Genomic DNA, 67,531 nt, shown 5'->3' on the forward strand with positions numbered 1-67,531 from the left:
CTGGTGAGGCCATGGCCTTGGGGGTTGGGTTGGGTGTCTGGCCCCTTCCTGGGATCAGGGTAGGCCTCTGGCTCAGTTGCTGGGTCCTGGGGTCATCACGAGGCCATTTGAAAGCAAATATCCCTTTTAGGAGAGGAGGCCCACCCAGCCTATCTGGCTTCTCTAGGAGTATGGAACTATAAGGGATGGATGCATCGGGCTGCTGGCTTGAAATAGGGCTGGACGTTGGGGAATCACAGGGAGCCCTTGAGTGAGTGGACAGAGCCGTGAGGCTGGGTTGCTGACCTGGCCTGGGCTGGAGGCAGCGAGCAGGTCCAGCGATGCCAGTCGTCCCAGGGGCTGCACCGCCACCTGCTGAGCGGCTGGGGCAGTCCTGGGTCCTAAGCTGTGGGACTCACGCGCGGGGCCAGGCGCGGCCCGCAGCAAGTGGGAAGGAGTGACACGGCAGGGGGTGAGCAGGTGAGCGCAGGCTCCTTGCTCCCCGGCGCGCCCGCCCTTCCCGCCAGGGAGTTGAGTGCCCGAGTAAACACCAGACGCGGTGTGCACGGTGTATCCACGGAGAGACAAAGCCAGGGCGGGGCGGGGGCGCCGCCCGCGAAGCCAGGGCGGGGGCGCGGGGTGCAGATTAGTCTCCCCTGGCGCGGGCTGCCCCACAGCCCGGGAGCCCCGGGCCCAGCCCGCGGACAGGTGGAGCGGGGGCGGGGCGGCGGCCGGGCGGGTCCCGCCCCGGGGGTGGGGCCGGGCGGGGCGGGCGGGGCGGGGCCGCGCTATGCAAATGTCGCCCACGGGCGGCCAATTGCCGGCGCTCCCCGCGCGGCTCCGAGCGCCCCGTCCCGCCGGCGGCCGCGAGACCAGAGCGAGCGAGCGAGCGAACGGCCGCGGTCCGGCGAGCCCCGAGTGCAGCACAGGGCCAGGGCGCGTCGCGAGGAGCGGCGCAGCCCAGCGCGGCCGCCCGGCCCCAGTTCAGCAAGCAGGCGAGCACCACCGGGCCGAGCCAAGCGCAGCTCCCCTAAGCCGAGCGCGCGCCGTCGCCCGCGCCCCGCGCCGGGGAATGCGCCCTCGGCGCGCCGGCCAGGGGGCGCCCGCAGCCCACCCGGGGGGAGGCGGCCCCGAGCGCCCCTGAGCCTTCCCATGGCCCGGGCTGGGGCCCGGGGCCTCGGCTGCTGACGCGCCCGAAGCCCACAGAACCCGTTAAAACCCGGGCCGCGGCGTCGACCCCGGCTCAGGCACAGCGGCGAGAGGGCGCGGGCAGGGCCATGGCCCCGGGGGGCCGCTAGCGCCGGCCGGCCCAACCGGGAGCCGCTCTGCCGCCGCCCCCGCCGCCCGGGAGCCCAGGCCCCGCCGCCGCGGAGGAGGTGAGTGCGGCGGGAACCGGGAGGGAGCGGGCAGGGTGTCGGGCCACCCCGTGATCCCTCTGGGACCTGGGGCATTGCAACTCTGCGGAAGTGTCCGGGGCGCGGGGATCGGAGAGGCTGCGGGCTTCCTGAGGATGCAGGGGAGATACGACTGGAGTGGGCGCCGTACCTGTCCGGGCTGCCTGTTCCCTTATCATCGGTGCGACATAGAGATGTATGGTTGGTGTGTCCTGCGGGGTCACCAGTGTGCAAAGCAACTTTTTAATCATAAGATTCTGAGTGGGTGGGTGCTCCCAAGCACCCCCCACGTTCCTGGAGCAGATACCCCTTCTCCTGGGTCAGCTCTTTCCCACTAACGCCTCAGGCAGCGATCTTCCCCTTAGGTGCGCCTGTTCTGCCTCAGTGTCCTGATCCAGATCATCTGCTGTAAGGAAAGCGCTGTACTGGCAGACCCCACGTGGAGGGTCCCCCAGATCAGCAAGGCAGGAGGACCTCCAGCCCTGAAGCTTTTCTCCGAACCCTGTGCTAGCCCCTTGACCCCCAGCTGCCAGCTTGGATTTGCTTTTCCAGCAGGGAATCTTGCTTGAATTAGGGATCTGGTTGTGGGCTGTAGGTGAGGTAGGAGAGCCTGTTAAGCCCTCCCATTTGGGCAGGCTGGGGCCCCAGTGGTGAAATGGGCAGGGGACACTAGGAGCTTGGTAGAGCAAGTGGGACCAGAGAGTGTCAAGGTAGCCCAGGAGTGAGGCAGGGCTGGCAGGATGGGTCAGCTGGAGCTAAGGCTGAGGGGCTGGCTGCTTAAATAACTTACAGTTCTTGAGATAACTGTGTTGAGAACACCAGCCCATGAACACCTGGGGGAGGGGGATTACCTGAAGGCACTGGTGTGTCCACCCTGGAGCTGGGCCAGGTTGTGGGCTACAGTTCTCCTGAATTCACCCAGGTTGTTTCCCAGGAGCCCCTGTCCTAGTTGCAGAGACCGGGGAAACTGTATTCAGGGGTTGGGAGGCTCATCCCAGCCCAGGGAGTCGGATAGAGCTGGGGCCTCTTCTGAGGCTGCACAGGAAGTGTGCCTAAACCCATAGGGTAAGGTGTGCTGGAAGGCAAGGGCACCAGGCAAGCCTACCCCTGCTGCTGCCCCTCAGTTCTGAAGGAGCCAAGCCCGGAAGTGCTAGGGTTGGGGGAGAGAAGGCCAGCAGCCTAGCCTCAGTGCCCCCCATGCTCTGTCAGGCATACCTTGAGGGGGAGGATGAAACTGAGCCCAGGTGACCTTGACTGGGAAACCCCTGACCATGAAAGGGGGGTTTCAATCCCAGCTGTGGTGGTGTAGCTCTGCTTCCTGGTCCATGGGTGTTGGGGGAGGGGGAAGCCAAGGAGCCAGAAAGGATCTGTGGCCTGCTTGGGGGTAGAGGGGATATCTTAGGGCTGGGGTGCTGTTAATAATTCCATCCCGTGTTCCCCCGCAGCCCCTGCTCCTGCCTCCCTTCCATCCAGGCAGTTCTCAGCTCTGAGGAGCTAACCTCCCTTCTCTGAGGCAAGCTGCTCACCGCCCCCCACCCCCCACCTCACTCTAAGCCTGAGAGGTCTGGATCAGGCCAGACGGTTCGACCACCTAGCCCCCTGCGCTACCCCCAAGTGCCTCCAGACCCCCTTGTCTGGCCGCCCCTTCTCTGCACCCCTTGCCAGCCCCAGCTCCTCGGTTCTTTGTTCGAACGTCTCTCCTCCGTCCCTCCCTCTCTCCTCCCTCTCTCCTCCTCCCTCCCGCCTGCCTCCCTCCCTTGCTCCCTCCCGCCAGGCTTCTTTCCTTCTTTCTCTGCTCTCCTCCTGGTGGGCTCCCAGGTGGCGGTGGCTGTTCCTTCTCTGTCCACCCACCTGGTTCGCCTGACTGGGGGCTTCTCTGAGGCCGAGGCTAAGTGGAATACATCTAGGGGCTGGCAGAGGGGAAGCAGCTGTGGAAGTGCCCTCCCTTTCCTTCTCTCTGTCCCTGTCTTCCTCTTCTTCCTTCCCTCTTCTCTTCTCTTTTCCATCCCTCACGTGGCCAAAGAGGGAGCCTGGACTTGGGTCTGAAGCCCCAGCAGACTTGATCATCCCCCATTCACTCATTTAAAGGGCCAGGGCATTGTGAGAGGTCCCTGTAGGGGCCCAGTGGGGCAAACCCCTCCACCTTCCTGGATACCTTGGGGGCTCTAATGCTGTCCTTGGTGACCCTGCCCTTGTTACCACCACAACGGATGCAGAAGAAATGAGGTTATTGGGGTGGGGGGGGGATGTGAGTTAACCTGAGCCCCCTGATACATAGGATCAAAGGTTTCTGAGGGACCCAGACTGTATCTTGCCCTCCCCAAGCCAGGACAGTGTTCCCCAGCTTCCTTGAGCCCCACCCCACTAGCAGGTCAAGTTCTTGAGCAAACACATGCTTGTGAGGACGTGTGTGGGCATGCAAGTGTGGACGTGTGTATATCCACAACTGTTAGTGGGGGCCTCCCAGGTGTATCGGAGGGTGATGGTGGCTGTACAGCCCTTTCTCCTACCTGCCCCCTCTCACCAGAGCCTGCTATTCAGTCAGCACCAGCTTTGTGCCCCAACAGACTGGGGGAGGGGCTGGTTCTGTTCTCCCCTCCCCCAGCCAGTCTCCCCAGGAGGGAGCTTCTGTGATGGGTGGGGGATCTTGAAGCAACTTGAGAGGTGTGTCAGGCACTCTGGAGAGGGTGTTCCCACAGAGGGCACCACCTGGGGAATGGGCCAGGAGGCCTGAAGCTGCACTTCCTGTCTGAAGAACCGCCAGTGGTTTGCCCTGGTAGGAGAGGCAAGGGCTCCGGGGCTCCTGGGGAGGTGGGTCTAGGGAGGCCTCAGGGTCTGTTGAGTGGAGCCTGACAGATGTGGATCCTGGGCCTTGCCTCAGCATATGGCAGCCAGTGCAGGGGATTAACAGGCCACAATACCTGTCACCCTACTCCAGGGTCCTAGAAATGGGCCTAGGGTCTTGCCTCCCATGGGAAAAGAGAATAGACAAGGCAGACCTGGAGGATGGGGCTCACACTGTCATTCTTGGTGCCCCCACCCCCAGTGTATCTGGGTAGGGGGGGTTGGGAATTGGCGCTGGGTTTTGCCGGGAGGGAGCAATATGTTCTGACAACTGGTGCTGGGCTGCGTTTACCCAACAGCCAGCCTGCCTGGGGAGACAATATTTGAAAAACATAGTATCAAAACTTGGACCTGCTGGGATATGGGGGTTCTGAGGACACCGAGGTTGGCTCAGACCCCGCCCCAGGCCTGTTGGCCATCCCAGCTCCACTTTCTTTGCTCTCTAGAGGCAGAGCTGGAACTCACCTGGCAGCAAGTCCTTCTGTACATCTTACCTGGATCCCTCCTGCTGTGATTTCAGATTTTGCCTCCCCTTTTCTAGCTGCTGTCTCTCCCACTTTGGGCTGTCTGTGTGTGTCTCACTTATCCTCCACTCTCTCCCATGCCTCTACCCCAGTAATCAGGTTCAATTTCCCTGTACTGGGAGGATAGGTTTGGCTGGAGCAGGCAGGACTGGATCCATCTCTTCCTCCAATCCTTGAGGTGGGCGAGGGAAGGAGCAGCCCATTTGGTTGGGGGTGGGCACAAAAGAGAGAGCCTGCTGGGAACTGGAGGGGACTGTAAGATTGCCTGCTTCAGCAGGACCCTGTGAATGGAATTCAGGATGCTGGGGCGGGGGGGCATTGTTTGAGTCTCCAGTGGCCCCTGTTACCTCTGGTGACCCCAGGCTGCACCTGGTTGTTTGGTCTTCAGGTCCATTGGCTACACCTTCCCAGACAAAGGCAGGTACAAAAAAGTATATCAAGTTTGCACACTGGGGCTTTCATGGTCCCAGGCTGAGGGTGTGAGCAAGGAGAGTTGGTAGGGGAGGACGCCCCTATCTGCCTTATACATTTTGATTTTGGTTCCCCCTTCCCAGGTGTCCAGACAGCCGAGCCTGCTTCCTGGGCCCTAGGCCCCTCCCACAATGCCTGTTGCTGGTCTTCTCCTTTGGGCTTCCCTACTGACTGGGGCCTGGCCAGCCACCCCCACCCAGGACCACCTCCCAGCCACGCCCCGGGTCCGGCTCTCATTCAAAGGTAAGAGGCTGCCTTGCCCTGGCATCCTCATCCTCTGTCCACAGAGCTTGGCCCGATGCTGAGGAGACAGGGAAGACAAGGCAAAAAAGACATATTGTGCAGCCACATGGGTCACCCTGGTTGTGTGGGTGGGGAGGGGAAGGACAATGGTAACTTGCCAGGAAAGGCTGGAGAACGGGCCACGTAGACATTTCAGAGAAGTCTCTCGAGTCTGGGCCCCTTCTGGAGGCAGAATGTGGGGTCTCAGGCTGGGTGGCCTAGGGTCTGCAGAGTGCCTTCCTCTGTGTGATAGATAATTGGGGAGAGAGAGATGCCACTTCCTCCAAACTTGTGGAAGCCCTTCCTTGCCACAGCTCTGTGTCTGGTCCTGCCCTGGATGGTCCCTGGGGTGGAAGGGCAGATAGTCAGGTGGACACTGAGGCCTCAGGAAGCTGGAGAGGCAGGACCTACTCTGCTGGGGTGTGGGTCTCTAGATGGGAGAGGTTCCCAGGAATCAGGGAGGGTGCTGTTGGCTGTGAGGGGAGGGCAGGCTACCTGGCGAGTTCAAGGAGAACACATGGTAAGAGACAGGTCTGAGCTCCTGAGATCCCCAATGAACACGTTGCTTTGGAAGTCACTGGAAGGTTTTAATGATGGGTTGGGGTCTGCAGAGTGAGAGGTTCCCCAGCTTCATTGCCTTTGTACCTCACCCACTGGCAGTGAATACACATGGCACACACTCAGGGTGTCCAAATGGCTCACTCACGAGCCACTTCCTCAAAGGTCTGTGTGATCAGAAGATTCTCCCCTCCGCCTGGGAAAAGGGGTGGCAGCCATGCTGGGATCCGGGGGATCTGGGGTCACTGCTGAGTTCTCCTCTGGCCCAAGGTCACTGTGTCCAGTGGGCTGCCCTGGGTGGGGCCCACTCAGCCCTGGCTGGCCAGATTTCCGGGCACACATATTGGGGTGAAAGGCTGGGCTGACTTTTCCTTCCTCAGGTTTGGCCGAGATCCAGCCTCCTCCTCACCATGTTCCCACGTCCCCATGTCCCCAGCAGAGCCCCTCCCTTGTCCTTATCCCACCATGTGAGTCGATGGGGGGAATGAGGAGTGCATTTCTGAAGATGCACCTGGAAGAAGTCCAGTGTGGGGCCTGTGGAATGGGCTGAGGGTGATGCTTTTGGTTGTAAGAGTACCCCTTGCCCCCAGGCCTGGGAAGGGGAGAGATTTATTCTGCTGTTACCTCCATGCTTCCCTGGTGGATTTCCTTAGAGCAGATTAATAAATCTTGAAGGGGCCTGGCCCCCCCCCTCACTCCCTTCCCAGCCCAGGGTGCCGGCAGGGGGAGCAGAGCATCCCCTCCCCCCACTAGGGCAAGGGGGTTGGGGGCTTGTCTTCATACCTCTGGGACCCTAGAACCCAGACATACACCCTGGGTAGTATTTTTGTCATCACACTGGAGACCTATGAGGGGAAGCAAGAGAGATAAGACTTAGGGAGTTCCTCTATATGCTCCTTTTAAACCTTCTTAGACCTCCAGAGACAAAGGGCCAAAGACTTTTGTTCCTGTTTTCCAGAGAGAGAAACCGAGGCTCAGGCAAGGGCAGGGCCAAGGTCGGGCAGGAGGCAGAGGCGAGGCCAGAAATAGAACCCTGGTGTCCTGGCCTTGCTGACGCCCACATTGGTCAGGTCGATTCCTTCTCAATTAGCTCTGAAGCCGACACCCGCAGTGACTAAAAGCCCAGCTTGCTGGCAGCCAGCCTATGGTGCTGACTGCTGTGGCAGCCTGGGGTGGGGCCATAGGGTGCCTGGGGCCACCCTATCCCAGGTCTCTGTGCCCTCACACACACAGGCTTCCCGGCCCTGGATGACTTTCCCCATTCCCCACTTACCTCATGTCCTAGTTGTATGCTTAGAAATCACTTAATTTAGCAGATACTTGAGTCCCTACTCTGTGCCAGGCCTCATGCTGAGTACCAAGGGGTCTGCAGTGAACAAGTCTCAATCAGACTGGCTGAAAAGATAATGGACATCCAGTTGGTCAGTGCCACCTGGGAACCCAGCGCTTACTGTGCACCAGGCCCTATGTATCCACCCCCCATGCTGGACCGTCTCAGCACAGTCATGTACACAAAGTGGCCCTTGGTGAAGAGTAGGTCCTCACTAAGCATTTACAGAGAATGGATACCATCGGCCATAGAAACTGGGATCTCACAGCCAGGCCAGGGACTAGAAAAGGGGTGGGGGGGGGTGGGTGAGGGCTTCTTCTCCCAGGCATACCTGAGGTTCATAGAGAGGGTTGCTCTCAGAAGCGCTGGTGGTCACTTTGGCTTTATGCCTCAGTTTCTCCTTCTGTGCCTTGCCTGGATATAGCAGTTGGCGTACCAGGCCCCAGGGACTCAACCTAGGCCCTCCCCCCACCCCACCTCCCCACCCCCACCCTTGGTCTTGCTGCAGTTGGGAGGTGCCAGTTCCGGCCTGGTTGGGCCAGACCCTCCCGAGCCGGAGGTGCTGGCATGAGGGGCCACACTGCCCAGGGCAGCTAAAGGAACAAAGGCAGGAACTGGACCAGGCTTGGGCTTGCTGCCTGTGCATTTGCCTGGGCACCCCAGCCAGGCCAAAAGCTGAGAAAGTGTAAGGGAGAAGGGGCCCAAGGTTCAGTTAGAGTCCAGGTAAGGGGGGCTCCTATGGCCCATCTCCTGAGCTTCCATTAGCAACACAGCCAAGGTCAGGCAGAAGTGAGGGGTCAAGTGGGGAAGATTTCCAGGAGAGATGAGGTGTCCTCTGAGAGCTCATGGATGCTTGGGACCAGAGAGCCTGGACAGCAGGACCCTTTCCTCCACCCATCCTTGTCTGGAGTCCCCTTAACCCCAGAGTCCCTGGCCAAGCCTAGAAGAAAAAGCTTTCCCTTCCCCCATCCTGAGATGACCCAAGCCAGGGGGCACCACCTCCCTCTGCAGCAGGGAGGTGTGAGTGCCCTGCCAGGTCCTTTGTTCAGCTTGGGGAATGTTTACTTTATCCCAGGAAGCCACCCCCACAATATGCAGCTGCCTGCTGCCTGGGCTGGCTTTGGCCAGGACATGGGGGCCAAGAGGTGTTTGGTGGAGGAAAAGGGTCCTTCCTGTGATGACATGAGGTGGCTGGGCTACTGGGGAAACCAAGGCAGGAGTAGGGAGATAGAGCAGAAGAGTCAGGAAAGATGAAAATAATAGAAGTAACAGTAGGTACCCATGATGATAACCATGTGGTGGTGTCTCCAAGGCCTGAGAGGGGTCTCCATGGGTTTTCTGTGAGGTTTCCTGTCACTCAGCAACAGCAGAGCCTGGCTCTGTCTGATGTCTGAGCTTGTCTCAGGACCGAGAGAGTGAAGGGTGGATTGGGGGAAGCAGGTATAGCCCTCTTCCATGAGCTAGGGACAGGGCTCCAGGATCCTGCAGTGCTGGCCTTAGCCTTCCCAGCCTCATTTCCTAAGGAGAGGGTTGAGGTTGCACTGGGCAGGCTTCTCATACCCTCTGCTTACAGAAGCAACAGCACTTGGGTTTGCTTATTTCCTGTAAATCCAGCCCTCCGTCATCCCAGTCCACTACTGATCAGAGTCCCCTAGGAAGCTGTCTCCTTTTGGAGAAGGAAAACAAGGGTCCAGGAGAGGAAAGGGCTCCTGTGTTCAGAGTAGCCCTGGAGTTTGGATCTTCTCTAATTCCAGGCATAACTGGCTTGCTCTGTGGGGAACGACACTCTGTAGGTGGAGGGTGAGTGGGTAGGTGCTGGTCACTGCCTATGCACCCACCCCAGCCCAGCCTCTGAGCCTCTGGGGCTAATGGCCCAGAATAGTGCCACTACTTACGTCATCTGCATGTGGCATCAGAGAACCAGAGTGGCCAGGTCTCCTTGTTAGGAAATGATGAGATTGGAGGTTAGGAGAGGTCATAGCCCGTTTACTTCACCCAAGTGGGGGATGAAGAGTGGGTGAATATGGGTTCAGGTGGAAGTGCCTTTAGCCCTGATGGAGCATTGCCCCACCCCCAGGCCTGACTGCACAGTGAGGAGTGGGGGATGTGCCCTTGCCTCCCCAGGGGCTCCCTGGCCAGCCAAAGGAGGCTAGGAGATTCAGAACACAGAAGAGGAGGTGTTGGGGAGAGGCCAGAGGTGGCACCAGGGAACTGGGTAGAGGTCAGGTGTTTCTGATAGCTACAGTGGGATTTGGAGCTAGCAAACTGGGGAGGGGCCGGTATTCCAGATGAGCCAGGAGGAGGGAGGTAGGAAGACCCAAAGCGTGAACTTGAGCCCAGATTCCTGCATTTAGGATCTCAGTTTTCCAGGAAATGGGAACTGCCTTACTCCTGAGAGGGGACTTGGAAGTGGCCACTTCGGGAGTTGGGAGGTCCTGGAGGCTGGCTGCCCCTCAGCTGGCCAGCAATTGGCGCGTGGAGAGAATGGAGTAGGTCCTGGTACTTGCTGAGAACCTGTCTCAGGCCCAGCCTGAGTCAGCCAGTTCAGGGCTGGGGGCCTTCAGCTGTGGTCCTTCCAGGTCCAGCCAAGCCTCAAACGGGACCGCCACTAGCTGGGCCTCAGCAGCACAGGCCTTGTCTCTGGTTCCCTGGCATGACGCCCGCCCCTCCCTCTCTGGCTCCAGCTTCCCTTGGCACTGAGTGAGGAGCTGGTGCATGCTCAAGGAGTAAATCATGTTCCTTGGCAGCCCCCGCTGCTTCGTAATCGTAAAGAATTTAAAGAGAAACCGCCAAGATAAAAATCTCATTCTGGCCCATAAAGGTATCTTTCACTCTGTGGCTTTGGAGGCAGCGGCCTTAGAGTGGGCTCCTGGTTGTCTGCACCTGTATGTATGCACCTCCAACCCTGTGACCCCTCCAGGGGTGGCGGGGGGCCCAGAGGTTGTCTTCAGAGCCATGGGTACTTGGCCCCTGACCCCTGGGAGACCTCCAGCTCCTTCCATGGGACTTAAATTTGGTAGAATTCGAAGGTGGTGGTGGTTGAGAGGGCTGTCCCTGAAGGCAGACAAGCCTGCCTTCTACCTTTGTCAGCTGTGTGACCCCGGGCAGGTGGCTTAGCCTCTCCAGGACGTGGCTCCCCCTGTGTAAGGTGGGGACCACAGTGGCTCAGTGCAGGCAGCATCCTGAAGGCTTAGGCTGCTTTGCTTGCATCCTGGCCGTGGATAGATCTTGAGTAGTGAGCCTCTCTGTGTCCCTGCTGCATTGTCTGTAAAGTGGGGATAAGAATGGTTTTGGCCTCACTGGGAGGCCTCACGTGGGAGGATTAACTTTGTGAATGCAGTTATGGCTCCTGTGAAGGAAGTCTCGGGACTTCGTAACTAGGAGCTATGCTGAGGGTGGCAGAGGGGTGAGGGCTGGTCCTGGGGGAGGCCCAAGGAGTTCTGCACTACTTCACCTCTCCCTCGAGATTTCTAACCTTTGGTGAAGGTGACAGTGTTTGGAAAGGACTGCAGAAGGTACCCTGAGCCCTGTTCTGGGAGTGGGGTCAGGCAGAAATAGGATGCCACTATCATGGGCATCCGGTCAGGCTTCCTGGAGGAGGCTGCATCTCAACAGGGTCAGGGAGACTGTGGGAGGGAAGAGCAGGAAGCAGAGGTGAGGTGTGTGTGCCATAATACCTGGGGGAAGGGCAAGATACTGGATGGAGTCCTGCTCTTGCTGCTTTGACATAGCGTTTGTACTTGTTCCTTGTGGTTTTTAAGCTCTTTGTTCCTCATGGCAAAGGCACCAAATACATATGGTGAGGAAAATCCAATGAGAGAGGTGCACTGGGTAGGGCATGCCTTGGAGGGAGCTCCCCACACTGAGATGAGCTCCCCACTCTGTTTGGGACCCATGAGCAGCCACAGTGACCCCTCTCTGAGCACTGTTATGGCTCCTACAGCTTGTGTTAGGGGTGACTGGACCCCTTGCTCACTTGGGCATCTGTACCACTGGGCTGACAGCATGGTTGCCTGGCCTGGCCTGGTACTGTCCTGGGAATTTGAGCCCCATCTCAAGGGAGCCCTTGGAGTTTTGGAGAAGCAGAGAAGATTCCTGCTGCATTTTTCTTAGAAATAGCAAGAGGGCCTTTGCCAGAGGCCTGGATGCCAGAAGGTTCCGGTCTGAATCCAAAGCTCAGCTCACGTGGGTGCCTGAGCTTGGCAGGCCTGTAGCTACCGCTTCCCACCCCGCCACCGCTCCACCCCTCCCCCACTACTGCTCTCCCCCCTCAACATACCCCAGGCTGTTTAGCAGTCTCAGGGAGGGTGGAGGCCTCCTGGGTTCCAGACCCTGACCACTGGTCCTGACCCAGCAACGAATGGGCCTGGGTGGTGGCTGCTGGCCTAGGATCCAGGAGGCCTGCCTGTGGGGGAGGGAGGCCTCAGCTAGGCTGACTTGTGGCGTTCTCACCGGGGCTGCTGGCAAGTACGGGTATCTGCTGCATCTCTGTAGGGCAGGGACAGCCCCAAAGCAACAGGCCCCTCCAGGGACCAGGAAGTCTTTGGGGTGAGAGGCCTCAGCTCCAGATCCCCCTTCCCCCACTCTTCTTCCTTCCTTCCTCCCTCCCCGCATCCCCCCCCCTCGCCTCCACCCCTCCCATCCCCACCCTGACCCCCTCTTTGGCTTCCTACCCGGACGTGCTCTTTCCTCTGAGGTCTCTGCACCCAGCCAAGAGCCATGTTTCTTTCCACTTAGGGCTTGGTGCTGATGCTCTCATTTCCCTCCAAGGGCAGCGTCCACTGCCTGTGTATTTGCCGGTCGGCCAGCATGGTGGGTCCCTTTGGGTCAGACGCTACAACTGGCTGAGGAACAACTAGAACTCAGGGGCCCTGTGGGCTCCTGCAACACCCAGGGGGCCTCTGCCCAGGGCAGCCTGTGCTATCGCTGTCGCTGTCGTTTGTTTTGTTTAACACCCTCCTGTCCCAGCACCAGGCTTGTGTGGAGAACTCACTGCCTTCCTGGACTGGTGACCAGCTGAGTCCTGTTTGGTCTCCCAATTCTGTCCTATTGCATCCCCTAAGGCTGACCCTAAGTACACATCTGTCTGTTCAATGCCTCAGTTTCCCCATCTGAGTGTTGGGAAGGAGACTGAGACTGTCCGGACATCCTGGGACTCTCTGGGTGGGTGACATGAAGGGCTTGTAGGGACCCCAGGAGTCCAAGGAGGGCAACAGAGGTGGGGGCTGGGTGCAGGGCAGGGGGAGGGTCTTGACACCCACTAGCCTGTCAGTCCCATCCTGGCCTGTCCGTCTGGTTGATTTATCAGAGTAAATGAGCCATGGAGAGTTTGTTGTCTTTTGCAGTCACAGGGAGGAGGTGGCGGGGGAGGGAGGGAAGGAGTGAGGGGTTTCCGGGCTAGGTCTGGAATGTGGGAGGCGGGGTGGGCCCCTGAGGCCAGTGGAGCTGGAGGCCCGATCCACTCTCCCCACCTGAGAAATGGATCAGTGCGACCCCTCCCCACAGGGCCAACTGTCTTCCCAACCCCCTTCATGCTTCTTGGGGCACATTCCTGTGTGAGCTGCTTGCCTGGCCCAGGCTGCTGTCTCCTACCCATGCACAGGGGCTGCCTGGTCCCTGCAGGCCAGCTTTGCCCCTGCACTGTGTCCTTTCCAAACAGGGGTAGAGCTCTGAGCTCTGCCTGGCTGGTAAATGCCCGAAGGTGTCCTCGTAGGCATCTGCACATGCTGTTAAGGGTCCTACATGGACCTACAAGGGTCCTCCTGGCTCCGTCACCAGCCCAGACCCAGATGATCAGGTGCCATGGGGGTGGGCAGGGATCACTGGAGCACCTAGGCTAGAGAGCTCCCTACCTGCTGGGACAAAACAGTCGAAAGTTATTGGACATCCTCGTGGGAGAGAGGTGTAGAACCCTGGGTTTCCAGCCAGCGTGTGTGCCAGGGTATGACCCTGCTGCGTCTTCCCTCCTGGCTTTTCCTGGGTCAGGTTGAGCTGTGCCCCCAGCCTGTCCTCTCCTGGGCGGAGTAGGCGGGCACTGGGGCGGAACGGGCGTGGGAATAGCATGGCTGAGCCTGCTGGCCCCAGGCTCCAGCCCTCAGCCCCCAGCCCCCAAAATGGGAGGGAAGCCTACAGTGGAGCTTTAGCCCAGCTGGGTGGCTCCAGCTTGGCTCTGGCTTGGTGTTTACTGAAGAGCTGGGATGTTTACAGTAGCCCTTAAGAGGGGCCCCCTAGTTCCAGAGGATTTCCCAACTTGAGGGTCCCACTGGGGCTCTTCAGACTTCACCACCTTCCCACACCCCTGGGGTAGCATTTCAGAGTATAGGGACTGCAGCCATCCCTACCCTCACCAGGACTGGGCCAGTGTCACAGCACCTGTCCCTCTGCCCTCCACCCTGGTCTTGTGTCCCTTTCCCCTGGAGGAGCCGACATTCCCAGGAAGTGGCTGCTCTAGATGGTGAAATACGGTAACTGGGTCCCTAGTTCAGACTTTTAAATTAAATTCAATCAGAGCAGTTATTGAATATAAACACACCGAGTCATTTACATGTTAATTATGTTGAATGGACTACAAGGCCATAATTAGTTGCTAATTGGGTGAGAGCGGCTGTAATTGGTTTTGTTGGCACCGACCTGGCTCACCTGCCTGGGGGGAAGGGGGGGCGAGTGTGGATGGCTCCTGGGGAGGCCTCTGGGTGTCCAATATGGAAAGCCTGGCTCAGGATTGGGTTGGAGGGGACAGATATTAAGGGGTTTGGGGCCAGAGGAACTGGAACCTACCCCCCAGGGAAGAGGCAGCTTAAACCCTGGGTCTGGTTTCTAGGGATTCCCATTCAGAACATTCCCCGGATAGAAAAGGGACTGAGACAGCAAGCCCCTGGATCAGCTGTGACAGTCTCCCCTGTCCACCTCCATGTGGGACCTGACCCTGAACTAATGGTAAATGCCCAAGAGAGTCCATGGGAGCACAAGACAGATGTCATCCTGGTATATATCCCTGCAGATGCTGGGGCCCTGAGTTGGCCTGGCCAGTGTTTAGGTTTAGGTTTTGGCTTTGGGGTATTAATGAGGTGGGTGTGCTAAGCGGGGGGGGGGGGGGGGGGGGAGTGAGGGGGGAGGGGGAGGGAAGGTGCATGGAAAGGCTTCAGGGGCTGCCCTGCCCCCAGCTCAGTCTGGCTGGGGCTCCCAGGGTTGTAAGGCTGCGGCCAGGGACTGAGGCCTTCCGGCTGGCCGCTCATTAAAAGAGGATTAGGCTGGGAGCCAGGGGGCCAGCCCAGCCCCCAGGCCTTCCTCTGGGGCCCCTCACAGCTTTGGGGGGGTCATAAGGGGCTGGGGGCCACCCCTCCCTAGAGCCCCCTGGGGCATCCAGTAGGGACTGTCTAGGCCCTGCCACTCCTTCTGCCGCCAGTGCTGACATCTCGTCCACCTCAGTTTCGTTCCTTGGAAAGGCAGGAGGATAAAGCACTGACAGAGACCCTGGCCAGCACCCCCACCTCTCACCCCCAACCTCATTTTTCTTTAGCTCAGGGATTAGGGCTGCTCTGGCCCACATGAGGTCAGAGGTCAGGGCTGGGCTTCAGGAACCCTCTATCACCCCCAGTACTCAAGCACAGCCAGGGGAGGTGACACTGTCAGTCAGGACCTGCTGCTTTGTGAGGCTGTAACCAAGGGGGCGGGGTACCACCTCCACTCCAGGACCCCCTTTTTACAGCAGCCCCTGCCTCACTGACAACAGAGCCCGTGTCCTAGAGACGGGCAGCAGGGGTCGGCAGCAGGGGTCAGGGCCGCCCACTTGGGGTCTTCGGGTGAGGGCTGCAGACACACCTCCTTAGTGCTGTCCACACCCACCACATCCTTTAAAGTGAGGCATCGGCTGCTTCCAGCAGGGAGGAAACAGAGACCCCCAAGGCTAAACCCCTATGGACTAAGAATGTTCCTGCCTCTGGACGTTTGCCAGGCCATTCTGGGCCAGGACCTTGAGTGTCTAATGGCCATGGGGAAGTTCTAGAGGCTGGGAACGACTGCGGAAATGAGGTGTCTGATGCCAGAAAAGGCTCTTCCTTCCCAATGACGGGAAAAGCCTTCCCGGATGTCGCCCCACCCGACCTGTGCCCAGCCTGGGTGAGGGTATGGGGGTGGGGTGCCCTTCCCAGGAGGCATTATCTGGGCACACCATACTCTCTCCCCAAGGTCAAAGCTTATCCAGACTTGAGTTCTGACATCCACAGAACCTTTGATTGTGCCCCAGCCCTCCCTCAGTAGTGCCATGGAGATGGGGGAGAGGTGACACTCCTGCTATCAGAGCTGGGCCTGGGATAAGTGGAGCAGAGGAGAGGACAGGCCTGAGGACATGGCAAGGCCAGGTCAACACCGACCCCCACAACAGATGCCCCCTTGGACCCCCAGTTCCCCTTGGCCCAAGTCTCTGCTCCTTAGTGGGGCTGGGGGCCAGGAGGATCTAGCCCTGCTGATGCTACAGGTGTCAGAGCAGGAAACCCAGGACTACTGGCCCACTTCCTGCTCTGTCCCAGGCTTCTTGGAAGAATGAAGGCCTCCAGCTCCTTTGCCCTATGGCAGGTTAGAGAAGGGGGACAGGATACTAGTTTCACTTCTCACCCTATGTCTTGAGGTGAGCACCACTCTCCTCTGGGCCTCAGTCTTCCCGTCTGGAGTTGGGGTACAGGGCTGTCATGGGGACTTTTGTTTTAATTCTTTCCTACAATCTGACATGAGTGAGATGAGCACTGCAGCCATGGACTGCTATGTCCACAGCCCTATACCCAGTTTACTCCAGGGACCTGGAAAAGTCATCCTTCTCCACCTCAGTTTTCCTTTCTGTAAGCTGGGTTTAGATGGATGATTCAGGGTTTAACTCTGCTCCTGAGTTGGGGGTGGGGTGGAGACAGGCTAGAGTTAGGGGAAGGCTGGGGCTGAGTCAACAGGAAGCCCCTTCCTGCCCCATGGCCTTCTCTGCTCCTCACCCAGCACTAGGAAATGGTATAGCCGGGATGTCCTCCAAGAGATGGTGACATCTGGGAGCCAGCTTGCATGGGGAAAGAACTTGGGACCACATCCCATTCTCCTGTCCCCAGCAAGGCAGAGACACCCCATGAAAGATGGTGGGGGGGAAGTCCCAAGAAATACTCTGCTGTCAGCATTTCCCAGAGTTCGAAGCAAGACCCTCACCTTCAGGGATCACCTTGAGTGTCAGTATTAGGAGGGCTCAAGAGATGGTCTAGATAGGAAAATGAGGACAGAGTGCCTTGACTGGGGTTATGAAGCCCACGCCAAAGTCAAAGATTCCTGACCTTTGGTCCCACCCCTTTCCCACCCCACATGGCCTCATGGGGGCTCCCCCTCAAAGTTTCCACAGTGACCAAAACATCATGTCCTGTGACAACAGAGCCATTGACGCCATATCCCATGGCCACTGGGAGGGGTCCCTGGGGTCCTGAGTCACATGCCCTGTTGACGGAGGGAGAGTTACCTTCAGACCTTGCCCTCCCAGTGGGTAGTGCTCACCACCAGGACTGGCTTTGCCTGGGCCTGCATCTCCTTTAGCCCCAAGGACCATGGGCCTGGGTGGGAATCCTATCCCTATGCGCTTGGTCCTGTCACTTCTCTTCTCTGTGCCTTGCTGTGCTCATCTGTAAATCAGATGTTGTCAGCTCAGGGTTTTGCACATAATAGGTGCTTGATGAGTAAATGGGAGGCTCCCTCCAGCCCCACCTCCACCCAGGGGTTAGGGAGCAGGGACTGCAGGTTTAGGAGGAAGGATGTCAGATCATAGGGAGTCTCCTGCTCCCCATGTAGGTCTGCTGAATGAATGGTCTCTCCCCTGCCTTTTTCACAGAAGGGGATGGAGCCTGGAGTGCTGGGGCTCTGAGTTGTGGAGGGTTACTTGGACTTGGGGCTTGGGTACTGGATCACAGAAGGGGGTTCCAAATTACAGAGACCCAAGACTGGGCAGGGATGGAGGGTAGATGTCCCTGGGGCTAGGTATTTGGAGCTTACTCTACCCTAGGTAGGGAAAAGTAGGTACACACTTGAACCCCTGCCTCCCTCTCCTCCATTGCCCCCCAAATGCCCCCTAACCCAGTAGAACGGGTAAGGGTACAACAAAGACCGTGCCCCCAGCCAGGGTATAAATAACCCCTGGCGGGCTGTCCCAGCCTGGGGGGGCTCCGCTGGCAGCCCCACTTCCTCTCTGGCTGCTTCCTGGCCCTGGGGGTGGGGGAATGTTTACTTTCCTGTTGTCACTATGGCTGGGTGGCCAGGCAGGGGACTCCAAGTGGCCCAACAACAGGTGCAGGACAGGTGCCCAGGCTGCCCTGCCTAAGACTTCAGAGGCACCGCCGGACAGGCGGGTGAAGCCGTAGCCAGGCAGGGATCGGCCCTTTGATCCCTTGGCGTCCCTGCGTCCCAGCGGTTGGCCAAGGTCATCACCTGTATTCTCTCATTGCCACATAGGGCCGGGCAGGGCAAGGCCTTTGCTTGCCCCCCACCCCAGCCCCTCAGATGTAATTCTGGGTCTGCTGTGGGAGTCCCCTGGCTCCCAGCCCACTTCCCACGCCCATCTCAGCACATCCTGGAGCTCCCGTCCGAAGCTGCTCTCAGGCACAGCCCCTCCAGCTCCACTTCAGGGTCCTAGCACACAGCAGGGGTCATGGTCAGCCAGGCCAGTCAGAGACAGCTGCCTGAGTCAAGGTCGACTTTGACTGATGGGATGAGGCCACCTGCTGGTCCCATCTTCGGATGGCATCTAGGGCCTCGGATCTCAGCTTTTCTCCCTTTCCAGAACTCCCCCTTGATTGCCTCACCTAGGAAATGGGTTACCAGCTGTGATGTGGGAAGATAGTATATGTATGAACGCCTTCATGAGTGCCTCATCTGGTGCAGGACATGTGTGTGCACACGTGCGTGTGTGGGCCACGTGCACACATGCATGTGCTCTTCTGTGTGCCGCCATCTCAAGCCTCCTGTGCTGGTGAATATTCGTCACCTTCACTATAATCTTTCCTCTCCTGCTGAGCTAAAAATAGCTGGGAGTGGGTGGAGGAGGGGCTTGACAAGAAGACCCCTTGGCTCTCCCCATCCCAGAGGAAGGTTCCCAAGTTTTCTAGAGTCCTGTGTTTGTCATTGGCCTGTCACTGGCCAAGTTTCTTCCTGTCCTTCATCCCTAGAAATGAGGACTTTCCCCCAGCAGTCTGGGGATGGGAGGGCCAGGGCTGCCAGACTCATGCAGAAGAGAAATGAAGGACTCAATGGGACCCTGCCCCCAGGCTTGGGACACTAGTGCTAGGGGGAGGGCTTCTTTCCCAGGAAAGACTATTCCTGGCTGGTTCAAAGTGGCCTGAAAATTCCACCTGCAGCAGCCCAGTGGGATCTGGGGGAAATCCAAGTTCTGTTGGACAGTATAGCTCCAGCAGGGCTTTTCAGTGTCCTGGCTAACCAGCTTCAGACAAGGTGGGGACCATGGTGTGTGTCAGCTTGGCCTTCTGTCTGGTGGGCAGCTGGGGTGAGGACAGGGCATCCCAATCTGTGCTAGCGTCTGCAGGCTGTCCTGGATGCACCTGCCCCCCACCCCCAACGCCCTAACCCTAACCCTAACCCTTTTAGGCCCCTGTGGAAAGCAGGCCCCACCCTGAGTGTGGGAGCATTAACCCCCAGCTGAGCAAAGACTCTTTGATGCTATCACGTGCCCTGGTCCACGCCCACTGGCTTTCATTGGGACCCAGAGACTGGCTGGGGCTGCCCATGAGTCAGGGCTTTAGCTCTGGGTGTGGCTCTTTCGCTGGCCTGCCCACCTGTCCCACTTTCTCCTCTCAGCATCTCAGGGACTAGAGAGGGAGCTCCATAAGCTCTAGAGGGGAAGCTAGGGGTTTAAGACGATTGTGTGGTAGGGGTCCCCCCCCCCATCAAAGGGGACATGTCTGGCTGGTCCCCAAGGATCCTAACTGCTGCCCTGACCTCCACCCACAGAACTTAAGGCCACAGGCACTGCCCACTTCTTCAACTTCCTGCTCAACACAACCGACTACCGAATCCTGCTCAAAGACGAGGACCATGACCGCATGTACGTGGGCAGCAAAGACTATGTGCTGTCCCTGGACCTCCATGACATCAACCGCGAGCCCCTCATTGTAAGGGCCAGCCCCGGTGCCAGGTTGGGGGGATGAAGAACATGGGGCCCCAGGGCTGCACCCTCTGATCCCTGTCTCTGGCAGATCCACTGGGCGGCTTCCCCACAGCGCATTGAGGAGTGCGTGCTCTCAGGCAAGGATGGCAATGTGAGTGCAGAGAGGTCTACAGGTGGCATGGGGGGGGCGTGGGGGCAGGTGACCTCAGGGAGGTAGTGGGGCCAGGAAGGCAACTGGGCACCTCCTTGGCTTTCCCTCTGGCCCCAGGGTGAGTGCGGGAACTTCGTCAGGCTCATCCAGCCCTGGAACCGAACACACCTGTATGTGTGTGGGACTGGCGCCTACAACCCCATGTGCACCTATGTAAACCGTGGCCGCCGTGCCCAGGTAAGCCGTGCCCACCCTGGCCCTGTGCTGCCCCATTAGTGGCCACGTGCCAGGGTTCTGATGGGAGGATGAGCTTGAACCCCAGCCCTACTACTTTCCAGCCCTGTGACCTTGGGTGAGTGACTTCTTTCACTTCTCAGAGCCTCGGTTTCCTCACCTGAAGATGGGGCTAATAGCTGCCTTTCTCACAGGTTGGTGTGAGGAGGAGGCAGTGAGCTAACGCTCCCAAGGCTCTTAGCACTGTGCCTGGCATATAGTAAGCGCTCGCTCCATACGTGCAACAGTTCTCCTGGCTGTGCCTGTGGACCGTGCCCCTGCAGCCAAGCCAGAGGGCCTGGCAGGGCCTCGGCATCAGGAGGCTGGACACCTGGGTCAGCTTCTCCCACACGGCCTGGGGGAGAGCTGCCCCTTCCCCAGCTCTGCCCCACCCTGCCCGCTTCTGCCTTTTTCCATTTCCATGTGGGCATGTATGTAAGCTGGTGTGACCTTGTAGGACAATTGTGAGAGTGATTGGACTTAGGGACACGTGTGTGCAGGTGCTCGACAAGCTGTGTGTATGTGTGCATGCACAGGCACATATGTGTACTCTGGGGGTCCGGGTGCTCGCGTGTGTTCCTGGCACGTGTGGTGTGAGAGGCTGGCAGCCCGGGCCCGCTCCCCCAGCCCCTGCCACCCCTGGCTCTAACCCCTGTTCCTCATCTTCTCAGGCCACGCCCTGGACCCAGATGCAGGTGGTCAAAGGCCGAGGCAGCAGAGCCACGGATGGTGCCCTCCGCCCGACGCCCACAGCCCCACGCCAGGTGGGACTCATCCCTCCAGGCCCTTGCCGGGCAGCACTGCCTCTGAACTGAACTCACCCTGGGCCTGGCCTTCCAGCCAGGAACCTGCACCCCAGGCCAGTCTCCCCAGGGTCTTCCCTGTACTCTGGGAACCCCATCCCACTCCTTCCCTGGCAGTGCCCTCAGGCTCTGAAGGCATTCCCAGCTGGATTCATGTCAGCCTCAGTGAGCCCCTACAGGCAAGAGATCATGAAGGACCAGGTAGGGAAGACAGCCTGAGGACAGCAGTGCCTCAGCCCTCAACATATGTGTGTAGACGTGCATGAGCATCTGCCAACATACGCTTGGGCACGTGTTGTGCATTCTCAAACTCACACCTTAGGTAGCATCCAGAGTCAGAACGTGCCACATGTATGCAGTCTGCCATATTACTCTCAGGTGTCCATGCCCCATGCCTCCGTGGGTCGTGGGTTGACACAGGTGTCCCACATACTCCCATGCTTGGGACTCTGCTCCCTTGGGGTGGAAGGGACAGAACTGTCTGTCCACTAGTCACAACTCAGGACTGGGCTGGGGGGCCTGGGGCTGGGCAGGGGCGGGCAGGGGGGCAGGGGCTGCCAGTGAATGATAGAGCAAGTGGTCACTTGAGCAGGTGTGTCTGTGACGGGGAGTGCTGAAAAGTGGGGCCGTTCAGACTGCACGTGTGCCCAGGGTGTGAGCGGTGGGTTCCGTGTGCTGACAGTGATGCGTGCCAAGCTGTGTGTGCAGCCCCATGCGTGCAGAAAGTCATGTGTGCAGAGTGTAACTGGAAGTGGGCCTGTGTACACCTTCCCATCACCATCCCTGCCACCTGCTGCCACCTCCTTCCTGCCTCTGTGCCTCTCTCTTTTCCCTCCCTTCGTCCCACGAGCTCATCCTGGTCCCAGTGCCTTCAACAACCTTTCTCCTAGCATCTTCAGGGCTGGGCTGGGAGGCATGGGGGGCTTTGTGAATCCCATGTGGTCTGGGCTGGACCCCTCAACTCCTTGCCCACTGTGGAGACATGGGGAAGTGGGGGCTCTGTTGAGGGGCAGAGGAAAGGCTATGGCCTATTATTCTGTCCTGAGGACCACAGATAGGACATAAAGCCTGGGGACACGGTACCCTCAAAGCCTTCTGGCCTGGTGAGACCTGGCAACAAAGGTCAGGACCAAAGGCCTTTGGTCAGTACCTCCTGCCCTGGTCAGGCGGTCAGCCTCATCTTGGCCAAGGACAGGCAGCCACAGCTCAGGTCAAGCCCAAGGGGGCCCTGACCAGAGTCATCCTGAACCAGTTGGCATGGAGGGGCTTCAGCCCCTGATTCCCAGGTCTTATCTGAGACCAGGAAGTAGCTCCCTTGGAACGTGCAGCGTGGCCCTGCCCTGGGAGATCTGGCTGGACAGTTAAAACACAAGGATATCTGGGGAGTGAAGGGGTGGCTTCAGGGTGTCCCTCGGGGCCTGCTCTCACCCTGGGAGCCTGATGACCCTTGCCCTCCCCAGCTGTGGGACCAGCTTGGACGATGCTGAGCTCCCCTCTGCCCTGCAGGATTACATCTTCTACCTGGAGCCCGAGAGACTCGAGTCAGGGAAGGGCAAGTGTCCGTACGACCCCAAGCTGGACACGGCCTCAGCCCTCATCAGTGAGTGCCTCCACCCCACCCTGGTTCTACAGCCTAAGTGCGTGGCCTCTGCCTCTGGAATGGGGGTCATGGCACCAACACTTACCTCAGGGCAGAGACCATGACCATGCCATCCCTGAACCCTCCCATGGGGCCCCACCTGTCAGGGGGAGGGTTATAGACCAGACCCCAGTGTGAGCTGAGGGGTAGAGACTAGTGGTGTGAGCCTCTCTCCAGAGTGGGTACCCCCAGAAGGGGGTACAAGGGGGGCCAGATACTACCCTAAAATAGTGTCCATGCAAAGGCCAGACCCCTCCCAGCCACAGGCCACCTAAGAGAGAAGAGAAGCTCGGTCTGTACTGGGAGAGGTATGAGGGGAGTGGTTCCCTATACATTCTTGGTTTGTCTGGGAGGCTGGGAGAGCCCCACAAGGAAGCACGGGTGGAGAGTCGTGGCCCTCTGACCAGCGGGGGGGGGGGGGGGGGGGGATGGCGGTTTGTGTCAGGTCTGGCCCAGGAGAGTTGGGAGAGTGTTCTCTGAGGAGGGGTCCTGCCTGGGATCTCATGAGTAGCTGCTGCCCCTACCGCCAGGTTGGGTGAGCCCACCAGGCCCCTGGTCCCTGTACTCTGCCTGTTTTCTGGCTGCCCGACCCAGTCTGCCTCTCAGAGCAACTGCTGAGCACTGTGCCACCTCCAAGCTTGGGAAGGGTCTTGGGGTGGGGGTGGGAGACATTATCCTCCCCGTCTTGGTGAGTGAAAAGGTCAGCCTGATGGCAGAGCCCTGACCAGGGAGTCTGATGGGGGAAGGCAGGGCCTGCCCTGGGCAAGTCTAGAGCCAGCATGGTTACTAAATCTGCAAATTTTCAGGTATTTTGTGAGCCAGCTCTTATTAAACACAGTTATTACTAAAAATTAAATTATATAATTTACAAATAAATTACCTTGAAACAAAGGTAAAAATACTCAAAACTCATTACTTCCAAATTATTTTACTACATTTTATCATTATCTTTGTTCTTGAGGTTATTTGCATCTGTTGTATTTGTGGGGTAGAAATACTATATTATAGTGTTGGCAGCTCTCCCCGGCTCCACTGTCAGTGACCCCAAGTTAGTAGCTTGAAATCAGCCATGGTGGGAGTATTTACACTACAGAAATTGGCTCTCACTACTAATCAGAGCTAATTGCTGCTAATCCCAACCCTCGCAGAGCCAGGTTGTTTTTTTTTTTTTTTAATGTTTATTTATTTTGGAGGCGCTTGGGTGGCTCAGCTGGTTAAGCGTCCAACTTTGGCTCAAGTCATGATCTCATGGTTCTTGAGTTCAAGACCCACGTTGGGCTCCGTGCTATCAGTGCAGAACCTGCTTTGGATCCTCTGTCTCCCTTTCTCTGCCACTTCCCAGCTCGTACTCTCTCTCTCTCTCTCTCTCTCAAAAATAAATAAACATTTTTTAAATAAATAAATAAATGTATGTATGTTTATTTATTTATTTTTTTTTGAGAGAGAGGGGGACAGTGGACCTGAAGCCAGCTCTGCGCTGACAGCAGTGAGCCTGAAGCGGGGCTCGAACTCACAGTGAGATCATTACCTGAGCCGAAGTTGGATGCTTAATTGCTCAGCCACTCAATTGACTGAGCCACCCAGGCAATCCTCAGAGCCAGTTGTTAAACATTTACCAGGACCCCGCTGATGAGACAGTCATGCCCAGGGGAGCCTGAGGGGAAGATCGGACCCTGCTCTGAAGGTCATTTGCGCTGTACCCTGGTCCTAACAAAGGGATCCCCTAACTGACCCACCTGCCCGCCCACAGATGAGGAGCTCTATGCTGGTGTGTACATCGACTTCATGGGCACCGATGCAGCCATCTTCCGCACGCTGGGAAAGCAGACGGCCATGCGCACAGACCAGTACAACTCTCGGTGGCTGAATGGTGAGGGCAGCTTACAAGACCCTGGGTGGGCAGCACATCTAGGATGGGGCAAGATCTTCAAGAGGCACTCATGGGGGGTCTGGCCCTGTGACTGCCTGGGATGGGGAAGAGCGGGGGCTGTTCCTGTACTTGTCCTGGGATTCTGTTGGGGAAAGAGGCCTTGTTGGAGGAGCACTTGCCCAGCTGACCACTGCCTACCTACAGACCCTTCATTCATCCATGCTGAGCTCATCCCTGACAGCGCCGAGCGCAACGACGACAAGCTCTACTTCTTCTTCCGCGAGCGATCGGCAGAGGCACCACAGAGCCCCGCCGTGTATGCCCGCATTGGGCGCATCTGCCTGGTATGCGCTGGCAGGGCCCCATCTCCCCGCCTCCCAACCCAGTGCCAGCTCCAGCAGCCCTACTCCAGCAGGGGGTAAGAGCTGATCTGACCCTGCTCCCTGTCTGTCCCCAGAATGATGACGGTGGCCATTGCTGCCTGGTCAATAAGTGGAGCACGTTCCTGAAGGCACGACTGGTGTGCTCTGTGCCCGGCGAGGATGGCATTGAGACTCACTTCGATGAGCTCCGTGAGTAACCAGCAGGCAGGCTGGGTCCTGTGGCTGCTGTGGGAGGGGTGGGGGCTGGATGGGTGGTCAGGGCACCTTTGATGGGCCCCCTGGGCAGGAGTGGGCAAGGCCCTGGGACTCCTGGCTAACGCACCCTCCCAGTGTCTTCTCCCTCTGCCCGCAGAGGATGTGTTTGTCCAGCAGACACAGGATGTGAGGAACCCGGTCATTTATGCTGTCTTTACCTCCTCGGGGTGAGGCTGGGGCCGGGGCTGGCTGTGGCAGGGTGTGGCTGGACTGGGGGATTATATGACTTGTGGAGGACCCCTGCCTGGTGGCAGGCTGTGGGGTGGGGGCAGGCTGGGAAGGGGCCCTGGGCCGAGGGTCTGCCCTGCCCACAGCAGCCGCCTGCCCTGCCCGCAGCTCCGTGTTCCGAGGCTCTGCTGTGTGTGTCTACTCCATGGCTGATATCCGCATGGTCTTCAACGGGCCCTTTGCCCACAAAGAGGGCCCCAACTACCAGTGGATGCCATTCTCAGGGAAGATGCCCTACCCACGGCCTGGCACGGTGAGGACCCCAGTCATTCCACCTTTCCCTTTTCTATGAGGCCTGCTTTGGGTTAGCCCCTTTGTAGACATGGGCCCCACTATCATGGAGCTCCTGGCCAGGTGGGGGAGGCAGAGCATACAAACAAATCAATCTACCATGTATCCATTCAAATAAAGCTGACATTTAAAACAAAACAAAACAGGCGCCTGGCTGGCTCAGTTAGTAGAGCATGTGACTCTTAATTTTGAGGTCATGAGTTTGAGCCTCATGTTGGGCATAGAGCTTACTTAAAAAAATAAATAAAATGAAACGAAATACCACTTACACAGTGTCAGGCTGTGAAGAACCCAGCCAGGACCCTGAAACAAAGATGACAGCCGGGTGTGGCAGGCTGCTTGGAGGGGGTGCTGTTTGGGAGCCAAGACAAAGCTGGAGGGCAGGCTGGAGTTGGCGTAGGTGGCTAATTGTAGCCAGGGAGATGAGGGTGGGCAAGGTCCAGCCTGCAGGGCCTCTGAGGCGGTGGGAGGTGACTCACTTAATCTTGGTGTGATGTGGGCCTCTGCAGGAGTCTAAGCAGGAGAACCGCATGATCTGTTGTGGCTCTGTGGGGGCAGGGCTGGGATGGGGGAGCTGGTCTGAGCAGAGGCCAGGGAAGGCTTCCCCCAATGGTGAACTTGGAGGCCAGAAGGATGGGCTGGAGTTGAGCAGGGGTGCAGGGCAGGCCGAGGGAAAAGTACCAACGAAGGGCAGAGCATGCATAGGGTGTTAAAGGAACTGGGAGCTGTAGTCCCTTGAGGAGGGGTGGGTTGGGGTGAGGGGCAGACTGGAGGAAGGAGACAACAGGGTGGGGAGTGAGGACGTGGAAAAGGAGCGGTCAGCTCTGCCTAATGCCACAAGGTCCTGGTGCATGAGGCCAGGGAGGTGGCTGTGGAATTTGGTTGTGTGGGACCTTGGGACCTCTGCTAGAGCAGGATCTGCAGAGGGGCTGGGTGAGGGGGAAAATCCTGGATGGGAGCTCTGAGGAGCAGAGCAGATGGATGTGATGGGGACAGACAAAGAAGAGGCCTCTCCTGAAGTTAAGGGCTCCAGCAAGCCCCACCCAGGCCTGACGCTCATCACCTGCCTGCAGTGCCCTGGCGGAACCTTCACACCATCCATGAAGTCCACCAAGGACTACCCTGATGAAGTGATCAACTTCATGCGCAGCCACCCGCTCATGTACCAGGCTGTGTACCCTCTGCAGCGGCGGCCCCTGGTCGTCCGCACAGGCGCTCCCTATCGGCTCACCACTGTCGCCGTGGACCAGGTGGATGCAGCCGATGGGCGCTATGAGGTGCTTTTCCTGGGCACAGGTACCCACTGCTGCTCCCGGTCCCTCCCACGCTGGGCCCGGTGGGTGGAGGGTGCTGATCTATGGGGCTGGGACCTACCCTGCTAGGGGTTGCCACAAGCTTGCCAAGGTCAACTCTGCTACCTTCATCCTTTGGAGCCTAGATAACTGAGAAAAGAAACCCCATCACCATCCCCAACCCCCCAGGGGCTGGGAGAGCAGGGAAACTGGGCATCTGGGGACCCGTGAATGGTCAGGAAAGAGGGGACAGGTGGCAGACACCTCTAGGATATGTGGGTCCAGATACTGACATACATGCTCTCGTGTGCACATGCGCAGGTGTGCCCATCACAGTTCCAGTCCCTCAACACAGAAATGCCTCCAGCATCCTATGCTCAGCAGTGCCCAAACTGAGGGTCTGGGGTGGGAGGGGCAGACCCTGGCCGTGACCCCCTCCCCCATTATCTTGGGCCCCTGACATCCAGGGGAACTTCTTCAACCTTGGCACAGAGCTCCTGCTCCACTGCCCTTGGGGGGTTGGGGCCCTGGTGGGGGAAGGGGCTGAGGCTGGTACCCCTTCCCCAGTGTCCTCAGCCCCACTGAGGCCCTGCCCGGCCCGTTCCAGACCGCGGGACAGTGCAGAAGGTCATCGTGTTGCCCAAGGATGACCAGGAGATGGAGGAGCTAATGCTGGAGGAGGTGGAGGTCTTCAAGGTGGGTATGACACCCAGAACTGTTCGTCTCACCCTGGCCCTCCTTGGTATCAGCTTCTGACTTCAGACTTCAGACCTCTAGGTCAGGACAAGGAGGGCATCCCCAGGGCCCCAAACTAATCCCTATCTTTTTTCAGGACCCAGCACCTGTTAAGACCATGACCATCTCTTCCAAGAGGGTGAGTTTTGGTGAGGTGGGCTGGGGGTAGGGACAGAGCCTGTTCTCCCTTGGGGTCCTGCCCTTGGCATAGGGATGGGGAAACTGAGGCATGGAACGTGATGGGGGCTGGCTGTGGGAAGGCAACTGACAAGCCCCTACCCCTGCTCTCAGCAACAACTGTACGTGGCCTCAGCTGTGGGTGTCACACACCTGAGCCTGCACCGCTGCCAGGCATATGGGGCTGCCTGTGCCGACTGCTGCCTCGCCCGGGACCCCTACTGTGCCTGGGATGGCCAGGCCTGTTCCCGCTACACAGCGTCTTCCAAGAGGTGTGGACCCCCAGGCCCTTGGAATTTTAGCCACCGGACCCAGGGCCCTGTCCTGGGGGTTTGGTGGTGGATATATTACCCTAGGGGAGTTTATGGATGGGATTCCTGCCTGGAGTCTTGGGGGTACAGGGGCCTGGGTGGGGGGTGGCAAACTTGCTTGAGAATACTTGCTGAGGCGCTATCCTCATCTAGGCGGAGCCGCCGGCAGGATGTCCGGCATGGGAACCCCATCAGGCAGTGTCGCGGGTTCAACTCCAACGGTGAGTGTGCTGTGACTCCCCACTGGGCACTCCTCACAGTGTGGAACCCTGTGAGGCCCATGGAGCTGCTCCCAGGGAAGGATTCTCACGTGGTCCATGGGCATAAGGGGGCTTGGGATTTTAGAGATGGGATGTCCCTAGCCACTCCCTCAAGAAGTGGGTGCCCGATAGTGCAGCCCTGCCTTTATACAGGGTGGATGTCCCTGTATATGCCCCTTGGCACCTGCCTCTGGCCACCCTACAGTCTGCCCAGAGGCAATGCTGCTTTCATGCAGTGCCCCCTTGTTCCACAGCCAACAAGAATACCGTGGAGTCCGTGCAGTACGGTGTGGCTGGGAGTGCAGCCTTCCTCGAATGCCAGCCTCGCTCGCCCCAGGCCACAGTTAAGTGGCTGTTCCAGCGAGATCCCAGTGATCGGCGCCGTGAGGTGATTTCTTGTACCCCACAGCCCCCACCGCGGATGTGGGAGTCCCCTGTGCAGTAGAAATTCCCTGTGGGTGAAATGTGATATAGGAGCTGACCCAGAGCAGCCCCCATTCTAAGAAAGCCCTTCCAAGTTCCCTTCCCTATGTGGGAATCATTCAGGTGAATCTAGTTATATGGAAACTCTGGGATTTCCGCATTATATGGAAACCGCTTAATGCCTATTTACATGAAAATTCCATGTGTGTGCTCCATTGGAGGTATACCTCATTATATGGAAATGTCATGTGGTTGAACTCTAGTATATGGGAGTTCTGTGGGGTAGCCCTCATTTTATGGCAATGCCTTCCATGCATCTCTCCTTACGTGGAAATTCTGTATGGATACGCCAGTTCCCATTAAAAAGAAATTCTTTGTGATTGCTCCAAAATTCTCTTGTTGTACAGAAATCCCCTTATGATCCTGAAATGGAAATGTGTGTGGATGCCTATTCAGATGTTATGTGGAAAACTACTGTGGGATTTTCTTGGTATATGGAAATTCCACATGAGAGCCCCTCCATGGAATGGGCACAGAAGGGGTCTGCTCTGGGAGCTGGCTAGGCAGCCGAGTGGTCACACAACCCTGAGCCCCCACTCCCTGCCCCTGCAGATTCGTGCGGAGGACCGCTTCCTGCGCACAGAGCAGGGCTTGCTGCTTCGCGCCCTGCAGCTCAGTGACCGTGGCCTCTACTCCTGCACTGCCACCGAGAACAACTTCAAGCATGTCGTCACACGGGTACAGCTGCACGTCCTGGGTCAGGATGCCGTTCATGCTGCCCTCTTCCCACCGCCAGCTGTGAGCGCCCCACCACTGCCAGGCGCCGGCCCCCCCACACCCCCTTACCAGGAGCTGGCCCAACTGCTGGCCCAGCCGGAAGTGGGCCTCATCCACCAGTACTGCCAGGGCTACTGGCGCCATGTGCCCCCAAGCCCCAGGGAGGCCCCGGGGGCACCCAGGCCTCCTGAACCCCAGGACCAGAAAAAGCCCCGGAACCGCCGTCACCACCCTCCAGAGACATGAGGCCAGCTGTCTGAGCCCTGAAATGGGCCAGCCTTGTCCCTTTTAATATAAAAGATATATATATATATATATATAAAATATCTATATTCTATACACACCCTGCCCCTGCAAAGACAGTATTTATTGGTGGGTTGTATATAGCCTGCCTCAGCGGCAGCACCGTCCAAAACTTAGACCCATGCTGGTCAGAGACGGCAGGAAACAGAGCCCACTTAACCAGGCCCAGCCAGTTGGCAGGGCCAGGCCAGGACCACACAGTCCCCAGACTCAGCTGGGAGTCTACATGCTCAACAGCCATCGCCGGGATCTACAGGACACAAGGAGGGAGCAAGCTCTACCCGGACAGGGAACAGACTGCACACCTTTGCCAGTGTGTGCTATCAGCCTGTGCCACTGGCATAGACGTGGATTCGAGGACTGCTTTGGAGACTGGGAGTGGGGGTGGGGGGCTCAGATGCACTCAGAGAAGGGAAGAAGGGGCCGACACAGGAGGCCGGCCCCTGCCTGGGAGGGGGCACTCAGTCAAGGCCAGCCCCTTCCCGGGTATTTATTCTCTATTTATTGGGGACAGGAGCAGAGGAGCCCTGCCTGGGTGGGGTGCACTTCCAGCCCCTCCTTCCCTCCCTGCCTGACCACTCTACCTCCTCTTCCCTTTTTCTGGGCCACTGTGACTTGGGGGCTGGGAGAATAGCAGAGGGGCAGGTTCAGGTAGGGTCAAGGGGAGAGGGGGCTATGGTAGAGGCCTGGGGCCTTCAGGGGCTCCCCAGGGCTCCCTTCTGCCCACCACTTCAGATGATGGGTGTAAATAGCTCTTGGGGGCTTCGGGGTAGGTGGGTAGGGGCTCCTGGTGGCCCTCGGCTGCCCAGGCCACAGCCGCCCTTGCGTTCCATCTTGCTAATAAACACTGGCTCTGGGACTGGACTTTGGCTTTTCTCCTTGGCGGGGGAGGGAGGATGGGGGTTCAGCCCATGCCCAGATCCTGTCCTTCCTACCCCCCTTTATGTGGTCTGACCATCATTCCCACACCTCTCTTGCAAGCTCAGCTTCCATTCGTTTGTTCACAGGTTTGACCGTTTGTTCAACACTGCTTTCTTACCTGCCTTTGAGGTGGGCTTTGTGCCAGGCTCTAAGGGCTAAGAATTGGCAAGACAAAGCCACAGCCCTCACAGTCTGGCTGCCCCTGCCCTGAGAATTGACAAAATTCCCATCCTTCCTGCTTCCTTCCAGCCAGCTCTCAGCAGAGGGCCTGGCATGAGCAAATGTCCAGAGGTGGTGAAGACCAGGACAGGTGGGGTGCCTCTGGAGAGGAGGAAGTGGGGCCGGGGGCCCTGGGCCAAATTGAATGAGTCAAGACCTGGCAGGGGAAGCTAAGAGCTGGGAAGGCCCATGGGTCCAGCAGGGCTTACAGCCATACCTGGCAGGCAAGGGGAGTCAGGTGGGGACTGGGAGGCAGCGAATGGCCCCACTTTAAATAAACCCAATAGGCAGAAACCAGATTTGTGCTGGTTCAACAAACCTGGGCTCCTGCACTGCCCCAAATCCCTGCCAGAGCCCACTTACAATGTGGCGGGTAGGGGATGGGTAGAAGCTGGAAGCTGAAAGTGGCACAGATAATTGGTTGTTCCTGGACAGACCCCACCCACCCACCCCATAGAGTAGATGTGAAGCCATCAGCCTCTGGTAGGAGCCAGTATCCATTTCCCACATGTTTAGGGACAGTCTCTAACACTCAGGATCTGAGGCCCTGGCACCCCCTCGTGGTCTCTTGGGTCTGCAGCAGAGTTGAGTACTGAAAGGCAGCTAGGTGTCCCAGAGGAGTGCAGCCAGGAGGCTCAGGGTCTCTGGAGGGAGCCTTGAGAGCCCAGGGTTTGGGTCTTTATATAGGAGGTGGGAAATCTCCAGAGCCTGGGAACTCAACACGTTATGCTCAGTTGAACCTCTTCCACTTAGCAGTACTTCTTGTGCCATCTGAACCTGAATACAGAATCTAGGCCCCCTAAGCTGAGGCAGGCATGCCCTACAGATGCCCTTAGGCAAATCCTAGAACACACACAAGGAACAGATCAGGAGAAGGATGGGAGATGAGTTCCACTCCTCCTTGCCCATGGGAGCACCAGACCTGCTCTGGGAATAGCAGACATGTGACAACAGGCCTGCAAAACATTCTCTGGAAGAGCCCGGCCATCTCTGCAAGTCAGGGATCTTGTTGCAGTCAAATACACATGTACACATAGGCACAGGCACATGCAAGTATGCACACATACACATGTAGAAATGCACATGTGCACAGGCACGTGCTTACATAAGCACAGGCAAAAGTAGGCATGTGCATGCTAATGCATGCACTGCTCATGTACAAGCATCCACACATCCATACACAAATACACAAATGCACATGTTAATCCACATAAGCACAGCAAAGTACACATAGAAGCACATGTGCACATAAGGAAAAACAAAACCATGTCTACACACATACACACATGTACAAAGGCATGCGTAGGCATACATGTACTCAATGGCACAAACAGGCACATGTGTACACACAAGTATACATACGGACAAATGTGTCATGTCATTGCTTTGGTTGATGCCAGCAAAGGATAGCCGCACACACACCCAGGCACACACAGTGGACATGTACGCCCCCACCCCAAGTCTGTTGGAATCATGGAGTTATGTAGAGGCCCTGCCCAGGTGAGATCCAGCCCTCAGTACCAGGCAAATGCAATTCCCTGCTTTCCTTCTTGACTCTCTGCAGAGCATGGAACCCTGGTCTGGAGTCACCCAGCCCTTCTCAACCACTTCCTTCTATGTGACCGTCTGAGCCTCTACTTCGTCATCAGTAAAATGGGGCTGATGATGTAGGTACCCATTCACCGGGGACCATGTGAGCTTACAAAATAAGGAGCAGCACTGAGTCCAGGGCTGGGCAGGGGCAGGTGCTCCATGCTTGCTTCTCCCTCTACTCCCTGTTGCCAGCCCCACCCCAACTGTCCCCACCCTAGGGACTCAAGGTCCTATTCTCCCCCTTCTAAGCTTGCACCCTATGGAACACAACTCCCTGCTCTGGCTCACGGGCTGGACTGTCCCCAGGATCTCTCTTAGAGGGTTGGGGCAGGAAGAGAGGGGTGCAGAGTCAGCAGTTGAGAGATTGGGGCCATGCCATCCTGATTAGAAGGGCTGGGGGCTGAGCTGGATTCACCTGTCCTTGTCTCTCATTGGCTCTTGGGAACCCCTGGCCCCTAAATCCCACTAAGCAGCCCCACCAGGGCCTGCACAGGTCTGTGGGGGGGCCAGTTGATTGCCAGTCTTGGGGCCAGAAGGGTGTCTGAGGAGGCCTGAGGCTGGCCTGAGCCTGGCTCTGGGGATCCCCTCCATCTAGAGGAACCAACTAACCACCCTGTTCACCCGCTGCCGGGACCATGGGGGCTGGGGCCAGCGCCGAGGAGAAGCACTCAAGGGAACTGGAAAAGAAGCTAAAAGAAGATGCCGAGAAGGATGCTCGAACCGTGAAACTGCTGCTTCTGGGTACGGGTGTGGGCCCAGGTGGGGCCACTGCCACCAGGTCAGAGGCCTGGGGGGTCAGCAGATAGCCCTTCTGTGAAATAGGGGTGACTTGGGAAGCAGAATGACCTTGAGACAGGTCAGGAAACAGAATGGGAGCCCTGGCCAGGCAAGGCTGGGTCTAATAGGTGATACCCCAACTCCCCAAGGCTGGGTATCCCTTGGAACCCCTCTCCAGAGGGCCCTCCCTCAGCTCCCTCCCCTCTGGAGAAGTCCTGTTAGGCAGGCATCAGAAACCAGGGGCTTTCTTGGGAGCGCCGAAATAGGGCTGCTCCCTTGGGAAGACAGTAACCAGTCCACCTGGGAGTGGGCATCCCCTAGGACTGCCCAAGTCCACAGACAATGGTCCTCAGATTCCAGAGCTTTGTTGTTGGCAGACCTAAAGAGGGTGCAGAGGTACTAAGGCCCGGTGAAGAATAGATAAAATCATGTCCATGGTTTCATGGATAGTGAGGAGAGGTGGGGGGATGCGGTGCCTCCAGGCCACTACCTCCTCACATATGGAAGAAGGAGCTGCTTTGAAAAGGCAGTGTACATTCCACCCAGGCTCTCCAGGGTCCTGTCAGGCAGCTGAATGTGGGCAAAGGGACCAGGCCAGAGCACCCTAGGGAAGACATAAAGGCTAAGCCAGAAATCTCATTAACTGTGCCCAAAGCCCTGGCAAGAGCAGGCTCAGAGGGGCTGTCAGCTCTGTCTTCTCCCCCACTCAAAGGCGCTAATTCTCTCTGAGCCTCTGAGACACTCCCCTCCTCACACCAGGTGAAAAGCAGGGGTTGACCTGGCTCAAATAATCCCCTGCATACAGTACCAGAACTCTCCACAAAGTGGCGCTCCAGGTTTTCTTTATTTTGGTCTCAGACTCCTCAAGAAAGTGAATACCAGGGGTCTTGGAGGTTTCAACTCACAACTGAGGTCTTTGCCCCCGTCTGTCACTCCTGACATTTACAAATGTTTTTCCTCAAAGGTGTCAGGACCTTACTTTGGGGGGGGGGGGTGGGGGATAAACAGGTAGAACTGGGGGGGGGGCGGGGTTGGACTGGTGCCTTGAGTATGCCTGGTCCCACCTTCTGCCCTTGGTTGCCAGGGGAGTGATGTGGGGAGGTGTGGCCAGTGCAGCTCTGAGGCAGGGCTTCCCTTCCAGGTGCCGGTGAGTCCGGGAAGAGCACCATTGTCAAGCAGATGAAGTGAGTGCCCTTGCCCTTTCTGAGGCCTCTGGGGGTGGGCGTGTCCACGGGGCCTGTCCTTTCCCACCAGTCCACCTGGCCCTGACTTGGCTTGCCCTGGCCATAGGATTATCCACCAGGATGGGTACTCTCTGGAAGAGTGCCTCGAGTTCATTGCCATCATCTACGGCAACACACTGCAGTCCATCCTCGCTATCGTGCGTGCCATGACCACGCTCAACATCCAGTATGGAGACTCTGCGCGCCAGGTGTGCAGGGAGACTGGCTGAGCGGGGCCTCCGGGGGCTCAAGACTGGGCTCAAGTCCACGGTCATCTCCAACCACTTCCACCCTGCCCTCAGGACGACGCCCGGAAGCTGATGCACATGGCGGACACCATCGAGGAGGGCACGATGCCCAAGGAGATGTCAGACATCATCCAGCGGCTGTGGAAGGACTCGGGTATCCAGGCCTGTTTCGAACGCGCCTCTGAGTACCAGCTCAACGACTCGGCGGGCTAGTGAGAGCGCAGGCGGGGCTCTGGGGGTGCGGGCAGGGCCCTACCACACCCCTTCACCCAACCCACCCACACTCCGCGGTCTCCCGCAGCTACCTCTCCGACCTGGAGCGCCTGGTAACCCCGGGCTACGTGCCCACTGAGCAGGACGTGCTGCGCTCGCGTGTCAAGACCACGGGTATCATTGAGACTCAGTTCTCCTTCAAGGACCTCCACTTCCGGTACGACCCGGCGAGCCCTCACCCTTGCTCTCGCTCTAGGGGTCTGGCCCAGAGTGCAGCTCCCCGAGGCCCCGACAGGTCCCGGAGACCCCATCCCTACGAGAGCCCTTGTTCCTTCTATGATACCCTGCCCGCAGAAAGGCTCGGGCCCTCCACATGCCAGTCCCATCCGAATGCCGCCCAGTCAGCATTAGGAGGCCACGGGATACCTGTGGGCGCGTTCAGGGGGCTCGATGCGCACGGGTTCAGGTCCCAATTGTCCCATAGGATGTTCGATGTGGGCGGGCAGCGCTCCGAGCGCAAGAAGTGGATCCATTGCTTCGAGGGTGTAACCTGTATCATCTTCATCGCGGCACTGAGCGCATACGACATGGTGCTGGTGGAGGACGACGAAGTGGTGAGTGCCAAGCAAGGCCTGAGACAGAAAGCCAGAGATGGTGCTGCAGGAGCGGGGAGCGTCTGAGAGGGGACATTCGTTCCAGAACAGTCTGAATGAGGACTCAAGACAGCTAGCAGCCCCGCTGAGGGGGGTAGTGGAGGGGAGGTGACTTGGAGCTGTCTGAGCTGGATGGCTCCGGGTGGCCCGGAGTCTGTGGGCCGCGGCCGCGCAGGGCAGCTGCCCGTGCCCCACTACCGGTGCCCGACAGCTTCTGCCCTCCTCAGAACCGCATGCACGAGAGCCTGCACCTGTTCAACAGCATCTGCAACCACCGCTATTTCGCTACCACGTCCATTGTGCTCTTCCTCAACAAGAAAGACGTTTTCTCAGAGAAGATAAAAAAGGCGCATCTCAGCATCTGCTTCCCTGATTACGACGGTGAGAGCCGCACCCCCTCGCCTGGCCGCCAGGCGGCGCCCCAACCCCATGATGTGGGCCTGAGCTTCTGCCGTCGCAGGAAGGACTGCGGACATGGAGTGAGCACATTCCCCTTCCCTTCCAGGGCCCAACACGTACGAGGACGCGGGCAACTACATCAAGGTGCAGTTCCTGGAGCTCAACATGCGACGCGACGTGAAGGAGATCTATTCCCACATGACTTGCGCTACCGACACACAGAACGTCAAGTTTGTCTTCGATGCTGTCACCGATATCATCATCAAGGAGAACCTCAAAGATTGCGGCCTCTTTTGAGGTGGGTTCCTGGCGGTCTGGGATGCTCCCCTGTCTTGCCCCTTGGTCTCAATACCTTATTACACGGCCTCCCCAGCTCCTCACCCCACCTCACTACAACAGGTCCCACTGCAGGCCATCAGGTCCTGCCCCATCTCTCCAGACCCATTCCACTGCCTGCTTCTGGCCCCCAATTCCCAGGCCCCATCCTGGCCCCTCAGGTTCCACCCCACTGCCCACAGCCCGTGCCCCTGGTGCATAAGTCCCACCCACCTAATCTCTTTTGACCCGACCCCAATCCCCCAGGGGTCACTGCTTACAAGCCCACCTCCACAGTGCCTCTCAGCCTAAGACCAATTATTTTGGAGCTCTGGGATGTTGACTGGCATCCTTTTTCTGTTCACAGGTGCTTGAACTCACGTGTGTCCCTGACACCCGGTAGCCCTAGCCACCTCGTAGCCCTAGCACACAAGAGCCTCTCAGCCCCCCAGGACTCCTGGGCCCCAGCGTGAGGCCCCACCAGCCACGCCACAGATCCAAAGCCCTGAGCCCCACCAGCCTTGAGGCCCCAGCCCTCCCCCGTGGTTCCCAGGTCTCCCAGAGCCAGGTACCCCCAACCCGACTGCTGCCCTTCACGGCCTGGCTGCGCTGGCCTCCAGGACCCACCCCAGCCAGCCCCAGCTAGGAGCAGGCAGGACTTGGGGCAGCTAGAGCTCACAGTGACTCAGCATGTCCAACTGACCAATCTCCTACAGGTCTCTCCGCAGGGGGCCCATGACTCACCTGGTGGGTCTGGGCTCGGCAAACAGCCCTCCCTCCCAGTTTCCTGAAGAGCAGTGGGGCAGGCAGGGATCCCTCCTCCAAGCAGGCCTGCTGCTGACCATCAGCCCATTCCAGCCTTACCACCTCCATGTGACAAATCTGACACCTGTCTCTACCCGGTGGCCAGTGACTGTCCCTCTCAGTAGCTTCAGGAGTCCAAAGTCCAAGTCAGTCTGGCCTGTGCAGCTCCTGCATAGATGAATTAATGAGTGGAGGCAGGCCTGGGAGACCATGGGCGCCAGGAAGAGACTCAAGCTGTACCCTTCCCCATACAGCAGGCTCAGAGTACCCCCTAGACCCTCCACCCACAGGCTCTGCCCCCTCTGTCCTTGTCCTTGGACACCAGATCCATGTCCTACCTCACCACCACCCCGCCCACAGTACTCCAGGCCAGCCGGCCAAGGGGACGGTGTTTTGAGGGAGGGTACTGTTGACACCAGCTGTGGCCAATGGTCAAACTGTCCTGAGGGGTGGCTGGGGGCAGAGTCCGGCTCCTATCGATCAGCCCCAGGCTGGGACATGACTGAGGCCCAGGTTGGGCCCAAGAGGGGTCTACCTCAGGTGGGGTCATAAGTAAACCCAGGTAACCCTCTTGTCCCTCTCACCCTTTCCATTCAGGGTCCATTTGCTGGCAGGAAAAACTGAGGGCCATGCCTGAATTTTGTTAGGGACAAAGGCCCAAGTCCCTATATCCCTGCCCCCTACTTCCTCATCAAGCCTCGAGTCCTTGCTGATGCCTGTGGGCCAGGACCTATGCTGCAGTGGGGGATGGGGGGTTTCTGTCTCGCAAGGCCAGAGCATGATCCACACTCCCCTCAGATAGATGCACAGACTCAGCAATAAACCTTTGCATCAGGCCCCAGCTGTCCTTTCTTGTGGGGAAGGGAAGAGCATTAATTATCATGAGTTACGGGCACTTATTAAGTGTCCAGTGTTGGGCTGGACATGAATGGGAAGATCATCCCTTCCAGGGAGAAGCACCTGGCCGGACGTGGCAGGAGCACTCTTGGGGGCATGGGACTAACCTGTGCCTCTTGAGAGGGGCTGAAGGAAAAAGGAGCCCTGGGAACTGTTCACAGGAACAATCTTGGATCAAGAAGTTCTGGGGTAGAACTTATTCTGGCAGGGAGAGTAGGGTGTATAAGGCCCAGAAAGAGGGGCTTGGGGGCCATAGTTCAATAGGGCAGGAATAGGCAAAGGGGACACGGGGTGGGGAGACAATAGGCAGGTGCCAAGTGCCAGCCTGAGGGCCTAGGCTTCCTCCAGAAGATGATGGGTCTTGGAAGCCCTTGAAACTAGGACATAATAGCAGGGCTGGGATTGGGGTGAGGCAAAAGAGGCACTCACCTTTGGGTGCAAAATTTAAGGTAGTGCCAAAAAGTTCAGTGATCAAGATAAGTAATATTTTGATGCAATATGTTTTAAATCCAAAATCACTGCAAAAAAAGAAAAACCCTCATGATAAACAAAATATCAAAATTTTAAATAAAGACAAGACTCAAGAGACCTCTGCCGAGCCATATTGGAACCTGAAGCAAAAGGAAAATGTCCACTCCTATGTATGTTTTCGTGTGTTTTTAATGGTAAAATTTTTATGGAACATTAAAATAGTTGAAAAAAATTGAAAGTAGGTACATTAAAACTCCACATTATTTTAAGCTTAACTATTTTATCTATATCTAAGACAATTTATAATCTTATTTTCCTGGATTTAATGGAAATAAATCATCAATAATATTTTACAACTCTATTTCTGGAAAAAATAATCATTAAACTTTTTCGGGAAAGCAGGTATGTAGGGACACACATTTTTCCGGGAGGCCAGTATGAGAGGACGTGGGGAGGACAGCAGTGGGGCTGGAGGATCTGTGAGGAAGAGACATGTCCTCGTCACTCCATGGGGCCAGGATCTGCAGATGGGGCTCAGCCACAATGGTCTGGATCTGTGCTATTTGACCAAGTGCACGTGATGCCCCCAGCAAGCTGGTGGGACTGCAGGAGTGTTGAATGGACTGAGTTTTCCAGACCTGTGGCCACCTGGGGGAGGAGATGTCCAGGAGGCAGACATACCTGGGGCTGGGCAGAAGATGTGGGCAGCATCTTCAATGTCCAGGTGGAGGATGCTGTGATCCGGAAGTGAGCTGGGGACAGGGGAAGTAAGGGTGCCTAGGCCGGAGCACAGGGTGGTGGTGGTGGGGGACACTGGATGGATTAAGGAGTTCAGCCACGCTGGTGCTGTTTGGAGGTTTGAGAGGAGGATGGGGCTTGGGCCAGTGGTTTACGGCCCTCACTGGGTGGTCTTAGGCCTGGATGAACCCTGGCTGCTCATTTGCACTAAGGACCCTTTGATTGAGCAGTTTACTGGAGTGAGGTGGGGCAGGGGAGTAACACTGGGATTTAGTGGGGAGAAGCAAGGCAGAAGACAGGAGGCTTTGAGGAGCTGGAAGTGGAAGTGGTAGGCTTGGGAGGGAGGAAGCTGTCAGGAGAGGTGGGCTAATGGGGTCTTCCACATAGTCACCTTGTCTTGGAAGAAAAACAACGAGCTCCCAGCCTTCTTGGGCAAGGGGCAGAGAGAAGCCCAAACACAGGCAGGGGCTGGACCCCACCTTCTAGGGGGTCCCCTCCACATGTAACTCTGACCCCAGGGTCTGGGATTCAGGACTGGCATTCCTGGATCCCATGGACTGGGGACACTGCCTGGCCTCAAGTTGCCCTGCCCATGGCCACAAGTATGCTGGGGGAGGGGGAGCTGAGTCTCTCAGCTCAAAGCCTCCTCGGCCCCACTCCCCACACCAGTGTAATTACACCTTACAGAGCAGGATCAATGGGAGCCCATGCCTGATTCACAGTTGAGGGCAGAGGATCAGAGCTGGCCCAAAGCCAGCACAGCGGCCACTCCCTAGTCTTGTAGGTAGGGGTCATTTACCCTGGGCTCCTTCAGTCATCACCATCCCTGCCTGACCTGCAACCTCAAGGTGCCCCTGAGGGCCTTCACGGTCTTCAGCTCTGGCTCTGGCGGGACTAACCTGGCCCGTCCACTGGCCAGAGATTAGACAAGCCTAGTGCACGGTTAATGCTGCTGACGTCAGGGCCTGGTCGGGTGGCCACGGGGGCTTGGGCCCTCCCCACAAGCAGTAGCATAGCCCATGTGACCTGGGCTCATTAAGCCGCTTCAGTGGCCAGAGAAGCTGGGGGCCAGATCTCAAGGGAGAGGGGGAGGGCACGGCAGGACTGTGGGAGCAGGCCTCAGCCAAGAGGTCATCGGCTCTGAGGACCCAGGCCGGGGGAGGGCTAGACAGGACTGTCTGCCTATGGGTCCCTCTATAATTCCACACCCTGTATTACACCAACTAAACCCCTGCTTGTGCCCAAAGAGGAGCCTCCCAGACACCAAACTGGGCAGGGCATAGTGAGGAGCTATGGGTGTGGGCCGTCAATCCTGGGTTGTGGAGGTGAGAACCATCCTCTCCTATGAGGCCTTGAAGCCCCCCACATGACTCCAGGCCAAGTGTCCTGCCCCTGTACACAACCCTCCACCCATTGGTGCTAATCCCACACTCATACTTGCATTTCTCTGTAGCCAGGCTGTTTCCTCCATCCAGATGCCCTTTCTCTTCCCCACCCTGGCATGTGCCCTTCCCCTTGGCAGAGCCAAGCCCACGGGTTGCTTCTCCATCAGACTTTTCCTGATTCATGCCCTCCAACCTGGCTGGAGCTTTCCTGTCTAGACAACCCAGAGAGGGCACTTAGAGACACTGAGGCTGTGTGATAGGATGGCAAGAGTGGCGACATTAAGTACAGAAAGAGCTGGCCAGGGTATTCAGAGGCCTTCTCCTCCTCCTTCTTTTTAATGTTTATCCATTTACTTTTGAGAAAGAGAGAACTCAAGTGGAGGAGGGAGAGAGAGGGAGACACAGAATCCGAAGCAGGCTCCAGGCTCTGAGCTGTCAGCACAGAGCCCGACACAGGGCTCGAACTCACGAACCTTGAGATTATGACCTGAGTCGAAGTCGGACACTTAACCAATTGAGCCACCCAGGTGCCCCTCAGAGGCCATCTTCTATTTGGGTGTTGAAGGAGAAGTAAGAGACTGCTGAGAAGGAGGGACGGGGTCAGGAACTAGGAGGGCAGAAGGCCAGGGAGGGGAAGGCTGGTGTGTTCTCAGAACAACAGGAACACATGTGGCCAGCCAGGTGCTTTGGGGGTGGGGGGGGGGCATGGCAACTGGGACAAGGATCACTTTGGGAGGATGTCAGGGAGGCCAGCTGGGTGTGTGAGGGAGGACTCTGCACAGTATCTGAGGAGTCAGTGGGTACAGATGCTGGGCTCTGGGGAGGACTGGGTTGGAGGTGAATACAGGCCTCATTCTTGGAGAGGGCTCTTGGGGCACCGTGTGAATGATGCGTCAGGGGAAGTGGTGACATGGTGAGAGGAGGCAACCTGGCTGGAGGCCGAGAGGACATGATTGAAGAGGGAGGAGGAGAGCAAAGGGCTGCCAGTACCCTGGAAGGAGAGTCTGAGCCATCCTGGGACCCTAAGTTCTGTTTCATGTGTCTGGCAGTCTCTTGGACCTGTGTCTCAGTTTCTGGAGATGGGGGAGTAGATGTGGGGGCTGGGCTGAAAGCTGAGCTAAAGCTCCCCTCGACCCTCCACTCCAGGTGGCTGCCCCCCCCCCCACACTGTACTTCACGGATGGACATTCCCTCCAATCTCTGGGAGAAGGCACCCCGGCAGCTCTCAGAGTCCCATCCTGGCTTCCAGCTGTCCTGTCACCACAGGCTGGGCTGGGAGACTCGGCAGGTGGCGGGAAAGGCCTCAGGGCTGTGTTTGCCCTGGCTGGGGCCCAGACCTAGCATCAACAAACAGGCAGCCCCTCCCCCCTCCTGGCCACAACTAGTCTGGTCCAGGGACCCCACATCATGCTGCCTTCGGGCCACCCACAGCAGCTCAGCCCAGCCGGCCCCTGCTCCCTCCAGTCAGGATAGAGGACCCCAACACCCACATGCTGGGTGACCTTGATGCCAGGCCTGGCCCCTCAGGAACTACCAATGGGAGCACTCAGCCCTTTGCAAATGACTTCTGTGAGCATCCAGGATGTATGTGGCCGGAAGGTGGGGGAGGCAGACCCTGGTCAGTACCTCTCCTACTGACTGTCCAATGGGCAGTCCTCAAGCCCCTTTGGAGGATGAGAGACTTAGGGTCCCTCATGACAAGGTGAGCTCTCATCTGGGAATTACACCAGCCCCAGATCGGGAGGGAAAACCAGTGCCTTCTTATTTTTCAGCCATCAGAAGTGCAGGGGCTTGGATGCTCTGAGGGATTGCCACCATCCCGGTGCCTTTCCCTTTAGTCCTCCCAGCTCCCTGGCACTCCTAGCCAAAGCTGAATCCCCTGCCCTTAACTCACATCTTCCCCTTCATTCACTCCCCTCAGGCCACAGCCATTTCCCTGTAACACAGAGGGAAACTGAGATAGGCTAGGGCTTGGCTGTGATGGTGCTGTGAGTCAGTAGGAAGAGAATCCAGGAGTCCTGCCTGACTCCCAGCCCAGGACAGGGGAGAGGTTAGGCCTGTCCCCTGAGGGCATTCCCCCCCTACCAGGAGGGGGGCAGACATGACACAGAGACGTCCAGCTTGGCTAAGAACAGCAGAGGCCATGGGATTAATCGGATCAGAGCCAGTGGCTGAGAAGCAAGGGACACAGCTGTTCTGGGAACCCCCCCCCCAGCTCACCCCCAAGGTCAGGCCTCTCCCAGCTCCCTGCTGGGTAGGCCTGGGGGCCCTTAACACCTACCACCCTGAGCACCAAGGTCTTTGGTGGGAAGCAGGCAGGGGTGGGATAGGAGCCCCTAGCCAATAACAGCACGCCCTAAAACCCTTCCTCCCAGGGCACTGAGTCCCAGGCCCTACTTCCCACGGGCAGACATAGCTGTCAATTATTCCTTAGAAATACGGAAATGGGAGGCATGGCCAAGGGAGAGCCCAACAAGGCGAAGGGCAAGCCCAGCGTTGCTCCCCTCCTGTCCTCACTGACCCTACCCCTGTCTGTTCCAGTCTCAATCTCTTCTGAATATCTGGGATGAAGATAGAAGAATTGATGCAGGAAAAGCCCCCGTCCTCACCCCATCCCACCTCTGCTTGGAAGAGTGAGGCAAGCAGAAAAGACATTTTGTGTCTGACTAATGTCTGAAAGTTCCCACTGAAAGCACCCTTCACCGAGGTTAAGCACTGCTCTGTTCGCTTCTGGCCTCCGGAAGGTGAGAGGAGAGCATTTCAAGGGTTAAGGGAACACTCGGAGACCTCAGAGAGAATCTGCTCTAGACTGAAGCGTTCCGCCCACAGGACTCAACTGAGCCCCTCCAGGAGCCGCTGCTCTCCTACCTAGGGGCTCTTTAGCGTTCGGGCTGCCCCTTTGCTCCTGGCGGGCCGGGGCCCCCGCCTCTCCCCAGGCCAGCCCCTCCTCCTGCCCGCCGCCTGGGATTGGCGGGCCGGGGGCGGGCCAGGGGCGGGGCCGGGCGCCCTTCATCCCCCGTCGCTGTGCTCAGCCGGGAGCAGAGCGGACAGCGCCAGCCTGAGCGGAGCACCGTGCGTCCCCACCCGCCGGGCCAGGTACCGCTGGGGGCGCCGACCCCCAGTCCAGGGCACCGGGCGGGCAGAGCTCTACTGTGCACCCTCCCGTCCGTAGCTGGGCTCTGGGCAGCGCCTGTTACCCGTCCCGTCCCGGGCAGACACCCCAGCCTCCCGCGAGCCAGAACCCCGCGCGCTCTGGGCTCAGTCCGGGGACTCGCCACTCAGGGGTCAGTTCTGAGCTTGAACTGGTATCCCGGGAAAGGCATTTCGCCGCCTCAGGGCCTGTCGGCAGGGCCAGGAGGGACAGCAGGAGGTCAGCAGCACTCGGGGCTGGGGCCACAGGACGCCTTGTTGGGGGCTCGGGCGGTGAGCGATGGGCTTCCCGAGGCAGGGCCCACGGGGACTAGCTAGAGAGGGTCCCGGAGGGGGGCCTAAAAGGGCCCGGGAGCGGGCTCTGGAGCGCTGCCCCGACGGGCGCCTGACAGGCAAATCTGCCCGGCTGGCACACCGGGAGTCTGGGTATATTTATCCCGGCTGCGTTGGGCAGGGGCTTGAGGGCAGATCGGGCCAGGCTGCCTGAGGGGCCGTGGGGCACATGTTGGTCCCAGAGTCCGTGCCATTTGCAGCCGGGCCAGCGGGCACGGCAGGAACAGGGCGCGTGTGGCTCCCTGGCCTGAGGGCGGGGCTCTGTGTGCTCTCCTTGCTGCCTCATTCCCCGGTGGGGGTATAAGAGCTGGCGCCGCGCACGCGGGCGGAGGGAAAGGACCAAAACCGGGTTTGCAGGAGCCCGCCCCCGTTCCATTGGCCCCTTCGATTGGCCACAGCGAATGCGTGCGTTTGTTTACACCCGGGGAGGGGGAGGCCAGGGGCGGGGCCTGTGGGAATCCGCCCTCTCCCCCCAGGGTGACCTGAGCGCTGAGCTCAGGTGTAAGCTCTAGGACAAGTCTGAAAGGGACTAAGTCAAAGGTCCTTGCACCTTGCACCCTGGGGGACTCCTGGACCCAGGCCCATCCTTCCTTCAGTCGCCCAGTCCTGTCCTTTCTTCCATGACTTCCTTGGGCCACTGTTCTGGAAGAGGCCTTTGGACCTTCCACCCCTTCCTCTTCAGTAAACAGTTGCATGGGAGTTCAGTTCCTTCAAGAAAGGAAGAAAACTCTTCAGAGCTTTTCAGTCTGGAGCCTAGAAAGCTGAAGAGATCTGGGGACAGTTCCATTTTGAGATGGGGAAGTTCTGCACAACCATGGAAGTCTTCCTGCAGGAAGCACTAGATGTAGGAGGAATCAGGGTGGGTGAGGCCAGGCGTGGCACATCTCCAAGAGGGCTGGAATGACTGGAATCATTCCATGAGAGTCTCTGACCCTTTGGGGTTGGGGACAGGGGACTGGTTCTCTGGGGAGGGGAGGGGTATATGTCTCAGAACCTCACTCTGCCTGAGCTCATAGAGGCCATGTCCTCACTGGCTTCTCAAACCACTCTTTCTTCAGTACTGGTTATTTTGGCCCTCATCACAACCTCACCACACACACCCAGTCCAGGGCTCAAGGTGGCCAGACCATGAGAATCAGTTGCTCCTGTCCTGGTGCCTGCTGCCCTAGCAAGTAGCCATGGAACCTTGGGCAAATAGAGAAAATGAGGCACAACAGGTCTCTGGGTAGTGTCGGGGAAGGTTTTTGAGCTAAACTAAGTGTACCCTGAAAGTCCAGGCTGGGTGTGGAACAAACAGGCACTCATTCTAAGGGGAAAGCATGTTTTAGGGGAGTGGTTGGCTGCAAGGGAGGTACAGTTTGGTATCTGTGTGCACAGAAAGCTTGTGTGGGATGTGTATACTATGCTGTAGTAAGATAGGAGCTCTGCAGGCACATGATCTAGTTCAGACATGACCAGGGTCCAGGGGCCACTTGGAGCTGGGTTGAGATGGGTTGGGGGCTTGCCAAGGGCCTTGAACCCATTCTATTCCTTTTACAACATTTGCTGAGCACCTACTATGTGCCCTGCAAACATTCAGTCTGGTGAGTGGAGGGCTGGCCTTTGACTCTGGATAAGAAGACAGATGCGGTGGTGGGGTGGGGAGGACTCTAGAAGACCAGGCGGGGCTTCTGGGGGCCAAAGGGAAGGACCAGCTGCTGGGGCAGGAGGGGCTTTCCGGTCAGCGGCCTGGGGTGGCTTGGTTTTGAATTTCCGCTCTGCGGGCCACGTCCTGTACACAGCCTCTCAGCCGGCACGTCTGCACACGTGCATGACTGCTGAGAATGGGGGTCACCATCACCTCTGTGTATCTTTTCCATTGTGTGGGTAGACAGTGCTGGACTGGGGAGTGGTGAGCTTTCCAGCTGGGCCTGGACCTGCAGCCCTAGTGGGCTCAGACCCGCTGTCTGGATGTCCCTGCACCTAGCTAATGGAGGCATAACCTGCTCTTGTAGGAACCTGCAGATGCTGGGCAGCCTTCTTGTGGGGTCCTCCAGGGTTCTGCCTGGCCATCCCTGAAGTGCCCACTGGGCCTGCAGCCCACTCGCCTGGGCCTCTGGCTCCCTCTTCCCTCTCACTCCTTCTGGGGTCCTCTCTGTCTTTCGTTGGCTGTCTCCCTGTCTCTCTGTCTCTTTTTCCATTTAGCTATCTCTGGCTGGTTGGCCATCGCTGTCTCTCAGCTCTCTGGTTGTCTGTCTCTCTCTGTCTCCCTGTCTGAATGTGTATCCACCTTCTTCTGTGTGTATTTTCCTGTTGGTGTACCTTTATATCCATCTGCATTTCTCTATCTCCCTGTGCCTCTCTGTCTCTTTTTCTGTCCAGATCAGTATTCATGCACTGCATGTATGTGTTTTCTGCCCTTCCTCTTTCCTTGCCCCTCTCTTCCCTCCCTCTGCCGCTCTGCTTCTGCCTGACATTGAATGGTGCCTCTCCTCCAGGCCAACCTTGCCTTTAGCCCCTCCCCCCTTCCACTGGGGTCTCCAATGAGTCCTGAGCTGCCCCAGGCCCCTGCTCCAGCTTTCCTTGGGGCCAGAAGTCCGGCTGTCCAAATATTTGGCCGCCTCCAGGGGATTCCGGGTCAGCAGGGAGGAGGATGGGCTGGCTGGCTCGGGGTCTCCCCTGCCCCTGGGGGGCCACAGGCACGTGATGTCCTGTCCTTTGCCTTGGCTGGGCCTCCAGCTGCACGTCCCTCTCAGCGGGCTGGCAATGGGGGGAGGGGGCTGCTGCTGGCTCTGGCCCAGTCTTGACCAAGAGGTTCCAGCTGCAGCCTCCACTGGGGGAGCAAGGAGGGTCCTGGGCTGGGTGGGAGGGGAGGCCTAGGGGTCTGGGGCAAGGTCCAACTCCAGGCATCTGTTGGGTGTCTAGCAAATGTACCCTGTCACAGGAAAGTCCAACTTCCGGCCCCAGCTGGGCCCCTCAGATCCTCCTAGACACTTCCGGATGCCCAGAACACAGAAGCACAGACCCCACACACCAGGGCCAAGGAGCTAAACTATGAGGGATCGGTGTTGCCAACACATCAATGTTCTGGGCCATCTTCCTTTCCTTGGATGTGCCCTCTCCTCCATACCACCCCCCTCAGTACCAGCCAGGTGTTGACCTTGCAGTGGCCATTTGCCCAGTGTTGTTGATGATGAAGGAGCAGTGGAAGGGGTACTGGATCTACCGAGGTCAAAATCTGGAGTTGTGCGTCTGGAGGAAGAGCTAGGGGTGCACAGGGCTGTAGTATTCTCCCCTGTTCAGAACACCCTTCCATATGCCCTAGCCCTAGCCCCCTGACCTCAGCAATGATCTCCTCACCAATCCCTGGGGCTGTGCCTTGAGAACATATAATTCAGACATGTCCATTGAATCTAGTTTCCTTGTTGACTGACAGCTTGTCCTAAGATGATGTTCTCCTTCTGAAGCCTGGAGAAGAAGGTGGGCAGGGAGTGCCAAGATAGGAGGGGCACCTTGTCTCAGCCAGGAGGGGACTAAGGATGGCTGAGCTGGAACTGAGAGCAGCCTTCATCCCTGAGCCTCCAGGGATAACCACAACAGACCCTCAGGCCAGACCAGCTGCCTCTCCCCTGAGATCTGGGCTGAGGCTAGGACTTCCCAGGCACCAGAAGCCTGGGGACCATGGCAACAAGTTCTATGGGGTCTGTGCCTCGATCAGCACAGACGGCCAGGAAGGACTGAGGGAAGAACAGTGTGGATGCCTCCCTGTAGCCAGCCTGCCACTGCAGACCCATTTATGTCCCTGAGCATTAGGGAGGAGAAAGCAGGGCTCAAGTGTCTGGTGGTTCCAAGGACCTCAATCCTGGGACAGAGAGGTATGTGTCCTACAGCAGCTGATGCAAGCAGTGGGCCTGTGGTGGCCTGGATTCCTGGGCCTCGAAATCTTTAATTAGCCAAACTCAACACCTGCCAAGGTGTGCCTGACAAGTTCTCACCCTGTGATGCCCGCGTGGGCGAGCGTTACCTACTGCACTATCCCTGTGGCTCCTGGCCTCTCCTAGCCCTTATCTCCCAGCAGAGCAAACAGGGCCCAGGGCAGTGGCCCAGGCCATCGATTTCCTGCCCAAGTCCATTCTGCACCCATGACCGATGCTATTCTGATGATCTGCCCAAGGTCGCAGTGACAGCCCCACACTAGAACCTGACCCCTCTCTGGAAGCCCATGGCATGGTCTGGGACAAAGGCCTTGGAGAGGATCCTCACTCTGTCCCCAGCTTTGCCAAACTTCTGGGGACCTCTGCAGGGCAGGAGGACACTGAGGTCCTGAGTGGGGAATACTCTACCCGTGGTCACACAGTAAGGCAGGGCCAGGCCAGGACTCAGACTCCGAATGTCCACTGTGGACTTTCTCAACAGTGGGTCAGATTCTGCTGGCAGATTTCCCTGAGTCCACCCTGACTCCCTGATACAAAGGAGCCTGGGAGGTGGTAGGCCTGAGGGATGGGAGCTGTCAGAAATGGGCTGCCAGCCTCAGGGAATGTCTGAGAGTCCACATGCCAGGCTAGCACTCCACTCTGGCTGCTTAGCCCTTAGCCCTGCCCTACACTGAAGTACAGACTCATTGACCTGGCCTTCAAGGCTTTGTCAGGTTTGTCTATAGCCATGGAACCTTCATTCTGCCTCATACCACACCTTAGAGCCTTTGCCCATGCTGTGCCCTCTGCTTAAGGCATTCTTTGCTATTCCACACTTTTGGGACTCCTGGAATTTCAGAAATGGCTCCATCACCTCCTCTGCCAGGAAGCCTTCCTTGATGCCTCTCTCCCCCCTTTTTTGAGTCCCAGCACTATGTGGCTCATATTTAGTTGTTGCAGGAACTATAAGGTGGGGGCTATGTTTGGGGATTTTGTCCCTTCCAGACCAGAAGCCATTTAGGGAAGGATATTCCATGTCCTCTCTGGGACCTCAAACCAGCCCAAGATCCAGCAGTGACTGGTTTTGAGTATCAGACAGGCTGTGAAGGTCTAGGTGTAGGTCCTGCTGGGGGGATGGGGAACCTGGAGACAGGAACTCGGGCACTTTGGCCATGACCATGCCATGGGCTGTGGTCTCCCTGGAGGTAGTGCTGGCTGCTAGGGAAGGATATTAAGGCAGAGAAGGGTGCTTTGTCCAAGCTGCCAACTCAGCACACTCTGAGGGCCTGTCCCAGCCTGCCCAGGGTGGGAGGCCCGAAAAGGACAACCCTAGCTGAGAGCCAGGGGGCACTCTGGAGTGACTCTGGAGATGAGGTGCTGGCATCTCCACATCCAGCTGGGATCCTTGGAGAGGTGCTGATAGTGAGGCTTAGGGCAGAGACTCATCCAGGGGAAGAGGGCACGAGAGATGTTCACATTGTCATGGACCTGAATGGACAGGGCTGGAGGTGAGATGGGTTCAGATGCCAGCATCAGAAGAAAGAGAGGCAGGCCGAGGGGGCCCGAGGGTTCCAAGTGTGGAGTCTCCAGGACCGAGGTTCCTGGGATCTGAACTCTGGCCTGGGGCTGCCTGGGGCAATGGTGGGCTGGTCCTTTAGTCAGTTCTGTGTGGCTGCTGCCTCCAGGACACTGGGGCCTGAGGCCTGAACCCAGCCTTCTGTCCCCACACATAGCCCCAAGTGCTAAGAACACTGGTGTTCTGGGTTCTAAGTAGACCTGAGACCATCAGGATCCGGAGTGGGGATGGGGGGTTCAGGGCGGGATTCAGGATTCCCAAGCAGAGAGCTTGTCATGGCACCAAGCCTAGGCTCCGATAGGGACACCTGGCTGGCTCAGTCAGTAGAGCAGGTCACTCTTGATCTCAGAGTTGTATGTTTGAGCCCCATGTTGAGTGTAGTGATTACTTAAAATTAAAATCTTTTTTTTTAAATTAAAATCTTAAAAAAACAAAACAAAAAACAGGCTAGGCTGTGGCTGACCTGCATGGCAGTGCTGCCCCCTCCCTGGTCTCGACTAGAGTCTTAGCTCTCCTTCTGGCCTCTCTGGCCTTCAGGATGTCCTTATAGATCCTGGGGCACTGTGCCAGGTACCTTCTGGGCATGGGGTAGGTGGCTTCCAGCCCCAGTGATGGGGGGGGGCCGGGGTGGGGGGGAGCTGGCTCCTTAGAGGCCCAGCAGAGCCATGCCCTGAGGGCAGGGAAGGGAGGACTGATCCAGTGGCCTAGACTCCTCTACAGCTGCCTAAGACCCTGAGTTCCTGGCCTGGGGTTCTAGGAAATGGAGAATCTGCTCCAATGGTCCACTACTGGAGGGTGGTCACCTAAGGGGTAGGGGTATTCCCCTAGCAGGGGAAGAGAAGCTTGAAGGAGAACATGGCCCTGAGGTCATGGCTGTGTGGAGAGTGAGGCCTGTGTGGCTCAGAGAATTCGGCCCTGGGACGCTCGTTTCCTGGATGGCCCCCTGAGGGCCCTTTGCAGCCAGGCGGGCAGGGCCCAGGTGTCCAGCCACCCAGCACCGCCTCAGGCCTCCTGGCTCCGGGGGGGTAGCCTTTGCGCCTGCCGTTCCCAGCGCCAGCTCTCAGACCACAGAAGGCCCTTTGTTCTGGCTGCCAGCAGTGCCCGCCGGGCGGCTGGGAACAGGGCCCACAGCCCTCACCCTCTCCCAAGGCCTCCAGCCGTCGGGCAGTGCCATTCTAGGTTGGCTAGGAGGCCCCTGGCACACAGGGCCGGCACAGGAAACCGTCTCCCGGTGTTAATGTCAGGGAGGGGGTGTCAATCCAGGGCCCACCACCAGCGCGGGGTCTGGATTCCTGGGACTCAGCATCCTGGGGTCCAGGCACCACTGGACTCTGAACTCAGGTCATCCAGCTGATCCTCACTTCGCAGATGGAGAAACTGAGGTCCCAAGGGCTTGCCTGGACTGGTATGTGAGTGGTGGGGGGAGTGCTACGTACTGGCCAAGGTGTCCCATCAGGATGTCTTGGAGAACTCAGGTATCTGAGCTCTACTCCCCCAAAAGCAGGTCCCGGGGAGGCAGCAGGCACAGCTGCATGTGCACATAAATCCTGAGTGAGCTTCTGGGAGGTGTGATAGGCTGTAGACTCCCCATGGGAGGCTGGGCCATGGGTCCTGGGAGAAGGGATAACCAGAGGGACCATTGCTCTGCAGACCTTTGACTTGTGTTGGTGTGAGAGTCAGTGCTCCGGGTGGCAGACCCTGACCATGGAGGCACCTCTGCAGACGGAAATGGTGGAGCTGGTGCCCAACGGCAAACACTCAGAGGGGCTGCTCCCAGTCACCACCCCCACGGCTGTCAACCAGAGGTGAGCAGAGGGACCCAGTCGTGGTCAGGGCAGGGCAGGGTGCAGAGCAAGGGCCGGAGCTGAGCTGACTGCTCTGGCCTGTGCCTACAGGGTCGAAGGCCCCAGACGGAGCTGTGTTGAGGGCGAGGGCTTCCTACAGAAAAACCCCAGCAAGGAGCCACACTTCACAGACGTGAGCTGGAGGGCACAGTGGGGTGGGGGGCTTGGGAGATTTCACGCAGTAACAAAGAGCTCTGGGGCAGCAACGGGAGGTTAAGGGACAGTGAGGGGGAATGTTGGGATACCCTCCATGCGTCGCTGTCTCTTCCCCCTGCCCCCATCTCACTCTGGTGCCTGCAGTTTGTGGGGAAGACTTCATTTGGGATGTCAGTGTTCAACCTCAGCAACGCCATCATGGGCAGTGGCATCCTGGGACTCGCCTATGCCATGGCCAACACAGGCATCGTCCTTTTCCTGTGAGTGCCTTCAGTGAACCCTCTAAAGACAGGAGCTCTAAACAGTCCACCAACCATGACCTCCCAGGACCCAGGCTGTGGGTGGGCTCAACCCAAACCATGGCTAAAAAAACCAGCCATGGCCAGACAAATATCCCTCATTTCCTGGTAAACCCACTGAGATTATGACACAGGCAAGCCTAACAGACCTGAATCTATACTTCTACCACCGTTTACACATGATGAACGAAGCCCCATGGCCAGGCCTTGTGTGGACACACGTGTCCTTACTTGGGACCTCTGCCCTGCAGTCTAAATGGAAAGCATGTTTGTTCCAAGAACTCAAGGAGGTAGTGCTCAGAGGACCCCTTCTAGGTCATGGCTTACCCTGGGTCAAACTGAGCGGTGTTCGCCCCTGCCGGGGCCAGTTGAGCTTGCATCCACACCTGTTGGGGGCTCCAAACACCTGGGTCACAGACCCACACACCCAGGCCTCCCAGAGCTCACCACCCCTGCCAGCCAGTGAAGCCCTCAGTGGCTCCTTTTCACCCATCTTCCCCAGGTTCCTGTTGACAGCCGTCGCCCTGCTCTCCAGCTACTCCATCCACCTGCTACTCAAGTCCTCAGGGATCGTGGGTGAGCCCCCAACCCAGCCTGGAGCAGGGGAGGGCTGGGCTGGGGAGAGCACTCCTGACTATTTTGACTCCTGTCCCCACAGGTATCCGTGCCTATGAGCAGCTAGGCTACCGTGCCTTTGGGACCCCAGGAAAGCTGGCAGCGGCCCTGGCCATCACACTGCAGAATATTGGAGGTGAGCCTGGCAGGCAGACCCAGACAGGTGGTGGGCAGGTGGGCGGGCTGAAGACTGGCTGGTTTGGCTGACCCCAGCACCTGCCCGCCTCTCTCCCCCCAGCCATGTCCAGCTACCTGTACATCATCAAGTCCGAGCTGCCCCTTGTCATACAGACCTTCCTGAACCTGGAGGAGCAAACTTCGTGAGCCCCAGGGTGGGGCGGGGCTGGGTGAGGGTAGGAGGGAGGCCTTGGTCTACCCCTCCATATGCACCACTGGCCCTGGGAACCCAGGCTGGGCTAGTGGGAGAGATGAGACAGTGCCTGCAAGTGACTGGTGGAGGGGCAGAGAGCTGCCAACAGAGCTAACATTCAGTCTACACTCCTTTAGCACCTAGGGGAACCCCCTAGGAGGGCCAGATGAGGTGAGAGGTGGGGTGAGGCTGAGGAACCTGGGCCCAACCTGGGCCAGGACACAGCCTATGAGAAAAGGAGAACCTGAGAGCTTCGGGCTTAGCTCTAAGCACCTGCTATTCCTGACCAGGGCTTGGGCTTTAGCGCCTGCCACCCCCTCCCCCCTCCCCGCCTCCCCCCCCCCCCCCCCGCCCAACCAAGAAATTAAGCCCGTGGTGTCCCAGTTGCTCTCATCAGTTTAGCCAGCACTGATGGAATCAACCATGTTTTGTGGGTGGGGACAGAGAAGACAGCCATGCCCTGCCCTTGGCCACACAGCCCAGGCAAGCAGAGGGGGTTTGAAGTTGAGAGCAGCTCTGGGAGGAGGAAAACAGCCAGGATTCTTCCCCCTGGGTCCTGGGTGCCCTTCCCAAGGAGTTGGCCTTTGGGCTTCCCTGGGAAGGAGGGTCTCCTTCCTTATCCTTTGAGTTCTCTGCGCCATTGGTGGTGGGGGGTGCAGGATGGTGCAGGATGCAGATGCCAGGAGGGACCACAAGGGGTACAGGATGTTGGAAAGTCCCTGACACCCCCATGGAAAATGCTCCACCTCCCCAGAGCCAGGGTCTTTCATCCCACCCACCTCACTGGGCCCCTCGGGGCCACCCCCTGGGGAAGCTGGACCCAGACCTGTGTGTCTTGAGAAAAACAGCAGCAGTGACTATAGCCCTAATGGCTACCAAGCAGGAGCTGAGCTCCTTAGTTCTCCCCTCGCCTAGGCCAGTGCTGAGAGAATGTCCATTTTGCAGACTCCGAGCTATGAACAAGTATTTTTTAGGTGGCCCCGATTAGGTATGGAGGCAGGCGGCCTCACCCAAGGCTGAGTGGACTCTGATGTTGGCTCCCCACTCCTATTCCTGCAGGGACTGGTACATGAATGGGAACTACCTGGTGATCCTTGTTTCTGTCATCGTCATTCTGCCCCTGGCACTGATGCGGCAGCTTGGTGAGTGTGGCAGGGCTAGGGCCTTGGAGGGGAATGTTGGAGAAATGCCTGGGAAGGGACCCCAGTCTCACAGCCCTTCCCCCACGTTGCAGGCTACCTGGGTTACTCCAGCGGCTTCTCTCTCAGCTGCATGGTGTTCTTCCTAATTGCAGTGAGTCACTTTCTGTGCTGGTGGAGTGAGGGGACAAGTCTCTTGGGGGGCTCCTCTGTCGGGGCAGGGGGCAGGTCTTTCTGGGAAGCCTGGGTCAGAAGGCAGCTCCTTCTGTCCTGATCTAGATGTGTTTTCATAGTGACTCCCAGGCAAGCCTTGTCTGGCCCTGATACCCCCATCTTCCCTGCAACTCAGGTCATCTACAAAAAGTTCCATGTGCCCTGCCCTCTGCCCCTCAACCTCGCCAACATCACGGGCAACGTCAGCCTCATGGAGGTCACCAAGGAGGAGGCTCAGCTGCAGGCTGAAACAGAGGCCGCAGCCTTCTGCACCCCGAGTTACTTCACACTCAACTCACAGGTTCCAACAGGCCGGGGCAGGGGTTATGGGCCGGGTGAGAGTGAAGGGCTGCCCTGACGCAGTCACCATGTCTATCTAGACAGCATATACCATCCCCATCATGGCCTTCGCCTTCGTCTGCCATCCCGAGGTGCTGCCCATCTATACGGAGCTCAAGGAGTAGGTGTCTATGGTTGCAAGGGGGGTGGCTGCCTTAAACTGGTTTGGGGAGAAGGAAGGTGGTCCTGATAGGGTGGGGGCAGGGCGGGGTGGGGAGTGACAGGAGCCAAGTCACTTTATCAAAGATCTCCATGGCTTCCATGAGGGGCGACTGGGGGCAAGGAGGAGATGTCCTCAGCTGCCAAATGGTGAGGGTGTGGTGCCAGAGAGGCCCCAGGGCATACGGGGATCTCCGGTGTGGCCCAGCTTGGCACCCATCCCCTCCCCTGCTTCCCCAAAGCCCCTCCAAGAGGAAGATGCAGCACATCTCCAACCTGTCCATCGCCGTCATGTATGTCATGTACTTCCTGGCTGCCCTCTTCGGCTACCTCACCTTCTACGGTATGGCTGGACCGTGGGGGCAGAGGCAGAGGCCAGGCTGGGGGGCAAGGGGCTGGCCAGTGGCCATGGCACCCTGCATACTGGAGGTGCTAACTAGGTGCGTGATGCCTAACTGTGCCCTACAGCTGTGGAGGTGAGTCTGTTGCCACTTCCCACAGTGTCAGGGTCAACCCAGGCTCAGAGCCCATCCCCCTCCCTGGGCCACCTGCTGACCATCCTCCCTGCCTGCCGCAGACGGGGTGGAGTCGGAGCTACTGCACACCTACAGCAAGGTGGACCCATTTGACGTGCTGATCCTCTGTGTGCGTGTGGCCGTGCTGACGGCAGTCACACTCACAGTGCCGATCGTTCTGTTTCCGGTGAGCCGGTGGGCAGGTGGACCGACGCAGGGTGGGACTTATGGAGCTGACAGACTGGTGACTCTTCCCACCCCCATCCCGCAGGTGCGCCGTGCCATCCAGCAGATGCTGTTTAAGAACCAGGAGTTCAGCTGGCTGCGGCACATACTCATTGCCATCGGCCTGCTCACTTGTATCAACTTGCTGGTTATCTTCGCTCCCAACATCCTGGGCATCTTCGGGGTCATTGGTGAGGGTCTGGCCCAGCTGTATATAGAGGCAGGGCATTGGCCAGAGAATTTCCTATCTAAATCCTGGCAGATTCCTGAGATCATACCCTACCTTTAGTGACAGCTGCTGGCCATGTGCACAGCTTGGCTTCCTGTCTGAGATTTTTGTCCTGAAGGCTATTCTAATCCCTTCTGAGGGCTCAAAACCAGAGTCTGTTCCCCCTTGCTGAGGGATGGGGTGGAGCCCGGATGCCAGGGACCTCCACAAAGGGTCTCATTGGGTCTTGTCCCCATTTCACATATGAGGAAACTGAAGTCCATAGTGATTAAGGGAGTAGCAGAGCCATACGGCTGGTAAGTGGGGGGCCTTGATTTAGCTCTAGGATCATGGAACTATAGGTTCAGTGCTCTGTCCACTGTCTCATCCCAGTTGGGGCTCTAAGGTAGAAAATCAGACAATTCTGAGACATCTTTGGAGTGGCCCAACTCACAAGACTGACTCCTCAGCCCAACTCTGCAGGGACCAAAACACAGACCTGGGGACTGATTGTCATGGATAGCATAGACATGACTATAGGTTCTCTGTGGCCAAAATCTGACTCAAAATGATTTAAGCAAAGAGGAAGGTATTGGCTTAAATAATGGAAAAGCCTTCAGGAATAGCTATATCTAGGAGCCCGATATCTTCAAGGCTTTGTCTTTATCTTTTGGCTTACCTTTCCTCTTTGCGAGCTTCATTCACTGACAGATTCTTCTACTGCCAACAGCACTAGCTTTCTATCCAGTTGGACAGAGAATGGGGGGCAGGGGGACTGGTGGGCTCTCCGGAATCAGGCAGAGCTCTCAAGTAGAGTCTCAAGATGAGACTTCCCCAGCAAGGAATCTCTGATCTCACTGAAGGGTTCACCCCTGGACCTTAGCCAATAGCTGGCTATATCTCATTCTTTGCAGGTGCCACATCTGCCCCATGCCTCATCTTCATCTTCCCCGCCATCTTCTACTTTCGCATCATACCCACCGAGAAGGAACCTGCAAAGTCTACCCCCAAAATCTTGGTGCGAGGATCCTGGAGGTTGGTGGGCTGGTGTGGGGCTGAGGGAGCTGCCCTGACCTCACACCTGACTCTTGACTCCCTGACCCCATAGGCCCTTTGTTTCGCTGTGCTTGGCCTCTTGCTGATGACCATGAGCTTGAGCTTCATCATCATTGATTGGGTGTCAGGGACCGGCCGGCATGGAGGAAGCCACTAGGAAGACCCCCGGCCTGTTCTGTCTACTCGTCCAAGTACCCCTGCCCAGAGTCTTCAGCCCCTGCTCCCATCCAGTGGCCAGTCAGCAGGGAGAAGAAAGATGTGGTTAACACTATGGCATTTGTCCCCTGCCTCACGTCTTCTCTGTGGAAGGTTTTTGTTACAGCCAGGACCAAGGCCCTTGGACCACTACCTTGCTGGGCTCCCGGGCTACAGGGGCTTCCAGAGTTGGGAGCAGGGTGGGGCTGTGCCCTTGCTCCCTTCCTGTTGCCTCAGATCCCACTCAGGCCCCTGCCCTCCTTGCACAGATGCAAACACTGAGGTCCAACAGCTGCCTACACAGTCTGTAGGGCACATAGAGTTGGAGCCCAAGCCTGCAGCCATCTCCCCACCTTGCTGCTGGACCTTGGTCTGCACTCTGGGGCCTCATCTCCCTCAATGCACTTGCCTTCCTCCACTTCTGTCCCGGAGGCCCCTTTCAGTCACTTGGACTCAAGCGCTTGGATACTCTCGTCTCCTTCTCCCATCCCCACCACCAGAAGCAGACCACCCCCCATACCTGAAGCCATCAGGTTCTTTTAAATGTGAGGCTGGTGTGGGCACCCCCAGGGACCTGCCCCTTCACCAGTCCTGGGGAGGCTGGGACTCCCCCCACCCCAAGTCTGGGCCATAGCTCACATTCCATTTCTGGGAGAAGAAAGAGGCTGGGGCCCAGAGCGTCTCTGCCTCTGGGAGCCAAAGACCCCAGGGGCTGATCCGGGGTAGGAGTGGAGAAGCTGTCAGCTCCCTTTTATAAATATTATACATAATACCAGCTATGTTGTGTATTCTTGTTCCCCATGGTCCCTGAGCTCCTGGCAAGTGGGTAGAAGTCGGGACATGGATGGAAACGGGAGCCTCTCCTGCCCCCTTCCCTGGGATGAGGGTGGGGATAGGGCCCCTTCCAAACCAGCCAGTGGCATGCTCAGGCCCAGCTCTGGACCTGGGCCAGGCTCAGCACAGACCTGCTTTCTCACGGGGTGAGGTGGGGAGGAATTAATGAGGCCCCAGGAAATGGGACAGAGAGAGGCTCCGGAAGGAGGCAACGTGAGGTGCATCCCCAGTAGCTCCAGGGAGGGTCTGAGCAAGGGGGCAGCTGAGCCCTGCAGAAACCCTGCTGAAGGGCCCCCTGCCCTCCCTGGCTGCCATGTCAATCCTCTGCTAATGCCTTGAGTCTGAGGACAAAAATCCAGGAATTCTGTGAGTTGTCAGGCTGATCTTCTATTAATGGTAAAACCCACTGTGAATAAAGGTGGGTTAATGAGTTCCCGTGTTTGGAGCCCTGAGTTTTGAGTAGGGGGTCCAAGGCAGGGCAGGACTGGCCTAAAGATGCAGGGTAGTCCCAAGTGCCCTGGCCCCGATGAAACTAGGAAGCTGCTCATTTCCTGGGGCAGGCCTCAACCAGCTGGTACCCAGCAAGACGGAGCCGCCTGGGCCTTGGCACCAAACCCTCATTAGGAGAGACCCTGCACCCGGCTAGGCCGCCAGGGAAAGGGCAACAGGAAAAATCCAGTTTGAACTGGCAAGGCAGCTGCCAGCTTGGGAAACCCCTCAAGAAAGAATTTCCTCAAGCTGGTGGCTGGTAGGCCCATGGCTGTGCCAACTGATCAGAGGGGGGCTTCCTGAGTCTAGTTCCCTTCAGCCCCAGGCGCCTGACTCCAGCCTGGGGACTTACCCAGGAGCCCTGCAGCCCCAGAAAAGAGCCGGACGCTGGCCGAGAGGTGGCTGCAGCCCAGAGTGTCCTGATGTGAGGGGCTGCCCTCTGGGGGTCTCTGGCTTCCTCCTCATCAGATTGGGTCATAGGCCTGCATGGAGCCTTTGGCTCCTAGAGAGTGGGAGGCAGTGGAGGACAGGGTCCATCCTGCTGAGAGACCTTGGGGGTCTTTTCTCATACTCTGTCCAAAGAAGGCTGCAGGTCAGAGCAGCAGCAAGACTGCCTGGATTCCCTAAAAACCCCAGGCCTGGCTTTAGACCTCTCAGACCAAGAGGATGTGTTGACAGTAGGTCCACCTGCTTCACACACAGACACGCATGCACGCACGCGCACACACACACACGGGGTGGAGGAAGGACTCTGGCCCCCAAGAGGTCTTCTCTGCCTGCTCAGCAAGGTCTCCTCTAACATGGACCATGAGCAGCATTCTCTAGGGGGGAAGGGGCAGGCAATGTGGCCGCTAGACTATACCAGGTGTCCACATGACTGTTTGAAAATGAGTATCTCTTGTTCCTGGCTGTCAAGGTCCAGTCACTCAGCCTCCATAAGGATGGGTCTGCAGGCCCTTGGTCATAGTCATTTTTGTATGTTTTGAAGAATTTCCTAGGTCTTTTTTATCCTTCTTTCTTGCTTTTTAAAATTTGCTCTCTTTGGAAATGAACAAGTGAAAGCAGCCAGAAACTCCAGCACAAAGGTCTTCTATATTTATTTTCACTGCTTTTCTTATGACCACTTGTAACAGCAAGACAAGATGATATAGACCAGGAAAAGGGGCCAAAGTCAGCCTTGGTCTCTTCTGACCAGCAGTTTCCCCCTGCCCACACCCTCCTCACCTGTGTGCACATGTGTACATTCACCTATTGATGCAAGAGGAATTCACTCGTTCAACAAACATTTATCAAGATTTCCCATGTGCTAGGCATCCTTCCAGCACCTGTACACACAGCAGTAAACAAAGTGAAGGCCCTTGCCTTCCTTGAGCTTACATTCTAGGTGTGGGACTGAATTCAGACCAGAAACATGAAACATAATTAGTAAGTTACATTATTTGTTAGAAGATGGTCATACCATAGGTACTAAAATGGCAAGGTAGGAGCAATAGAGAACAGGGGGTCTGGAGGTGGGTCAAGGTGGCCTTCACTGAGAAAAATATGCTTTATCAGAGATTTGGAGAGGGAGGGTGTCATGTGGATGCCTGCAGGGAACATTCCAGCCAGAGGGATCAGCTGGTGCAAAGTTCAGAAGCAGAACATACCTGTGAGAGGAGCAACCAGGAAGTCGTTGTGGCTGCTGTTGAGTGAGGCAGTAGAGGGAAGGAGGGACAAGTGGGGGCTTTTGAGGGGGGAAGATGTGGGGCCTTGCCAGCCACCATAAGGGCTTTGGATTTTTCTCTGGGAAAGGTGAGACCCAATGCCAATTCTTGAACAGAGAAGGGGGCAGGATCTGATTCAACAGCAACTCTGGATTATTCCAGCTGCTACATGGAGCTTAGACTCTGGGGTGTGGGATGGGGAGCCAAGGGTGACAATGACACACAGGCTATGGCAATTTCAGACAGACATGTCAGGTAGCTCAGCCCAGGTAGTGGCACAATTGGGGTGAGATGCTGGACATGTGCTGGAGGTAAAGGCAGCAAAGTTCCCTGATTATTTGGACATGGGGGTGGAGTGGGGCAGAAACAAGTCTAGGGTGACTCCAAGGCTGTCTAGGGTCCAAACTGCCACTGCATCCACTGAAGGAGGCAGTTCTTGGGAGGGAGATCAGTTTTGCCCATGAAAAGTCTTAAAAATCGACTAGATATCAAAGTGGGGATGCCAAGTCGGCCACTGGGTATGTGACTCAAGTTCAGTAGAGTGGCCAGAACTAGACCCAGAGTCTGGGAGGCAAAGCCAGTGGACAGTAGTTAAGGTCAGGGGCCTGGATGAGATGAGGGTGGTGAGTGAAGACTGAAGGGCAGCAGTCAGGATGGAGCCCTGGAACACTCCTATTAGGAGATAGGAGAGCCAAGGTGGAATCAGAGAAAGAGCTAAGCAGGGGAGCCAGGAGGAAACAAAGGGGGAAGAGGGCATGTGGGAGCCAGAGGGGGGTCAAATGCTCAAGGAGGTGAGCATGGAGCTTCAGCTGGGTTCGGCAATGTGTGGGTCACGGCTGTTTTGTGGAGGGAAGGGCAAGCCTGACTGGAGTGGGTAGAGGAGGAAGAGGTAGGACTGGTAAAACTATAATGTTTTTGTTTTGTTTTTGAGAGAGAGAGAGAGAGGGAGAGGGAGAATGAGTGGGGGAGGGGCGGGGAGAGGGGGACAAAGGATCCAAAGCGGATCTCTGCTGACAGGCTGACAGCAGCAAGCCTGATGTGGGGCTCCAACTCATGAACCCTGAGATCATGACCTGAGCTGAAGCTGGGCACTTAGACTGAACCACCCAGGCGCCCCAGGACTGGTAAGACTACAGACTGGTAAGATCTGTGTGAAGTGAGGGGAGCAGGACCAACAGAGGCTTTTAGGAAGACTGAGAAGAAGGTACTGAGGAGGAGAGATTGGACCATGGGTGGGAGGTTGGTGAAGGCCAGGGCTCTAGAGATAGTGGGCTAGAAGACAGTAGCTGGAGGTTGGACAGTTGGCATCAGGGTATACAGGGTGGACACTGCCTGGCCTGGCCAAGCCCTGGTAGCCAGGGACATGAAGGAGCACATGGAGGGACCCAGAGGACTCATCCAGATATCTGCCTTGATCTCAGTTTAAAGTCATCCAGCAACTGATTTTCAAACAACTTGGAACAGGAATAATTGACTGGAAGTTACTTAGAAAGTGCAGCCCTGGAAAAAATCTGAAAGAATAAAACTGCTTTCAAAACCACATAAGGCTGTAAACCTGCCCTGCCACGCACAGCAGGACCTGGACAGTATTAGACGGCGACTTGATCCCCCATACCCCCACCCCCAACCCGAGTTCTGCAGAAGGCGGCCTCTGCTGTCCCCTGGTGGCCAATGGCGGGAGTCTGGGCTGTGCTGTGACCCGCCAGACACCTTGAGGGGCTGGGTGGCTGGAATGGTCAGCTATGGCAGTGCAGCCAGGCCCTGAGGCTCCAAGGCAGTCCAAAAAGTCCTCCAGCCTGGTGTGTGGGAGGAAGGCAGGCAGGAAGGCTCCAGGCAGGACGTGAAGGGAAAGGTGGTCAAAAAGGGGCCAGGACCTCAACGTTTGGCATCCTGGGTAGGTGAGCGAGGAGCTGCCAGTCCCACACGTGGCCAGGTCCTCAGAAGGCCAGGCAGGGACCTCTACAGGGTTGCCTGATCTGGAAGGAAGGAAGGGGCTGAACTCCTAGAGCCACTCTTGACCTAGCCTTCTGAGACCCCCTCCCCACATGCCCGAACCCCTCTCCTTATCCTGACCAAGTCCACCCTGGGGTCAAACACAACCGTCCCCAGGCTGGGCACGAGGGAAAGACACGGGGCCATCCGACCCCGAGGAAGCCAGGAAGTGGCTGCCCGGGATGGTCCCCCAAATTGGCGCCTGATCTCCGCTGTGAATTTGGGGAGGCGGGAGAGCATCTTGGAACAGAGGGTGGGAAGGTGCCATGACCAGAGGGAGTAGAAGGCGGCTGTTAGGGCACGTCCTGGGGATGGTCCAAGAGAACGGTCTTCCTCTATGGCTGGGAAGGCCAGGCAGGGGGGGATCAGGTGAGGGCCACGGGCGCTCCAAGTGGCAGGCAGATGGGCGGAGGCCGGGGCCAGGGTCGGAGACTAAACAAGGCGAGAAAGCAAGCCTGGTGGGGATATAACCTCGAGTGGCAGCCGGAAGACAGCAGCGGCAGGAGAGGCAAAGGCTGCGCGGAGGCGGAGGAAGTGCTGGGTCGGCCTCGGCTCCCGCGCTGCGCCTGAGGCACGCCAGAGGGCGCCGCTGCCCCGCGAAACCTTGCCGGGCCTCCGGCGGCCACAGAAGTCCAGCACTCCCGCCTAGAGAGGACCCGGAAGAGGCGGGGCGCGAGCTCAGAGGCCGCTTCCGGCTTCAGCCCGGCCTGGAGGGTGGAGGGCGCTGGGGCGGGGCGTGGGCCCGAGAACTTGAGGAGCTGAGTTAAGAAATGGGGAGGTGTGAGGGGGTTGCGCTGCGCGGGGTGGCGGACGGCGGCCGGAGGCTGCGGGGGGCGGGACAGGCGCTGGTCTGCGAGGCTGCACCCTCGCAGCTCTCTGCCCTGTGCCTGAGCTCTGGGCCTTTTCCGTTGTGAAATACAGTCCTGGGGCTCCTGGGGAGCCTTAGCGCTGCGCGAGCCCTGGGGGCAGGGCGTAGAGTGCTTCGAGCCTTGGAGAGATGCGAAGGGAACTCCAGCAGGGGAAGTGGGGAGTGCTTTCCCCCACAAAAGTGGGAAAGCAGGTGTGGGGCGCGAAGAATCTTTTAAACTAATATTCTTTAAATGTCTATTTGGAGGAAAGGCCAAGTCTGTGGAGAAGGCTGAAAGGGGACCAACCAGCCCAAACTTGCTAGAAGAAACAGTTCAGCCCAGGTATACATACACCCCACTCCATGTCCCCGGAGCTACCTTCTAGGCGACAAGGGACAACCGTGTCTCCTTAAGCTTTCCTCCATCACCTTAACCTTCTGCACCATATAGTGAGTAGTCCCCCTCTGTCTCCCTACCTTCTCCCTTCTCCACAGGGGTATTAACTCCTCATAACTGCCAAAGGGAACTTTAAAATAGCAGGTCATGTCACCCTCCCTTAAAAACCCTCTAGTTGTGGGGTGCCTGGGTGGCTCAGTCTGTTAAGCATTTAACTTAGACTCAGGGTGTGATCTCATGGTTTGTGAGTTTGAGCCCCACATCAAGCTCTACACTGACAGTGGGGAGATTGCCTCTCTCTCCCTCTTTCTCTGTTCCTGCCCTGCTCGCGTGATCTCTCTCTCAAAATAAATTAATTAATTAAAAAAAAAAAAACACCCTAGCTGTTAAACAAAACAAAACGTTAGTTGTTTCCATCACAATTAAATTTGGAATAAAATCTAAACTCGGCCTTGATGATCTGGCCCCTGCTACCACCCCCTGGTGCTAGCCCACAGCCTGGACATCTGACATCCCATGGTGGCCTAGAACCTTTGCTCTGGCTGATAGCATCCTAAAAACTTTCTTCCAGTAGCCTGAAGCAGGCCCCAGCCAGGCTCATTCCTCTGCTTAGTTAGCTTCAGTAGTAGCTTCTGCTCCATGCAGTGTGGCAGAGCAATGTCCCCTACTCCCAGGACTCAGTGGCCAGCATCCCTCCCAGGACAAGTCCCCTTTCTCTTGCCCCTCTACTCCCAGTTACCATCAGCAAGAAGCCCCTGAGCCCAGGTGGCTGGGCCTTGGAGGCACCTCATGGGCTGCTTGCTTTTGCATCACCTTCATTAGGCTGTTTTTGCTCCTTCATTAAATTAAATTCCAGGAAGCATTGCTAATGAAGGCCCTAACAAGTCGCGGGAGAGGCTACCAGCCCCAGCCTTTGGACAGCATGACACGGAGGGCTGCAACAAGGTGAACAGAAGAGTGGCTCCTGGGGATAGGCTGATTATCATTTCCCAGGCCCTCTGAGGACCCTGGGTTTCTTGGGGAGCTGGCCTTTAGAGGCTGTGTATGTGGCAGACACAGTAGCGAGTTGGACCATGAGCTCTTCAAGGGGAAGGAGAGGGGCTGAGCTCAGACTTGACCACCAAGCCCCAAGAGCTCCCTGGACAGTTCTCCCCTACTCAGTAGCAGCTTGAGTGCCAGGACCAGTTGTATTTGCAAGGCCAGGCATGGGTCACTGGCCTAGAGATGCTGATGCCTGCTGCAGGCTCAGAGGTACCCTTACCTCAGCATCTCTTAGGGACTTGGGAACTCCTTGACTGCCCTACTCAGTGAAGCCCCATGGCAGTCTTCTCTCACATCACAATATGTACCTCTTGCTCTTGCTATTCTGGCCAAGCTGACCTCCTTTCTGTTCTAGGAACACCCTGTGTCTTTCTACCCCAGGGTCTTTGCACTTGCTATTACCTCCACCTATTACTCTCTTGGCTTATCACACTGTTGGTCTCTTATCATTTGAAGATCTTCTTCTCAGACTGTTACTCCTGTGTACACTCCCAGTGGCTCTCTTGTCACCCTGTTGATTTCCTCTGAAACTGTTTTTGTTTCCCTGTTTACTTGTTTGGCATGTGCTCCTGAAGGGCAGGGTCCCAGCTGCCTCTCTCTCCCTAGGGTTCTCAGCACAGTGGCACAGTAGACAATGGGTGAGTAGATGACTCATCTTCTCAGACCCTCCTGTCCCCATGTTAGGTGGAGCCCCCTACCCCATCCAGAAACTTCTGGCCTGAGTTCTTCATGCCAAAGCCAATTATCTTTGAAGGAGGCAGATGACCAGGAAGGGGGACCCTGGACTCCAAGACCTCCCAGGCTTGGAACTGTTTCTCTGGAGGGAAGAGAAGCCTGGGAAGAGAGGTTTGAAAGGAAGGGGCAGAGAGGGAAGGGTACCTGACTCCAATCTCAAAACTGCTTCTGGGCTAAGAAGCAGGAAGGGGGAAGTGCAGGGGATGTACCCAGGAGGTGGAGCCTGGCTCAGGGCTGCAGGGAGGGAGCCAGCTCTGGCCACTGAGATCTACAAGCAGAAGCTGCTGAAGCCCTATCTGCAAGGCCTGTGATTTGGTGATCAGAGTTGCTGGGGACTGCCACCTGGGAGCTATGGAAGTGGAGTGGTCAGGACCCTGGACTTTGGGTATCCCTGTAGGGTCCTGCCTGTTCCTGGACTCTGAATGAGGGCAGACACACCCACCCCGAAACTGTCTTTGAGGAAGTACTCATAGCTTCCCCTTCCTGGAGCCTGTGGGCTGGGGTGTCATGGCCCACTGAGGGGGTCTCCATTCCTCACCCTGCTCAGCCTGGTGCATGGTAGGAACTCAGTACAAGCTGCACCTGCTCTGTGGAGTGTGGTGAGCCCCAGGACTATTCTAGCTGTCAGAGTGAGCAAGGGAGTTGAGTGAGCCGGCAGCTGCCACTTCTCCATTCTGGCCAGAGTGCTGTCCTCAGTTCTGCTGGCTGTAATTTCACTGTCTTTATGGTCTAGTCCAGGTGGTGCTGGACCAGTGTGCACAGAGACAAGTCCTGCCTCCTTTGGGGTCCATGAGGCCCTGGCTAGGCAGCTATCCTCTGCTTCCAAAATGACATCTCTCAAAAGGACTCCTGGGTTCCCAAACGGGAGGGAAGCAAGCTGTCCATGTTGTCTCTGGATGACCATGGATGGGTCCCAGCCCCTTCTGATTCTCAGTTGCCTCAGCTGTAAAGCAATGGGGTTTCTCCAGCTCTGACCCTTGATTTTCTCCCTGGCCCCTCCCCAAACCTGGTCTCACAGTTTCACCTCCAGATTCCCTGTTCCTGCCACATTCTTCCTCAGCTCTCTCCTCCCTCTACCACTCCCCACTTCACTTCCACTAAGAAGCCTCCTTCCCAGACACAATTAGTTCCTGCCTTCTCTGCACATACAATAATGGCAAATACTGTTATAGTGGCAGCAGGATTAGTTGTTTACAGCTTTCCCAGTTCCAGGAGGTGGGGGGAGGGGCGAAGGGGGAGAACCCCTGGAAAGGTTGGGGGAGAGTTTGTGTGATTCATTCATTTCATTTGACATATTTACCTGCACCCTCAAGGATTATTCTGGGCCTGGAAACAGAGACCCAGATGGAAGAGACTCACCACCAAGACAGTGGGATCTGAGCCTGGGGTGGGGAAAGCTCCAGGACAGTGGAGTCCTAGAGGCCCAGCTCACAGCCATGGAATGAGAGATAGGGAGGAGGAATGAGTGGAGAGGGATCAAGGGGAGGAGCAAGAGGATGGAGTGAACAAGGTCAGTCAGATGGCTTGAGTGTGGATATGTTAAGTGGGGGGAGATCAGGTGGACCTTGGGTGGGGACAGGGCCTTGCAGAGATTACTATCATAAGACTCACCCCTACTTAGAGTTGTCCATGTGCCACTCACATGGAAACATTTTACATTTTACTTTCATTTCCTCCCTTAGTCCTGACCTTAGCCACTGCAGTGGGTTGATGTTACTGTTAGGCTCATTTACTGATAAGAAAACGGAGGCACAGGGAGTTTCTGGTATTTCTCCAAAGTAATATGCAGCTAGTAAGTTTGTAGACTGCTCCTCAGAGTTCTTGCTGTCAGTTGTCCCTCTACCACGTCTACTTCCTACACAATCCAAACCAGAATGTCTGGGTTTTATCCTCAGGGCACTGTGGAGCCACAGAAGGTTTATGAGCAAGAGAGTGATGTGATTTCTTTCAGCAGGATCCCTTGGCTGCCATGTAGAGGATGGATTGTAGAGGAAAGATGAGAGCCAGGGAGGAGGCTGGAGGCCCATGAGAAGAGACAGAGAACAGAGACACATGTGAGGTGGGGGTTGAGGAGGGGAAGAAACTGACAGGGTGTAGGGGTGGAAGGGGGGGCTTGCTCTGGCTGGTGAGAGACCACAAAGTGGAGAGACCAGGAGCAGGGGCCACTGGAGGTGCCTAAAGTGTCTAGGGGAGGTTTCAGAGCAGTGATGGACATGGGGCTGGTGATTAGGGGAGAAGCTGGGCTGGAGATGATAGAATAGGATTCAGAGCCCCAGGAATGGAAGGGAGGCATGTGAATGGAGTGGGAAGCAGAGGCCTAGCCCTACCCTTGGGGCCCCCATGGAGATGGAGAGGGGGAAGCTGGGAGGGGTGGAATAGGGTTGCTGGACACTTTAGGAAGAACGAATAATTAGAGGGAGTGACTGTCAGGTGGAAGTGTGCAAGGACCACACAGCCTGGCCTGAGGCTGGAGGAGGACATGCCTCCCTGTGGCCCTGTCCTGCCCTGCCTCCATGGATTGGGGTCTGTGTCTGCCCACCTCTGGTGAGCCTGGCCTCCAAGGGGCTGACAGGTTCTCCCCGTTGCTCAGCAACTGCAAGAGCTGTTGGCTGTTGCTAGGAGCCAGCTGGGGAGGCCCAAGGAGGTAGGATCAGCTCTCAAAT

The 67,531-nt window shown here is 57.4% G+C and overlaps 3 protein-coding genes across 6 annotated transcripts; all 3 read left to right on the top strand.

The window, feature by feature from the left end:
* Positions 1–1,317: 1,317 nt before the first annotated feature.
* SEMA3F (semaphorin 3F) lies at positions 1,318–30,553 on the top strand. Of its 2 annotated transcripts, XM_030306832.1 has the most exons (19): positions 1,318–1,355; positions 5,296–5,455; positions 19,362–19,522; positions 19,607–19,669; positions 19,787–19,906; positions 20,614–20,706; positions 22,252–22,345; positions 24,135–24,254; positions 24,459–24,598; positions 24,712–24,826; positions 24,990–25,059; positions 25,229–25,373; positions 26,485–26,707; positions 27,311–27,399; positions 27,536–27,577; positions 27,730–27,887; positions 28,080–28,147; positions 28,441–28,574; positions 29,222–30,553. In XM_030306832.1, the coding sequence occupies exons 2-19, from the start codon at positions 5,344–5,346 to the stop codon at positions 29,630–29,632; spliced, it is 2,358 nt and encodes a 785-aa protein (XP_030162692.1). In that variant the 5' UTR covers positions 1,318–1,355; positions 5,296–5,343; the 3' UTR covers positions 29,633–30,553. The 2 variants fall into 2 exon arrangements, with proteins under 2 accessions (XP_030162692.1, XP_030162694.1); XM_030306834.1 differs by lacking the exon at positions 20,614–20,706.
* Positions 30,554–31,345: 792 nt separating this feature from the next.
* Positions 31,346–37,890, top strand: GNAT1 (G protein subunit alpha transducin 1). Of its 2 annotated transcripts, XM_030306836.1 has the most exons (9): positions 31,347–33,163; positions 34,341–34,383; positions 34,490–34,631; positions 34,725–34,882; positions 34,972–35,100; positions 35,368–35,497; positions 35,764–35,917; positions 36,042–36,233; positions 36,618–37,890. In XM_030306836.1, exons 1-8 carry the CDS (start codon positions 33,058–33,060, stop codon positions 36,230–36,232), a joined length of 1,053 nt encoding a protein of 350 aa, XP_030162696.1. In that variant the 5' UTR covers positions 31,347–33,057; the 3' UTR covers position 36,233; positions 36,618–37,890. The 2 variants fall into 2 exon arrangements, with proteins under 2 accessions (XP_030162695.1, XP_030162696.1); XM_030306835.1 differs by having other exon boundaries at positions 31,346–33,163; positions 34,972–35,497.
* Positions 37,891–43,582: 5,692 nt separating this feature from the next.
* Positions 43,583–57,605, top strand: SLC38A3 (solute carrier family 38 member 3). 2 transcript variants are annotated; one of them, XM_030306837.1, is made up of 16 exons: positions 43,583–43,641; positions 51,148–51,302; positions 51,393–51,474; positions 51,642–51,757; positions 52,299–52,372; positions 52,455–52,547; positions 52,650–52,731; positions 53,841–53,923; positions 54,016–54,074; positions 54,270–54,434; positions 54,514–54,593; positions 54,874–54,974; positions 55,209–55,333; positions 55,418–55,562; positions 56,494–56,597; positions 56,688–57,605. In XM_030306837.1, the coding sequence occupies exons 2-16, from the start codon at positions 51,202–51,204 to the stop codon at positions 56,790–56,792; spliced, it is 1,515 nt and encodes a 504-aa protein (XP_030162697.1). In that variant the 5' UTR covers positions 43,583–43,641; positions 51,148–51,201; the 3' UTR covers positions 56,793–57,605. The 2 variants fall into 2 exon arrangements, with proteins under 2 accessions (XP_030162697.1, XP_030162698.1); XM_030306838.1 differs by lacking the exon at positions 43,583–43,641 and adding an exon at positions 50,135–50,902.
* Positions 57,606–67,531: the final 9,926 nt, after the last annotated feature.

This window comes from Lynx canadensis, chromosome A2 (genome assembly GCF_007474595.2).
Source record: "Lynx canadensis isolate LIC74 chromosome A2, mLynCan4.pri.v2, whole genome shotgun sequence".
NCBI classification, from domain to species: Eukaryota; Metazoa; Chordata; class Mammalia; order Carnivora; family Felidae; genus Lynx; species Lynx canadensis.

Coding starts and splice junctions, on each gene's coding strand:
- GNAT1 (XM_030306835.1), top strand. CDS start 33,058: ATGGGGGCTGGGGCCAGCGCCGAGGAGAAGCACTCAAGGGAACTGGAA. Junction 34,632..34,724: donor ATGGAGACTCTGCGCGCCAG/GTGTGCAGGGAG, acceptor CCCTGCCCTCAG/GACGACGCCCGGAAGCTGAT. Junction 35,918..36,041: donor CTGCTTCCCTGATTACGACG/GTGAGAGCCGCA, acceptor CTTCCCTTCCAG/GGCCCAACACGTACGAGGAC.
- SEMA3F (XM_030306832.1), top strand. CDS start 5,344: ATGCCTGTTGCTGGTCTTCTCCTTTGGGCTTCCCTACTGACTGGGGCC. Junction 19,670..19,786: donor TCTCAGGCAAGGATGGCAAT/GTGAGTGCAGAG, acceptor CTCTGGCCCCAG/GGTGAGTGCGGGAACTTCGT. Junction 25,060..25,228: donor GCTGTCTTTACCTCCTCGGG/GTGAGGCTGGGG, acceptor CCCTGCCCGCAG/CTCCGTGTTCCGAGGCTCTG.
- SLC38A3 (XM_030306837.1), top strand. CDS start 51,202: ATGGAGGCACCTCTGCAGACGGAAATGGTGGAGCTGGTGCCCAACGGC. Junction 52,732..53,840: donor AACCTGGAGGAGCAAACTTC/GTGAGCCCCAGG, acceptor CTATTCCTGCAG/GGACTGGTACATGAATGGGA. Junction 53,924..54,015: donor GGCACTGATGCGGCAGCTTG/GTGAGTGTGGCA, acceptor CCCACGTTGCAG/GCTACCTGGGTTACTCCAGC.